We start from the raw sequence: 69,483 nt of genomic DNA on the forward strand, positions 1-69,483 counted from the left end.
GCTTTCTTTGTAAAGAAGCCTACCCATACTTTGACCTCACAGGCCCAGCTTTATCCTCATGCAAGGATAAAGCAGGAAAGCTTAAGACTATACACATGTATAAAAGTTCTGTTGGACTGGAGTGTGTCACCCCTTGGGGGTCCAGTTTCTAATACTCTCAATACTAAAGTATTTGGGATACTGCTTTTATCAGTGCTCCTCTCCCCATGATACTCAACTTGTGGCAGAGGAGCCCTGTGACATGGCCTCCCTATCCAGGTCCTCTGGGAATTGCCCCATGATTTGTGACATGGACAATCCTGTCTCCTTGCACAGTCCCAGAACTAGTGCTGGATGAAACAGTTTCGGGGCAGGGGAACAACTGGCCTACCTTGAGCCTTTTCTCATGACCTTTTTTCTGCCTCTAGGTCCCTGAAATCCTCAGTGCACATTCCTGTTCCTCTCTTGCTTATCCATGGTGCTACCTGCCCCCCCCCCCCCCCCCCCGGGGCTCCTCCCGTGTCTGATGCAGATTACACAATACCTCCAGAGAGGTGGGATAGGTTTAACAGGATGATGCCAGTGAAGTTGATATGGGAAAACTCTGATACAGGAAGGGTGGGCTAGAGGGTGAATGGTGCATGAAGACATGTTGCTTCCAAGCTGTTCCTGGGGGGAGGCTCTCGCACCTCAGTCACAAGTGAAGGGGAAGCATCCTCCTTCAGCCAGTGCTGGCAAAGGGTGGGTGCTCCAGTGCCACATGATGCTGTCATGGCTGCACAGCTGTGCAGACCCCCCCCCAACACACACCCCTAGTAGAGTACCTGAAAACCATGATGCAGGGAATTTTCTGCCACAGGGAATCCCTCACAAGGAGGGGGGGCACACAGCTGAAGGTGCTTGCGGGAAGGGCTTGAAATACTATGGGTTTGTAGGGTCAGTTGTAGGTGATATGAAATGTGGAAGAAGGGAGGGGAGGAAGGGGAATCCCCAGGTATTTCAGTGCACCTTGGGATCCAGGTCCATGCAGATTCATCTACATGAGTCACTTGATGAGTGCTAAGGGGTTACGATTCTCACAGTGGCACATATAGCTGTAGGGAAGCTTGTGTGTCCATGGTGGATCTGTCTGTCTCCGTTGCTTTGGGTAGCACAGGAGCTGGTGAACTGTGACTCTGCTGCTGAGCAACTGCATCTGTTCCTGCCATAGCTCAACTCAACTTTTTGCGCGTGCGTGTGCACGTGCGCGCACACACACACACACACACACACAGGAGAAAGAAGTACGTCATTAATCCAAAGCCTGGTGAGGTCTGATAAATGACTCCTGACTCAGCAAAATATTACTAGATGACACTGCAGAGTTGGTACTGTGAACAGTTATCCCCATCCAGCCAATTCACACAGCAATTTCTAGCAGGGTAGAAACCAATAAAACCATAAAGACCATCTATAAAAGAAAGGGTGGCTGTGGCTTGGGGGTCTCCATGGTTTCTGGCCAGATCTTTAGAGGTGCTTAAAGGGGTACACAGGCTTTAAAACCCTACTGAGCCTCTGCCTGCATCTCTTGGTGCCTAGATCCCTGTCAAAATTTGGCTCTCACGTGAATTGTTTTAAACCCCAATGGAGAGATTTTACCATCTCCCTGGGAAGACCTAGGTGATGGATAATAGCCTGGAAATTATGGGCCTCATAGTCTAATTTGAATTGTCTGTGCTCTAAAGTGAAGAATGTGTGACAGACTTGCCTGATACAACAGTGGTGCTGGGTGTGCTTTAGCACCTCTATTCCTCCCCTGTGCCCCCCTCTCCACCTGCCAAGCACCAGCGATACAATGTTCTCTTCTCCTCTGAGCTCAGCACCAGACTCAGTCAATGTGTGGGAAATCTCTGCACCTCTTCTGCTGTTGGGGGGGGGGGGGGGGGCGGATGACAGTTCCCTCCAGAATTTGGGCAAGGGGGTTTAAACTTTATAACCAGGCTCAGTTGCATAAAATGTCATGGTTTGGCTAGATTTGACGGATCTTTGGCAATTTACGCCATACCATTCCAGGCTCTGCTTTACAATCACACCCTCCTACACTACCACCACCACCTTTACAATTCAGCTAACCCCAGGCCATATCAACTGGCATTTCTAGCTTCCCTGGCCAGGGAATAAAAGTCACTCAGCCAAGCATCTGTCTGGGACTTCAAACACAGTGATTGCTACAACTTTGGGAGTGTCATTGCCACCTTGTAGAGCTGCTCAGTAGAACATCCTGGCTTCTGGCATACTTTCTCGTGATGCCTGGTCCCCTCTGCTCCTTTCTCTGCCCAAACATGAGAGGAACATTTTGCCCAAGTGACAACTGGACCAAGGGCTGGATATTGCCACTAGGCATGTTTCCTGGCTCTGCCAAAGCTGCTATCATGGCTGACTCAGCAACACCAGGCTTGGGATCTGTGTATAAATCAGAGTGTTTTATGAACTTTGCTGGTATTTCTGCTTTCCCACTGCTTGGAGCTGCCACAGCTGGAGGAGAAAACAGGCAGCAAGGTGATACCCAGAGACATGCTTATCTCTCCCTATAGAGTCACAGGGACAGCCCTGACCCAAATTTATCTAGGGAGGCAGTGTGAGTGCCCAAGAAAGCAACATGGTTATCTCTCCCAGCAGACGAGGATGCGGCTTCTTCCAGTTTTCTCCTTTCCTAATAAGGACAGGGAAGCAATCCACAGGCTTTTCCATTCCTCCCTAACTCAGGAGGCTGGAGATGACTCAGCTGAGCATAATACAATTCTTTGGGGGAAGGTGCCTTCCAGCAGCTCCATGTAATAAATTGCTGCACCTGTATAAGCACCTATCCCCCCCACCTGCCTTGACCAAAGCATCTTTTTTTTTTTAATAAGAAAGAAAACAGATGTATAAATTCAGTAGGCAAAAATACACATGCAAGCAAAACTCTCCTCCTATACTCCAGCAGAAGGGTCTGTATAGCCAGGGCAATATGTTTCCTTTGCTACAGATCAGTGAGTTATAGGGGGTCTTGCTACTGACTAGCTGCTTCCTGAGTCTCCCTGAAGTTGGCCAGCCACAGACTTGCCAGACTCAGGCTCTCTGGATCCAGATGTTCCATACTCCATAGTAGCACTAGACTTCTCTATTTGCTTCTCCCCAAGGCAACCCCCTTGGATTGTCACCCAGATTTTATCAGTGTAAAAGAAATAGGTAAATCCGCTTGTCAGGACTGTGGTAGTGTTACAAGGAGCAGTTTTTAAACTCCATAGACCTAGGCCCAACTTGATCCAAATTCAGCTCAGCATGGAGTCTTTTGCCAGTCACAGACATCTCCCTGGTTTCCTCTTCCCCCCACCCCCAAGTTCCCAGAGAGGGAGGAGGAGCAGGTGTCCTCAAATTCATTGAGATGAAAGGACAGTGTTATCACTAAGCCTACCCATGCTTTGACCTCACAGGCCCAGCCCACAAGTACATGTTTTAGTACTGCTGTTTCTGAATAAACACTCCATATTGCACTGGGTGCATGCAGTTTTCTTCAGCTCTTTTTATTGTTTCTTTCCTAACCTCTTTAAACAAATATACACAGCCCTCAGGAATACACAGTGACTGTGGTGGCTTGCTGTTAAATTGCTGTGCTGCTCTGTATACACAGCTTGTACTGCATGTCTCCGCACAGAGGTGAGAAGTTGTTGCCTTCTTTCCAGGTGAAGGGAGGGGGGCTGCTACCCTCCATGCCATGCCGGGGCTAACCCTGTGGCACAGAGCAGAGACAGAGCTCTCTCAAATACATCCTGCCTGTAGAGCCAAGTGAACAATCGATTACGTAAAGAGCGCTTAGAGTAGACAAAGCTGGGGAGACAAGATCAGTGATGATTGATTGGGTTTTCACATCTGCATTCACTGTGGAATTGTTTGGGGACAATCCCACACCGAAGCCCTTCTTTGGGGGGGGGGGGGGGGAAATGACACGACACATGTCATCTGAAGTTGTCCTTAAAAGGAAACACGGGACAAACCAACACCACCAAAATAACAAATTTCCAGGACCAGATGATGGTCTAATCTCTCACTCAATACCTGGGGACTGGAAGGTGGCAAATGCAATGTCAATTTTTTAAGAGAGCCCCAGAAGGACATGAATATCCTTAAGCCTGTCTGCACCAGACAAATCAGTAGACAATGTATTAACAGAAGTAGTGGACACATGGATAAATAGGATATATTTGACACTGTGCAGTTCTGGTCCTCTCCTCTTTAGAAGTGGAAAAGGTTCAGAGAAGGGCAACAAAGATGATTAAAGGTCTAGACTGGCTCCTAGACAAGGAGCAACTACTCAGACTAGGACTCTTCAGCCTGGATAAAACTATTAAGGGAATGTAAAGAGAAACAATTGTTCACTATCTCAAAAGTTCAAACCAGAGGCATTGAAGGAAGCCAATGGATGGTAGCTTCAAAACAGAGAAAGGAAGTTGTTCATTGCAGTGTGTAGTTACCTGTAGAACTCCTTGATGCAGTTGTGGTAGATGCTAGCAGCTGATGGGGCTCCAGACAGCAACTAGACCAACTGGACCATGGAAGGAATTTTAATACCAGCAACCACCTCTGATCCAGAAAATTGTTGGTGTTCTGAAGAGCTGTCCCTACCTACTTGCCCTATTATTACATTCTTTTCCAGACATCTGCTGTCAATCAGGATACAAGATTAGATGGATCTCTGATCCGACCCAGTATAGCCATTCTTATGTTCTTCAGTCCTATTTTTCAAGTGCAGCATTAAATCAATCAGTATTGGTCTTTTCTTGCACTAGAAATACTGATGCTACCCACACAAAGGTTACAAAAAGTTGCTGAAGTGGAAGCAGGCATCATCAGACATGGGGATGGATTATGTGACTAGCTAGCCAAGCATAAGGACTGTGGCACTGGCAGAGCTCCTGAATTTACAGGCGATACCAGTCCCTAGCAAGATGGTTATTGGTCTTCCTGGCACTCTCTTCATCATACAATGCACCCCAGATCCTACAACCAGGAAGCAGCAAGGGCCAGTTGCTCCCTAAGGGGAGCCAGGAGCCAAGGGTGACAGCAAGGCAGGCAGGAACAGCGGCCTCTCAGACAAGGGACCAGTCCCACAATATCTAAGCAAGAAAAACAGAGGGGGTCAAGGAAAAGAGAGCCATATTTTCCCACACTGAAGAAACTTTATCTTCCCCTTGCTGAACAGCATCCTACACAAAACTTGCACTTCTTCAGTACCTTCTACTCTAGGATTGCAAACCTCTGTCTGTTCTTTGCTATTCCCATACATGTACTTCTCACTAGAACATCATGGGTGAAATAATATTCACAATGCAAGGCCCTCATATGTGATATGGATTTGAATTGAACATTTTGATTGTCTACTTCTAATAGCTATTTGTGGGAACTGGCTTGTGTCCCTGCCCCCCCCCCCCCCAAAAAAAAATGATGGTGTTGAAATAAAGATGTTCTTATGAATGTCAGACATGTCATTTTATTATTCACTATCACTGGTTGAAATGTGCATTGCTGTTAGAGTTGCATCAACACAGAGCACATGGGATCAATTAACCACCTGTTCCCACAGCTCAAGAGGGTTGTCAGAAAGCTCAGATATCTTGACACTCCACATCATTCAAAATCTGGACATCTTTTCTGGTTCTTCTAGAATAATGAAAGAGAAGAAAGAGTTGGAAAAAAAATATTCTCCAAGTCACATTTAGGCCTCCTGTCTAACCTGTGGAACAGAGCTGACTTTTCTAAAATTGGTTTATTTAAAAATGTGAGGTGACTGCAAGCCATCATGGCACATAGAAATATACTCACTGGGCATTCAAGAATCACAGAAGTGTTGGTGGGAAGGGGCCTCTGGAGGTCCAACCTCCTGCTCAGAGCAGGACTATCACCAGCACTTGTTCAGGACAGCCCTGGCTTTATCTAGACAAGTCTTGAAAACCTCCAAGGATGGAGCTCCCCCCCACCCTGACACACACACACACACACACACACACACACACACACACACACTCCCCTCTCTGGTGACCTGTCCCAGGGCTGCACCACCCTCCTGGGGAAGAAGGCTTTCCTGCTGTCCAACCTGGACCTCTCAAGGTGCACCTTGTGCCCATTGTCCCTTGTTATATCACCTGCTGCTACCGAGAAGAGTTTGGCTCCATCATCTTTGTATCTGCCCTTCCAGTAGCTGTAGGCAGATCAGTTAGATCACTCCTTAGGCTCCTCTTCTCCAGTATAACCCAGTCCAGCCCCCTCCACCTCTCCTCATAGGCCATGTGCTCCAGGCCTTTGACCATCTTTGCAACCCTCTGCTGGCCCTTCTCCAGTTTCTCCACATCCCTCTTGAAGTGGGAGCCCCCAAAATGGACACAGTACTCCAGATGTGGCTGTCCCAGGGCTGATTAGAGGGGATGATAACTTCCCTCCATCTTCTGGCCATGCTCCTCCTAATGTAGCCTGATGCATGGATTACCTTATTCACGATGAGAGTGTGCTGTTGGCTCATGTTCAACCTGATGTCCATTATCACCCCCCAGGTCCTTTTCAGCAGGGCATCTGCTCAGTCAGTTGGTTCCCAGCCTGTACTGATGCATGGGGTTATTCCACCCCAGGTGTAGAACTTGGGACTTCTCACACTTGAACCTCATGAGGTTTCTCTTGGCTCAGTCCTTGAGTTTCTCAAGGTCCCTCTGGATTGAGGCTCTGTACAGAAAGCCATTAGGTGCATAATTGGGAATTTGCATTCATAATCCCTTTCATGATCCCTTTGGAGGACTTAGTGGTAGTAATTGAATGTGCAAATTAGGTGCCCAGTTGAGCTTTTTGTATGTTTAAGTGCAGCTCACTCCTCTCTAACAGTAGACAGAACAGATGGGGGGGGACACTTCACATCCTGTCCAGAACCTCTGATTTGTTATCAGTTTCCAGGCACCTGTGTTGGAAGAACTGTCTGTGTATTCCTGAACCCCATCCATTAGATTTACTGATGATGCAGCCACATAGTGAGTTGATTTAACTATCTTATCTAATGTTTAAATATTCAGCTCATTTGAGGGATTAGTTCTCTGCCAGATTAGTGAGCTAAACCTCTTTCTTACTGTTTGGCTACACAATCACTAGATCTGACACCAAGGAATGAGCAAGAATGTGAGGTCAAGGGATGGGGAGCAAATGGGACTACCCCCTTGGGGACTTCCCAGTGCAGGAAGGTTGCAGGCAAGGTGAAGGTCACAGGCTTCACAGACTAATATTAGGCCCAGCTTCATGCCCAGCCCAGAGGTGATGGGTTACACATGAAAGCATCATCTTCTGCTTCACAAGCAGGAACACTAAAAGTTGCTTTTTATGTGAGAGAGCAGCTAGAAGGCATGGAGCTCTGCCTTGGGACAGATGATGAGCTAGTTGAGAGTTTATGGCTTAGGATTAGAAGGCAGACCAACATAGGTGACGTGGTGGATGTCTGCTACAGACTGGATCAGGAAGAAGTAGATGAGGCCTTCTTCAGACAACTGGAAGAAGCCTCACAGTCACAGGCCCTGGTCCTCATGGGGGGACTTGAACCACCCTTATATGTGCTGAAGGAACAACACAGCAGGGCACAAGCAATTCAGGAGGTTCCTGGAGTGCATTGATGACAACTTCCTGACACAGGTTATGAAGAACTGACAATGAAAGGCACTCTGCTGGACCTGACGCATACAAACAAGGAAGAAGTGGTTGGGGATGTGAAGGTTGCGGCCGCCTTGGCTGCAGTGACCATGAGATGGTGGAGTTCAGGATTCTGTGTGGAGGGAGAAGGGCAAAAAGCAGGATTGCAACCCTGGGCTTCAGGAGAACACACTTTGACCTGTTCAGCGAGCTGCTTGGAAAAATCCAGGGGAGGTGGACCTGAAGCGAAGAGGGGTCCAGGAGAGCTGGTTGATTTTCAAGGCTCACCTCCTCCAAGCTTTAGGCAAGAGGGAGAAACAGAGAAAGAGAAACAGAGAGAAAAACAAAGAGAGAAAAAGAGAGAGAGAGAGACAGAGAAATAGAGAGATTGAAAAAGAGAAAGCAAAAGAAAGAGAAAGAGAGAGAAAGAGAGAAAATCTAGAGAAAGAAAGAGAGAAAGAGAGAAAGAGAAAGAGGGGAAGAGAGGGAAAGAGAGGGAAAGATGGCAAGAGAGAAAGAGGGAGACAGAAAAAAGAGAGCAACAGAAAAAAGAGAGAAAGAGAAAAGAAAACAGAGTGAGAAAAAATAGAAAGAGAGCGAGAAAGAATGAGAGGAAGGAGAGTGAGAAATAGAGAAAGGGAAAGAAAAAAAGAAAAAAGAGGGAGGAGAAAGGGAGAGAGAAAGAAAAGAAAGAAAAAAAAGAAAAAAGAAAATGTGTGAGAGAAAGAGAGAGAAAGAGGAAAAGAGTGAGAAGAAAAAAGGGAGAGAAAGGCAAAGTGAGAGTAAGAAAGGGAAAGAGTAAAAGAGAGGGAAAGGGAGAGAGAAAGAAAGAGAAAGTGAGAAAAAATGAGAGAATGAGAGAGGGAGAAGGAGAGGCAGATGGAAAGAGGGGGAAGAGAGAAAGAGTGAAAGAGTGAAAGAGTGAAAGAGTAAAAGAGTGAAAGAAAAAGAGAGAAAGAAAAAGAGAAAGAAAGAGGGAGGGAGAAATGGAAAGAGAGCAAAAGAAGGAGAGAGAAAAAAGAGAAAAAGGAAAGAAAGAGAGAGTGGGAGAGAAAGGGAGAGAAAGGGGAAGTGTAAGAGAGGGAAAGGGAAAAAGGGAGAGAGAGAGAGGGAGGGAGAGAGAGAATGAGGGAGAAAGAAGAAAGTAAGAGGGAAATTGAAAAAGAAAGAAGGGGAGAGCAAAAGCAAAAGACAAAGAGAGTGAGAAAAAGTGAGAAAGAATGCAGGAGAGGGAGAAAGAGAAAGCGTAAAAGGGTAGAGAGAAAAAGAATGAGAGGATGAAAGAGCAAAAAAAATGAGACAGAAGGAGAGAGAAGAGAGAAAAAAAGAAAGATAGGGAAAGAGAGAAAGATAGAGGGAAAGAGAGGGAAAGAGAGAGAGAATTTTTTTTGCACCAGGAGGTGCTGGTTCTTTCAGATCCCACAAGAAAGGCACAAAGTCTCTCTCAAGAAAGTTAACTATTTTATTAACATCCCAGAAAAGGTGATAGTAAATTATAAAATCTTACATCCCTTCTGATGCTGGGAACCCCGAGTTGATACAGCATTGGACAGACCTCCAGTCAGGCCATGGCACAGTGCGCAGATCCTGCCCATGGTGAGGTTTGCTGGTATTGTGGTCTTTAGAGTTTTTATAGGATTTTCTTAGAAGTACTGTGGCGTGGAAGGAAAACACATTGCTTCACTTCAAGATAAAGACAAGGACATGCTGGTAGCATGAACACTGATGCTAAGTGGGTGCCGCCTCCAGGCTCTTCCGTTATGATTAGCCAGCTAAGTTCATCCTATGTCAAGGGACATGTGCAGCACAGCACAGTCCTGAAGGTCAAGTGCTATGTGCAGTACAGTACGGCACAGCACAGGCCTGTGCCTACCCAGGTCAACTTGTTATGTGGATCACTAACTCCTCGATGTACAATGGTCTTCTGGTTAGGACCACTATAGAAAGAGAGGGAAAGAGAAAGAGAGAGGGAGGGAGGGAAGGAGGGAGAGAGGAAGGGAGAGGGAAAGGAAGGGGGGGAGAGAGAGGATGGGAGAGAGGGCTAGAGGGGGAGGGAGTGGGATGGAAGAAGGAGACAAAGAGGGGGAGGGGGGAAGAAAGAGGGAGAGGGAGAGAGAGGAAGGGAGACAGGGACAGAGACAGAGGGACAGAGACATGGAGGGAGGGGGAGAGGGAGGGAGGGAGAGGGCAGAGAGATGGAGGAGGCAGAGAAAGGGAGAGAATAGGAGAATAGGAGAGGAAGAGCTGGCCCATGTCATTGCGAGGCCACTCTCAATCATCTTTGAAAGGTTATGGCGCTCTGGGGAGGTCCCTGAGGACTGGAATAAAACGAATGTCACCTCTATCTTCAAGACGGGCAAGAAGGAGGATCTGGGGAACTACAGGCCAGTCAGCCTCACCTTGATCCTGGGGAAGGTCATGGTGCAAATTTTCCTGGAAACCATTTACAGACAAATGAAAGACAGGAAAGTGATTGGGAGTAGTCAGCATGGATTTACAAAGGGGAAATCATGCCTGACCAACCTGATGGCCTTCTATGATTAAATGACTGTCTGGGTAGATGAGGGGAGAGCACTGGATGTTTATCTTCACTTTAGCAAGGCTTTCAACACTGTCTCCCATGACATCCTCATAGACAAGCCAATAAAGTACGGACTAGATGAGTGGACAGTGGGGTGGATTGAAAACTGGCTGAACTGCCAGGCTCAAAGGGTTGTGATCAGCGGCAGAAAGGCCAGCTGGAGGCCAGTCACCAGCGGTGCCCCCCAGGGGGTCAATACTGGGTCCAATACTGTTTAACATCTTCATTAATGACCTGGATGAAGGGACAGAGTGCACCCTCAGGAAGTTTGCAGATGACACAAATTTGGGAGGAATGGCTGAGACACCAGAGGGCTGTGCTGCCATTCAGAGGGACCTCGACAGGCTGGAGAAATGGGCAGAGAGGAACCTCATGCAGTGCCACAAAGGGAAGTGCAGAGTCCTGCACCTGGGGAAGAATAACCCCATGCATCAGTACAGGCTGGGGGCCTGTAGTGGACCTAACCAGAAGACTATTGTACATCAAGGAGTTAGTTAGTGATCCACATAACAGTTGACCTGGGTAGGTGCAGGCCTGTGCTGTGCTGCACATCTCTCTTGGCCACAGGCTAAGCTTAGTTGGCTAATCATAACAGAGAAGCCTGTAGATGGTTCCCCCATCATATAAACTCAGTGTGAGATTATACCCAGGGAGAATTGCAGACCACTGCTGAAACTACTGGCAAAAACCAGGGGAGAGACTAGGGCAATGGCTAATGTGATAGAGTGAGTGAGTGTGTGAAATAATCAGCTAGGGTAAAAGCTCTAATCCTATTGGGGGAGGGGGGGGCCTCCAGCAGGGGCGTGTGTGTGTGTGAGTGTGCTGCATTATAATACTGATAACCATTACATTTTGGGGCAGCAGACGCGTGGATCAACTGGCTGGTCAGGGTCACCCGAGCCAGTGGGGGGGCCTCACTGGAGATCCAGCGCACCTGTAACCTTTACACCTTTGGGTAACAAGCACATGGGTGGCTGGTCAGGGCCTGTCATGCTGGTAACCACCATGCTTCTGGGGCAGCAAATGCACAGGTCTGCCAGATGGTTGGGGTCTTTCGTGCTGGTGGGGCCTCACTGGAGACCTAGTGTGCACATAAACGTAACCATTATACTTAAACCTCACACCACAGACGGGGTTCAGCCCGCAGCCAACTAGTAAACTAGTTTGAACCTGACCAAGGTGTTTAAATGAAAAGGCAGCAGCAGGCTGCGAGGGGAGATTCCCCTGGGTCCTGAAGTCCTCCTCGCATGAATGCTCCATAACAGCTCAGCTCTGAGCATCCCGAATCCTCAGGGACAGAGCCCCTGTGTGAGGGGACGGGGGAGTCATCCTTTTGCAAATGTACCCAAAAATGTTAAAATTGACTATCAAACTGTATAACTCACTTAAAAAGTATATTCAGAAACACCCCAGCTATTGAACAAGCAAACTGTATTGATCATAGAGCAGGCAAATGCCCAAGGAAATAGGCTAAGGCCAAACCCTCTATACTCTGCTCCCTGGAAGCTGGAAAAAACAATTACATAAGAAATAAACAATTGCAAAAGGATTTCCTCACTTAAAAAGAAAAGTCAACCTATATGGGGCAAGACATCAAAACTCCAGGTTGTGTTGAAAACCATACCTTTGTGAAGAAAAAGGTACAAATCAGCCTGACATAGTGATATAATTCTTGGTTTCAGTAATGTTTGTTTAGACACGTGCAACAGAATGAATCTAGGAACCAGAATAGAAGTAACAGTAAAGGAAGATGGCATAGATAAGTATTAGAGGATGCTCATACCTGTCTGATAACCAAGCTTAACAGCTGTATTCTAGTGTTTCTAACAGTTAACCCTATATAATGCATGATCCTAAGTAAGGTGCTAATACCTTCTCTTTAAAGGAAAGGAAAAAAGAGAAGAAGGCAGTAAAATCTATGCGTAAATATAACAACTGCTGATTTAAGCTAGAGTGTAAAGTTTGTTTGCTTATTATAGAGACGATGGGGGAGATGGAGGAATGAAAAAAAAATATGACCGGGTATATTGGAAGCTCCTATGAAGGGAAATATTCCAGCTTGGGGAACAAAGATAACTATTAATAAGAATCTTTTGTTATCTCTTATCTTCAATAGGTAACACAGAAAACTGAGTATCCCATTCCAATCTTATAGATACTGATCTATGTATGTTATGTGTGTGCGTATTTATGAGTATCACTGTATTTACAAAAGATGCTGCACAATGTTGGGAGGGATGAATTGTTGACAAACTCACATAAACCCTCCTATGAGATCTGGGCCTAACTACAAGGCCTTCACTATCTCTGCTACCCTCTTCACCATGTCACCAGTAAGACTAGCAAGGGATTGGTAAAACAGTCAACAAATGAGTAAATAGGTAAACAATCATAGAACGGCTATCAATCACCAAGGTTATGAAAAATCAAATACCATCTAAACGTGAGCCTATTGTACACAGGAAAAAAAAAAGTTCTCCTGGGAATAGTGCCCTTAGGGCCGCAGGGCTGCTACATGTGAAAATGCATCAAATTGTAATGTTGTTTATACTAACCATGTTAAGCATTGTCTAACTTTAGGTGGTTACATGTAGCGTACCTCCTGCTGATTACAACACCCTATTGGGGGACTGACCCACCTGCTCCAGAGCACCTGTGAAGCAAGAGCAGATGTTGCCACAGCACAGCCTCATCAGTCGCTGTGATTGAGCTGGGAGATGGGCAGCTGCAAGGCCAACTACTGCACCCACAGGAGGTTTTGTTGGATATTCATATTAACCACATTGACCCCATTACAGCGGGTTAACACAATCCAAGGGGTGGAAAATCATAGACTGAAGCCAACATGGACCCAATATGTTCAAAGAATCATTCTACCCGTTATTTTAGCTGGAAGGCTGTGGGCCCATGCTTTGATTTCACCTTGGGTTGACCCCTATAATCCAAATCACACTGTACCAATTGATATTCAAGAATGTCAAGAATAGGTTTCCACCAGATGAGTGTGCTTGGGTAAACCACCATTAATAGAAGACCCTTGTGCACCAGGAAATGACCAACAAATATGTACCTTAACAGCTTTACAAAATAGGGCTACAGTTGTAACCAACTGGAATGGTTCACTCTGTGTTGTTTCTATAGACCACCCAGTAGAATGGGAAAATGGTCTTTGTAGTACAACTCCAGTTCACAAATATTCCAATAATGTTAGTTTGATAATAGTCAGTAATTGTACATATTACACTCAACAATCTAGTTTGTCTGTCATGCAGTCTTTCCTTGGCCCCTAACATGGGCCCTCCTCAGACTAAGCATAGGGGGGGTTCTAAACAGCATTCTGTGATCCACAAAAAATTTAGATAATAACATAGTCATTGACAGAAACTGAAAAGCAGCATGATGTTGTAGAAATACAAGTGTTACATCAGAATCAACACATCATTCAACCCACAAGGCGAGTAGCTAGTGCTGCTGCTGCCTAATGGTGGGACATCTTTGGTGGTTTTAGCTCTAATGCCACTGCTATTCTACACCTATTCTCACACCCAATATTTGTTTTACTTGTTGCTGCCTTTGTATTACTAGTTGTAGTAAACGCTTTGTATATGAGTCTTTCTAGTAGCCAAAAAGCTTACAGATGCAACTTGCAAATTACATCTTTAGGAAAGGTCAACGGTATGTGGATCAAGAGGTGGAGTGTAGTGGTCCTAACTGGAAGACTACTGTACATCGAGGAGTTAGTGATCCACATAACAGTTGACCTGAGTAGGTGCAGGCCTGTGCTGTGCTGCACATATCCCTTGGCTGCAGGATAAACTTATCTGGCTAATCGTAATGGAGAAGCCTGTAGGTGGCCCTCACTTGGCATCTGGAGATGATGCCACCAGTGTGTCCTTGAGCATCACAATGCCAGAGAACCTCAGCTTGGATGGGATCTGCACAACGTGACATGCCCTGACTGGAGGTCTGTCCAATGCTACACAACTCAGGGTTCCCAGCATCTGAAGGGACAAAAGATTATCTATGGTATCCCCTTTTTCCCTCTCGTGTTAGGGCCAGTAAATGGCATTTTAATCAATACCTTACGGAGTCTGAGTGCATTTCTTACTGGGATCCATAACGAGCACTTGCACCAGTGCATTATAGAGGATGGAATCAGATGGAGGTGCCCAGAAATTAGGACGGGGGGAGGCAGAATTCTCCAGACAACAGAACAGGAGCAGGCAAGAGGATAAGCTGTCATTCGAACCCTAAAGGCAGCCCTGGGCTTGCCCAAGCCTCAAAGCTCCTGAGTGTTCAAATTTCTGCAGAAGCCACAGAAAAATGGGAGCCCCCCAAAAGCAGGGTAGGCGGGCCTACTTCAGTCCATCCTTTTGCAGCAACAGGAAATGTTACAGAGTCATTCCAGCCAGCGCTCAATTGAAAAGCTTTTTCTGACAAGTGCCATTGCTTTCTGCAGAGTGTTAGCTTGCACTTACAACAAATCAAATAACATCCCAGCCCAGGGAGGGGAGAAGGTGACAAAAGATGAATTAACTTCAGACAAACAACTGTAGCAGTTTTGGGACTGCCCCAAACTCCCACAGTTCTGCTACAGCAAGACTGAAAAACAGCTGGAGGCAGATGGAACAGCAGTTTGCAGTGCTCAGACATCACTGGTGACCACAGTCATGGCTCATCCTTCTCTTGACATGATAACTTACATCATCATTATGAACCACATCATCTTCACCTGCAGGGAGCTGTGGGTATTGGTTCACTCAAAGCAAAACACATTTTTCCACTGGAGGGGGAGTGGCAGTTGGTTAAAAATATAATTATTTTTAAACACAGATGACAAATGAGTGCATCTCTAGTGGGTTTTGCTTTGGACAGTAGCTTTTAGGTTTTGATATTGTCCTGTTTTTTTATGCTTAAACCTGGAGGTAAAAAGCTAATGATCCAGACGTTATTCCAATATGTTCAGGGCACTCAGGTTGTCTTTACCATGAGATGCTCAAGGGGCTGGGGCTGATGTCACATCTCTTTGCTCTACCATCCTCTACCAACTACATCTGTTTTCTGAAACAGGGTCAGAAATGGTTAAGACAGCAGTGTTTTAAAATATTTTCCAAAACCAACATGTTCTCTCATTCATGCAGGACTTTAAAAATGACGTTCTTGAAATACAAATAAGCCTGTCCTTTTGGCACTGTCTCCCATAACATCTTCATAGACAAGCTAATGAAGTATGGGCTAGATACGTGGTCAGTGAGGTAGACTGAAAACTGGCTGAACGGCTGAGCTCAGAGGGTTGTGACCAGTGGCATAAAGTCCAGCTGGAGGCCAGTCACTAGTGGTGTCCCCCAGGGGTCGATACTGGGGACAATACTGTTTAACCTCTTCATTAATGACCTGGATGATGGGACCAAGTGCACCCTCAGCAAGGTTGCAGACAATACAAAACTGTGGGAAGGTAAAAGACAATCGACAATAGTGGCAAGACTAATTTCATTTTTTTACTAATCGCTATCTTAAGATAGAGCAAAGAAAGAAACCTTGAGCTTTGTATAAAACACTCCAACTCCTGCCTGGCTTGCCAGGAATTCAAACTGGATAAAGCTTGTTAGAAGTTGCACAGTTTGCTAGTGAAGAATTCCATTCTCTTCGTTCTCTGCCTTGTATATATAGCCAATCAAGAGAGTGTTAGATAGTAACCAAACCATACCAACAAAAGAAATGTATGTAAGTCGTTTACTTATGCTAATCAGGGAAGTCAAGCTGCTGCCTGATCTGTGCATTGGACATGTTTCCCCTGCAGCTGCCAGTGTGTGTGTGTGAGAATAAAGGCTCTCTCTGAACTAAATTGCTACAAGTAAAGTTTTTCTACGACAACTGGGAGGAACGGCTGATACACCAGAGGGCTGTGCTGCCAGAGAGACCCTGACAGGCTGGAGAAATGGGCAGAAAGGAACCTCATGGAGTTCCACAAAGGGAAGTGCAGAGTCCTGCACCTAGGGAGGAATAACCCCATGCACCAGTACAGGCTGGGGGCCGACCTGCTGGAAAGCAGCTCTGCGGAGAAGGACCTGGGTGTTCTGGTGGACTAGTTGAACATGGGCCAGCAATGTGCTCTCATGGCAAAGAAGGCCAAGAACATCCTGGGCTGCATCAGGAAGAGGCTCCTCTGTTACAATTAGCCAGCTAAGTTCATCCTGTGGCCAAGGGATATGTGCAGCACAGCGCAGGCCTGAAAGCCAAGCTGTATGTGCAGCACAGCACAGCACAGGCCTGTGCCTACTCAGGTTAACTGTAATGTGGATCACTAATTCCTCAATGTACAGTAGTCTTCCAGTTAGGATTACTACAGGCCACAAAGATGATTAAGGGACTGGAGCATCTCTCACATGAGGGAAGGCTGAGAGAGCTGGGACTGTTTAGCCTCAAGAAAAGAAGGCTCAGAGGGGATTTTATCAGTGCGTATAAATATCTGATGGGAGGGTGTAAGGAAGATGGAGCCAGACTCTACTTAGTGGTATCCAGTGAAAGGACAAGGGGCAATGGGCACAAATTGAAATACAAGAAATCCCATTTAAACACAAGAAAACACTTTTTTTTCTGTGAGGATGGCCAAACACTGGAACAGGTTGCCCAAAGAGGTTGTGGAGTCTCCATTCTTGGAGATATTCAAAACCCAACTGGACACAGCCCTGAGTGACCTGCTCTAGTTGACCCTGCTCTGAGCAGTGGGGTTGGACTAGATGATCGCCAGAGGTCCCTTCTAACCTTAACTAATCTATGATTCTGTGATTCTGTCCATGAGATTCTGACATACAAACTTCTGTCATCGAAAGATAAGCATTACTTTATGACCAGCTGTTCTCAAAGAGGATATACTTCAAAAGAACCTGCCCTCTTTCCTCACCCCCTCTTAAAAACAATCATGTAACAACATCATCATCCAGCCTTCCAAACACAAGGACATTATAAAAAAGAGAGAGGAAAACCATGCGAGTTTCCTGGAAGCACCTAAGCCAACATATTTACTGTTCCTATATAGCAATCGAACTTTTCTATAGTGTTGTTCAACAGTGTATAAAAAACCTAACAGGTCAGGGAGTGGGTAGACACAGAATATAATTGGATTTACTTGCCTTCACTTTCAGGGCTTCTTAGGAGTTGAATTCTCACCATCATAACTGGGCTCTGCTTCAAGGTACATGTATCCTATTTAAGATATTCACTGCCACGTAGTTCATGACTGGCAAACAGTCTATGAGTCTCTAAGCTCCCAAGCAGTCCTAGGAAGGGCCTGTGGGAGGAGAGCTCCAATTCACATTCAACAAAAGCTATATTACCATGTTTCAGAATAGTGCATCACAGGTCCAAATACGTGGGAAGCATTGCTACAGTGCATAACATCTATATTTATAACACTGCCTCATAGCACTTATTAAATCTATACTACTCACAGAGTGGGTCCAAACACATAGAGACTGCAAAAATCTGAGTAATACAAGGACACTATTTGATCCTTCCTGTGAAATTGGGCAAGAGGAATTGTTAGGAGTTGCTGAATCCAGTAGCTGGATAGAGGTGAAGCTGCCACAGCTCCATGCCCCCAGATCCAACTGGTAGCGAGGCTGAGCATGATGTATTCTCAGTAGGCACGCAAACAAGCACACATATACAATACACATACATATGGATGGCCACACAGATCAACACAGAGAACACAGCACCCACACAAACACAGACAGCACCAATGGCCTCATCCTGGTCCCCTCTCCGGCTGATCACGATGAAGTTAGTGGGAAATATATACATATATGCAATATGGCACTTGGGCCTACAAGCCCCCACAGCCTGCAGCCCCACTCCAGTTGCTGGTACAGACCCCCTTGCACACACAAACACATGCACAGACACACACACTATGGATTCCACCAGTAACTGGCCTTAGACGCTCAGTTTACCCAGTAGCTGGCCCTTGGATCCTCTTCATCTCCATTTGCCTCATGCGCAGAGGCACACACACATACAAACGGGTCTCTCCATCGACTCCCAGACCCCACGGTCCCTCCAGTAGTCAACTTGCAGACCCTCTGACCTCTCCAGTGTCCATCCCAGACTTATGGCCACTTAGATACCTGGCTCCCAAGCCACTTATCCTACTTGCTGGCTACTCTGGCTTGTTACTTGCTAGCAATCGCACACTAACCGACTCGCTCCAGTTGCTGGCACCCCAGACACACAGGCTCCTGTGACCCATGGTCCGACTCCAGTGGCTGGCACTTAGCCCTCCATACACGCACGCACACACAGAATAGAGAGCCCCTCACCCAGGAAAATAGTTAGAAATGGAGTCTAATGAGATGACAGGCCAGACAGCACCGATCAGGCGCGGGGCATGGCCAGGCAAGCATACTGGCCAGCAGCCTCTTCACACGTGACTGGCCCTTTTTAATCCCTTTTCCCCTCTCTTTCCCTAGTTTGTTCCTCCCCAAACCACCTTGATCCCTCCCTTTCCCTGCCTTTGGTTCCTCCCCTAAGCATCCCATGATAAGTCTTGCGCAATCCCCAAATGCACTTCCCTGCATCCCATGATGTGTCCCATACCCCTAGGCAGTAACCTCCCCTCAGCCTGTGAGGTGACCCAGAGAGCCTCTCCCCTTGACTCATGGGGTGGGTTTCACCCTGGCCCATGGGGCTGATGGCTCCCCTGGGACAGCCCTGGGAGGGCCCGGCCAGGGTGTCCCTTTCTCTGACTGGGTTATTGGGGGCCCCCCACCTGCCATGGTGCCTCTGCGCTCCTTTGTGTTTATGTAGATGAGCCTTTTCTCACGTAACCTAACAAACAGGAATATTTTTGAGGACACAGTTCCCAGAGGAAATTGCCCAAACTCTCTGACAACTGATTAAAAAGAAACATTTTGCAAAGGAGGCCTGAGGAAAAAAAACGGTGGCTTTATAATAGGAAACTGAGCAGTAACACTAGCTGTCACAGTGAAACACAGAGTAAAAGATTTATAAGGTGGAGGAAACAATACTGTAGTCTCTCCCTAGTAGGATCACAAGGAAACATTCTCAGAAAATGTCAGGGCTGTACTTCTGATTGCATTCTTTCCAGCAGCATTCAATTGTTAAATAAGTCCTTATAATAGGACTTCTTCCAATATGTAAATACTCTGGAGGTTTTCCCAAAATCATCGCCTAATCACAGCCAGGTCCAATGTTTTATCTACATTACAATCTCAAATAAAGTGAATAGGTATAACCATGCCAATGTCAACCCCCACATCTGTAGCACAGATGACCCTTATGGCTTGTCTACACATGAAAATTAGGTTAAATCATGCCACATACTAAACCTGAAGCATAATCAATCAAGTAAATGTTCCTGTAGAGAACCCTTGAGACTCAAGGTAGTTGGACAAAGATTCAGTGCTAAAAGACCAAAGTTCAGGAGCTGTGAGGATCCAGCATCATTTCCTGTTATTTGAAGTGATCAGGATGCTACTTGATATGCAGCTGTCAGGATCCTGCCTTGTGTGACAGTGCATCATTGGAAAGTGTTTGTCCTCGGTGAACTGCTCCTTGTTTGACCACTCACAAAGGAGACCAGGAGAGGAAGCACTCGAACCTTTTCCAGGACGCAGAATACCTGGCTCCAGGTATTATACCCAGTCTAGAAGCAGCTCCCACCTATGCTACTAGTTACAGTCAACTTGGATGAGTCTCCAAATGGTTAATGTTAAAAGGATGTTATGAGAGATGTCAAATTCAGTGGACTCGGGGGCCCAGGGATTCCTCTTTCCTGGGAGGAAAAAAAAAAACCCAGGAGGTCCCTCCATCTCAGTCTGATGGATATGGCTGCTGCTGTTCTGGCTTGAAGGTCAGACCAGAAGTGAGGCTGAGCATGTATACCAGAGAGGCACTTGCACATATGCACACACAGAGGACACTAAGACAGCCACCCACACGAACTACCACAGACAGAGCACTGCCTTTACCAGCACCCACATAAATATCAACAACACTCACATAAACACAAGTACAGATAGCCCAGTCCTGTTCCTCCTCTCCAGCTGATCAGAATTGAAGTTCACTAATGAAAACACTGCTCCTTCACTCTCTAGATTCACAAGCACACCCACATTCATGGATCCCTCAAATATCAGCACAAGCTCTAAGTCCATCTAATATCCATGCACGAACCCTGGGCTCCTTATGCAGTATGCAGGTCTCCTCCTACTCACCAGCTAGTCCAGCTTGATGTTCACTAGCGAAACAGATGCATGCACTCATGCACTTGTCTCACAAGCAACCTCACATTCACAGAGCCCTCTAATATTAGCACGGGCTCTAAGTCCATCTATGCCTAGATCCTGGGCCCCTTACCCGGTCACTGGCTCAGACCTTGAGTCCCTTCTGATATCCCATAAGTTTCGCACAGTCCCATAAGCCCCCTCAAATATCCCATAATACTCATGAAAATCTCGTTTCCCCCTTCTTGGCAGTTACAAAGTTCAGGTTGACTCTCTTCAAAGCTATACCTGAGTAGTTCCATTAATAGCCCATCAATCAGTGACTGAAGAGTTCTGATCTTCGGTATTGTCTTCATTATCGCATACTTGTTAATGTTTGTGTGTATTTTTCATTTATCACTTTCCACAGCTGTGGTTGGAGGTTCTTCAGAGATCTCCTGGCATTGCCTCCAGAGAAATAAACTCAACTGTTATCAAAGCGTGCAGCAGTGTTTCTGGCTTGGTTTTTGACTTAGGGGAGGAAAGAGGAACAGTGTGCTCCAGGCTCAGGAAGTGGCTTGAGTTCTGGTTTGGGTTTCAGTTATGGGCCATAGTGACCAGTTGTGCAAGGACATGTGAAAGGCAGGGATCAGAGAGAGGAAACATGAGCTTTGTGATGACCTGGGCCTGCCAGAACAGGCACAGCCAGTGCTGAGGCCTGGTGTCCTGGCCTAACCTATCCCTGACTCAAGGGAGTGAGGAAGAGGGTTTTGTCTGCAGTGGAGCCAGGTGGGTCTTGCCCTCTGCACAGGGTACATGCCACTGGGAAGCTGCTCTCAGGCCCTTCAAGGACTTCCCTTTGCTCCCAGAACCCAAGCTTGCATCACCTTCCTGACACCACCCCACAGATGCTGAGACATGCCCACTGAGCCCCAGCAAGCAAGAGCACCCCAGTCCCACTTCAGTGTCAGGGAGCTCCAATTCCTGCCCATCAGTGCAGGAGACAGACAGGGGCTGCATGAACAACACAGCTCCCCACCCCCAGCAGAGGGCCCACATAACAGCCTGAGCATGGGACATGCATGTACACTCATCTCTACCACATGATGCAGGCTGTGACACCACCTCCTCCTCAACTGCAATCCAGCAGGAATGGAGTGGTGTGGGTTGGAAGTAGTTGTTTTGGTATTGGGTTCATTGGAAGTGTGTGGAGGGGTGTCCCAAGAAGTCAATAGAAATCAAGTCACAGAATCATTGAGATTGGAAGGGACCTCTGGAGGTCTCTAGTCCACCCCCCCCCCCCCAAAGCAGGGTCAACTAGAGCAGGTTGCCAAGGACCATGTTCAGTTGGGTTTTGAGTATCTCCAAGGATGGAGACTCCACAATCTCTCTGGGCAACCTGTTCCAATGTTTGACCACCCTCACAGTGAAAAAGTTTTTTCTCACAGTGAGTCCTTGGAGTGAGTGGTGGGAGGGTTGGTGTTGATGCTGAGGTGACTGGGGAGGCCATGCAGATTGGTGGGGTTGACTTGGGGCGGGGAGGGGGAAGCTGTCATCAAGGCCAAGGCAGTGGGATGCAGGGGGCTGTGTGAATGGCACCATGACCACAGACTGTTCCCCTATAACATATTCCATCTGAAGGAGAACACCATGTCCCTCAACATTGTGGACAGTATTGAGAGCTTTGTAGCTGACATCAGCATTGGCACTAGGATACAGTACTGCAGGCCACGCAGTCCCTCAAGTTGCCCAACAAGACCCTCATCCATCTCTGTGAGCAGGTGAGCCAGTGTTGTGGGTCAGCAGGCTGTGCAGGGCCTGTCCAGGTCTGGGTGGAAGCACTGCCTGGCACTTCCCAGTCCCCTGTGCTGACATGGACACATCCATCCCTCATTTCAGGTTATGCTGGAGTTGATCAAGCTCCAGGAGCTGTATGCTGCTAGGTCCCTCCTGAGACAGACCAACCCAATGATTATGTTAAAGTAGATTCACCAAGTGGTACATCTACCTTGAAAACCTCCTGGCCAGAGCATACTTTGATCCTGTGAGGTATGTTTTGCTCCTGCTGGAAACTGCAGTACTGTCTCATATGACTCCTACCATTGGCCCAGGTCACTAAACGCCCACAGCATCTTCTTTTCCTTGTTCTTGTCATAAGATACCCAGTGCCCGGGGATTCACTTGTGTTCAGGATTGGTTTAGTCTAGGGTGGCTCTGCAGTTTGATAGTGAAAGATGTGGAGGAAGAAAAGTTCCCCATGCAGTTGAGCAAGCATATTAAAGTAGAATTCTATTTGCTTTCTAAATGTAGCACTTCTGCTTGCTCCTTCCAATCTTGGTGTCTTATGCTGGGAGTTAAATTCCTGTATTAAAAAAAAACTTGTAAATTCCTCTCTCTTTATCTTTGTAAATAATTTTTCTTTTTTCTCTTTTTTTTCTCCATGCTTGATCTGATCAAGAGATTTTTCCTGAAAGTCTGAAATAAGTTCTTTGAAGAGACTTGGGAGCTTACGGTGTTCATGAATATTTCTTTGACATCACAATTCAGAATCACTCAGTTTTCAAAAGTGATTGCTTAGAGCCTTTCTTTATTTGATAGCAGCATCTCCCCCAGGCACAAGGTCATAGGACATCAGCAGCCAGCTGGATTCTGTAGTTTTGGTCCCATTCTGGCAGGGCTGAGTGATCAGTATCAGTGATCTACTTCAGAGATAGTGCAGCGTTGATTGCCGAGTCACGCTGCGTAGTTCCTGTTACTCTGGTGAATGAGTCTTGTATCTCTGGCTGGGGGGGGGGGGGGGGGTCTGGATGTTCAAGCTGCTCCCACAAAGGACCCATCAAGATGAGTCAATGGGAGTGGCTCTCCAGATCACTCATTATGGGATGCAGGGAAAGAGCATTTTGGGATTGTACAAGACTTGTTATGAGATGTTTAGAAGAGAAACCAAAGGTGGGGAAAGGGCTATAATTGGTAATCACACCTATCATGCCCCAGCAATCGCACTGGCAGATGTGAAAAACCTGCCTAAAGAAAGTATTCAGTGGACGGTACCCAACTATAAGGTTGGGAGATACCTAAATAGCATCCTCCAAAACCAAGTTAAAATAGAGACGCAAACTGCAAAACTGGTAGGGGACCTAGATACCCACTGAGAGGTAGAGATCAAAGTGTTACATCAGCATAGGAATATACTTGAGAATGCTCACAGTGTAGCCACTGCAGCTGAAGCACATTAGTATATATTCTCCAGTTGGAGCCCAAATGCTAATGCCTTGTTCCATCCCCTCACTCACCCCATTGTCACATTGTTGAGAGCACTTATAATCTTAACCACCATTGTTATAGTCCTGCATGTACAGATCTGGAGGTTGTTGCAGAGGGTGTTATTTATGATGCAAGTAACCTCCCACTATGTATCATTAGATGAGTGAGCGTTATGGAGGTCTAGAGCAAGAGGTGGAATGTATCTTGGCCCATTGAGCTGACATCACTCGAGTTATTAGGCTGATGTCAGAGGCCCAGTTTGGCCTTTGGTATATTGCTGTGTAGTTGTTAGGGATGTAACTTTTGTTAGATAAAGCACAATTAGGCAGACGCTATGAAAAAAATCCATGCAATTGGTAGAAATAGCAGAACTAGACTTGCACAAGAATACTTTTGCCTGGTGACTCGCTACACCAATCAATGAGCAACAGCTCGGAGCAGTCCACCAACCAGCAAAGATCAAATGATCTGGAAGATGCTCTCCACCTCATACAACTCATCCACCTCAGCCCGAAGAGGGGCAGCACAACTCTACCTTCGGGGGCGCCTGACTACAGAGGACCTCCAGGGACGCCTGGGACCAAGCTCGCACAGCCAGAACCAATATGCTCTGCACCCTCCTAATCCTGACCTCTGACAACTGCCGCTCCTGTCAGCAAGGAAAGGGGAAGTAGAGATGACCACTTTTCTATAACTTTGTACTGTTCTATGCATTACTAATCACTCTTTTATAGATGCAATAAATATCCAAATTCCTTCACATGGATTCAATTATTGTGTTAACGCATGTGTTTAGTCTGTCCTGACCTAAACCATGACACTTCCCCAAAATGGAATTATTCCTCCTCCTCTTTCCCATCTCCCAGCACTTCCCTCCAAAAACCTGCCTCATCTGGCAGTGAGCTAAAATATGGCTTTTTATTTTATTTTTTCTTTCCTTTCAAGCAAAAAAAGAATTACCTGAGCCTTCCTCCCATTAGTGCTTAATGCATTTAGACCAGCTTAAAGACTGAAGAAGGACTCAAAGGATCAATATTTTAAAACATGCAAGAAGTCTATTTTACATAAGCCTAGGTTCTAGTAGTGCTCTGGTACTGCACATGCATTAGTACCTTGAATTTCAATTTATCCTCACCCTTCCTCTTCCCCAGAAGGGGCTGGCTTACAAATAATTCTTTAAAATTTGAGTATCAATCAGATGTCCTTTCATGTGTACCCAGAGATCTAGTTAAGGGTAGCATTGAGTGATACTTGGATCCCATGCCATGATAAAAGCAAGCTTTTAGGCTCTGGAGTTTGGTGAAGTAGGCATTGGTTCTGTTTAAGATCCTGGCTAATGCAGATTCTTGTGAACGTTCTCCAGTATCTTTTAAAATACAGCCACAGTTTCTTTGAGATACAGCTAAAGCTGAAGTTTTTGTCTGCTATGATTAGACAGACACATGCACATAGGTTTGAATTTGACACACTTTCCTGTCCTCATCTCCTGCAGAATGTTTTCCTGCCAGAGGAATCTTTTGAACAGGAATAGCTTCCCTAAGAGTTAAACAAATTAGCTCCAAATTAAATAACCTCATGTTTTTTCTCAGCTGGTGGGAACAGGTCTAAGGCAAGTACTAAACATCAGCCTGTGATCAACCTCTTTGAGCAGTGATCTCTGCAGTTATTTTCTTTGTGTTCATATGGTCTGAGGATATGCAGAAAGTTTTCAGCATAAATTCTCATGTAGAGTGTGTTGCTTGTTCATTACAACTGTACTGTTTAGTTTTGTGAGCTATGTTTTAATTCTTAGGGCATTTTTTACTTCATTAGACAAAGCAATAAATTTTTAGGTAGCAAAAAGTCATTATTTTCCTACCTAGAAATACTTTGGGGTGTCAAAAACATCCAACAACAACACACCAGCTCCATTGCTGATCTGTGCTCATGATACAGGGGAGGATCTTGGCAAAATATTTTCAGTGCTATGTAATTTATGCAAATCACTTGTGCTTCAGATTACACGGATGTGCTAGTCCTTAATGTAAATCAGCTCTTACATTACTTTTTAAAAGAAAATTAGTTGTAGTAAATAGAACTACCTATGAAGGTTTTATATACATATATATATATATATATATACACACACACACACACGCACATTTTCTAGCTGTAAAACTTTGGAGAAAAGATCTGGCATGTCTTACCTTTTTTATCTAGGATTTTCGGAGCCTTTATTGCTTTAAGTATTCAGGATGTAGAAATGGGAAAAAGTACTATCATTTACCAAAGTACAGGAAAAAGCTTTATCTTCTTAGCTACAGTTAAGTTGTAAAATTGCTGGCACTCAACACAATTACAATACTATTTTAGATTTTTTTTTTTTTTTTTTTTAATCTAGGAAAAGGCTTTACCTCTGGGGAGTCTTCCCATTACCATGCAGTTTTACCTGTAAGAAAAGGTTAAAGAAAGCTCAATTTAGTGCTTTAATTAACATTTAAAAAGCATTGTTCACTGCTGACCATATGATTTACCTTATTCTTGAATTGGCTCTATTGAAAATAGCTAGCTTTGTCACATCTACAGGCATAGGAAGTGTTGTGCATGAGGAGTACTTGTAGTGCCGTACCCGGGATTCTTTCGGATGTTCACTAACTTAAGGGGAACCGTAAAAGAGCAAGGACTCCAGGTACAGCACGGCTGTCTGTTATAAGTATTTATTGCTCACTCCTACATTGCAATCTTTCAGCCTAATTCACTATAGCCAAGAATCAAAATATAATTCTACACGCGCTTCGGGTTCGCAACCAATTTGCTGTCTTACAAATGCTGATCCCTCAATGTCCCATCAGTCACAGAAGAATCATGGCGCGGGCATCCCCTTCTCACCAGGTGGAGGTCCTGAGATCAGGTAGTCATCTGGAGCAGGGTCCACACTGTATAGGGCACTAATCTTTTATAGTTCCCCCCATTGTTCCTCCCCGAAAGTAGCGGCTTAAACCAATCACAAGCCGAATTGTCTTTTTATCCAATCAGGTTTCATTGTTCCCTACAACTCCCTTGTTTTACTACTTATCACTAATTTTCCCAACGTTCTACCAGAGGGGAGAGTTTCTGCAGTGCCATCTCATTTCTTATTGCCACATTCCCACACAGCTCTGCAGTGTGGTGCCTCAGGCTGCAGACACCCCAGGTGCTGCCGACTGATGGGACATACCAGCACATCCTGCTGGCATCAGGGCTGCGCTATCCGTGAGGCCCACTCTTGCCTGCTGGACTGTGACAGTATTAGTAAATGAAAGTCTTGTGGGTCAGTTCCAGCATTACATAGTGATTTAATCCTACTTCTGTAGTAGGAATTAATGAATTTCAGCCTGGCTTCTGTGTCAACAGCTTATCTGCACATGCAGGATGTATGTATAAGAGCTACAGCCCCCTGCAGGAAAAAAACAAAAAAACAAAAAACCAAAAACCCTCAGGTTTCTGTACAGTTGTGCAAACATGAACTTAACTAGCTTTTTATGTTCCTAGGGAAATACCCCTGCCTACACATAGTACATACGTGCCACCTATCATTATCAGGTACAGTCCTGCTCTGACACCATAACCAGCTTACCACCTGCAAAGGTGGGGGGAAGAGGGCAAGCCATCAGCCAATTTCTCTGAATCTTATTAGGAACCAAGAGATGACTTGCACAGAAATCTGAGTAATTGCTTACAGAAAGACTCTTTTACAAACAGCTTCTAAAGCAGCTTAAGTCCTGATGAGGTCAGAAAGAAAAGCCTTATTGAAGTTCAGGGATGTCATGAGACAGAAAGAAGTAGAAATATGTCACTAGCCTCTTGCGATTGGTAACAATAGCATCCCAGCAGTAACAGGTTCCTAGTGATTCCACTTCCATTGCAAGTAAAGATGTGGTGACATGCACAGATGTCACAGTTAGTGGCCTGTCTGCACCACCATGGTGCTGTTTTCAGGAGGTCAGGTGGCTGATCACCAGGTTGCTGTCACTTAATTATGAGCAGATCACAGACCAGACATTAAAGGAGCTTTTGGAGGCCTAGGACAAAAGGTGATGTTCTTAAAGGTGGCTCTCATACTCTGCTGCAGGCCAGTGTCTCATTAATTTCTCAGTATCAGAACTGGCTGAAGTCCTTAGGCTTCTAGTGAAACAGTTCATAGCCTTCCCCCTCCTAACTTACTGAGAGTAGAGGATGTAGATGTTTCTGCAGCAGCAGCTGTTGCAGGTAGACAGATCAAGTGGCCTAAGCATCCCCTGTAGGCTACAAGGCTCTTGGTGTGCCCAGGCAGCCTAGGGGTTTGATGCTTTTTCCAAACTGCAAGTAGCAAAAGTTATCACTGTTGATGCAGGTCATTATGGCAATAGGATCAACACCTTACCTCCTTGGCCAAGTACAGTGACCCTGCGTGGCCCAGCAGGCAGCCCACCTCCTGAAGTAGTCCTTTGTGATGGTGTCTCAGGTGCCCTGTGGTAGGTACCAGCCACCATGGTCTTGGAAAGGGTGGCAAGAGCAGAATCATCTATTACATGGATGCAGCTACAGGTGAGGGGAATGGGTGTGACACACCCATCAGGGATTCTCAAGAGAGGAGGATGGGGCAGGGGGGGAAAACTCACCCATTATAACAGGAAAGTCTTCTTGGCATGGCCTATAAAATAGCGTATTTGTACTAGGATTAGCAGTCTAGAAGTGATTTTTTTTAAAACCAAAAACTCATCTAAGAAAAGCAGCACTGAAAAGTTTTATAGTTATATTGAAAGTGTTTCATCTACAAGAATTAGAACACTTACACAGAACTAACTTAAATAACTCCCTGCTTCTCTCCTCTACAGGCTCACCTATTCCTATGACCACATCTGCTACTGCTTTGCTTAACACATCACTATAGATTACATGATTTCAATAATGAAGGTGGAAGACAAGCTTCACATGCCAGTAGGCTGACACAGATTCCATTTTTTAGTCATGAACAACCTACGTTGGCTAAACACAGCATAGCATGTAACAGTAGCTAAATAGCAGCTGGTTAGAAACCAAACAAAACTTCACAACTAGCTCGCTATGTCAGGACCAAAGCTGGCAGACCAAGAAACTATTAGACCTTAAATAACTTGAGCTGGTGAATCACACAAGTTTAATGGACATGTAAAACAATTAACCAAATTTGTGTCAGGTTCACATATTACACAGTTACATTATGGAGCAAGTTCTGTTTGACAAACAGCAGTGCAAGTCCAAAAAAAAAAAAAAAACAGGTTATTCCAGTTAATACAAAACTTAAGTATATATTAACATGAATTAGAAATACTTGTGTATACTTCAGTAAACAGGGCATAAGCTCTAGAGCATCAAGAACCCTACAGAACTAAGCCCAGGCACTTGCACACAGATACAAGAATTACAAATTTAGACAAGCAGTCTGGGATAGCTTTCTTGACCAACAGGCAGGGTTTGTTATCAACTTGATCTGCACTTGCATCCTAGAGCTTTATACAACTTGCAAAGTTAGTTTTCAGATTAACATTTTAATTTCTCTATGCTTTTAGGAAGAACTATGGCTGAATGTAACAGCAATAAAAAACAGTATCAGGAAGTGAGGGTGAACCACTTGTATGCATCAGTAGGCAAGTGAAGGACTACAAAACTGCATCACAATGGTTATTCACTAGCCCTTTTAAGAAGTCTGACATTGAACACCACCTCTAGGCTGATGCTCATCATCTTCATAGGCTTCTCTATTATAGCAATGTCTTCTTTCTTGAGTTGGATCAAAGTCCACTAAATCCACTTGTTCCATTTCCTCAGTTTCTTCTACTTCTTGCCTTGCAGGTAGCAGTTTTTCCAGCAAGGACAACTTATCTGAGGAGAGGAAGCCACTCCCTGGGAAGTTCACCTGAAATCAAGAGCTGCAGTTACTGAAGTTGGCTCAAACTAGCCTATCTCACTCACTACAGGTCAATTATCTGCCAGCATCAGCTTTATCATTACAGAAGACTTGAAAACCCACTGCTAAAGAAATAGTTAAGTCACTTGCTAGTCTTTCACATCTGCCTAAAGTGCATTTCTACTAGATTTGGCAACTTCATTGTCTTGGCTAGTTCAGTGTTTGTTCTGCCCCAGGCTGCCATTTAGAAAGGTCTAAAAAAGAAATCCCCAACTAAAGCCAGAGTAGGGGGACACACCAATTAGAGACTAGTCTGATTCTCTCCTAACACTACAAAAGAGCTGCTGTTGCCACCAGTACTAATGAAATTCTCTCCAGTGATTAAAATCAGTGGTTCTTAACTGATCCCCTTGCTCTAACACAAGGTCAGTTATATTTTGGTCCTTTCTAAGACATGTTGGAGGCAAAAAACGTCAAACATAGAAAAAAAAAATCACAAGATATCCAAACAAGTTCTTTCAGTATTTAGTGTATTTTCAGTACAGAGCTGTTAGGAAGTATCCACTTCTTTCTAATCTATAACCTTGTGCATCACGTTAAGTTTTATGACCACATTGCAAGAAACACACTAAACAAGACACTTGATAATCAGTGTCTCTTCTTACTTGAGTTAATACTTAAGGTTGAAGTTCCAGATGTTCAGTGCTGAGCTCTACCATGCAAGTAAATCCACTTACCTTGAACTCTATGATCAGACATCCTTTTTCATATGGTCTACGGTATATTGGCATGCCTTCATTCATCACACATTTAATATCCCCATGTTTGACAGTATGGCCTTAAATAAATAAATAAATAATAATAATAAAAAGCAAGAAATTCAGGCAGGCACAACAAGCAATTTTAGTTTCAACTCCTTTCAGTGTGTGTTTGTACAGCCTTCTAAGTTGTGTTTCAGCAACTATACTGATATCAAGTAGTCTAATAGGGACCTGCTGCCTGATGGCTTTTGCGTAGGAGAACAGGTAGACACTTATGTTATATTCTGCCATTTTGTTATGCTTCTCAAAGGGAGCATACTTATGAACATCAAGTGCTCTATCAGTTCCAAGCCTGAAAACTTGGTCTTCAGGAACCTCAAGTATCCTCAGGATATTAGTACATCCATGAAGTAAGGTTTGTTACTGTATCATGCAAAGAAACAGGTTGCTATTGCTGACCACTGACCAAAACCTTTATTTGTTTAAAGCTCTGTGCTGTAAAGACTTGGGGTGGGGGCACAAAACTCGCAACCAGCACATCTCTTACGAAATATTTTAAGGTCAATTCTTTCTGCTACCCTATACTAATTGCTTGCTTTTCAGCTTGCATTTGCTGAATTCACTGATATTTAGCAGGAAGCAAACCAACACTTACCAGGATGAGAAGTAATAATTATAGTTCTATTATCCAGTGTTGTGATAGGTTTTTGAAAGCCACACAGTGCTTCAACCAGCTGTATATCCATGCACATAACAAGGTCTTCACCTCGTCTAAAGGTAGAACAAAAAAAAAGCAACAATAGGCATGGTCATTTTACCCCCCCCCCATACTAACTCAGCTATTAAATTTAGCATTACGATTCCAGCCCCAGGATGGGGCAGGGAAGGGTTTCATTTCACTACTCCCTCCCCCTTTCCGGAAAGGGTTTGTCTCAGCTTCCAAACCTCTGCCACTGGGACAATTAATCCCTTCTTTAATATAGTCCAACTTGGACAAAACTTGCACAATACTGTTGTAAAGGTACACAACCCACTGAGGAAGTTAAAGGTAAATATGGTAGGATAGCACTGCATGTTAGCACATTCATGTAAAGAAACAAGAAGCAGCAACACTTTTACAATCAGTTTGTTTCTTTTCTTCTACAAATTTTTGGCTTTGATACGTACTGGACGACACTATGACTTTGTACCCTCTTCTTCCTTCTACTTAATTACATCTTTAGGGGAGACCACATGACTGTCCCAGAATACACTCAGCCTCTAGCCCTTAACTGCACCTGCAGCTTAGAAAGTCCTTGTGGTATCCTTGATTTTTTGTTTTTTCCTCTCCCCTCTCCTCTCCTCCCTTTCATGAAATTCATTAAGGGCTATCAACCATCAACAGCATCTTATGCCAAAGAATTCCACGTCACCATACAAAGCAACACTTCTGGTTCTGAACCTCCCTCTTGTTGGTAACAGTAACTACAGCATCTCAAGTGATACTGAGAGACAGCCAATAGTTGCTCCTACTCACATTCCCCCTCTTCCTTCCTTCCTCCTTTTCTACATGGAAGAATCTACTTTAATCATTCTCCACATAGAAGCCATTCTATCTTTTCTTCATTACCTTTCTCTAAGATTCTCCAGTTCTACTGTATCTTTGCAATGGAAAGCCAGCATTACACACAGTGTTTCAGATACAGGCACACCATGAGTTTATATATAGACAGCAATTGTTTTTATTTTCTATTTCTTTTCTTCTAGGAATTCCTAAAATTTTACTTGCTTCTCAGCATTGAGATGATCTATTCATAGATCTGTTACAGACAATATTTTGGTACTGCTGAGATCCCACCATTGTCTAAGTATTTAAGTTTATGCACTTCATTTTACATTTAATACTGAACTTAATTTATCATTTTTGTTGCACTTTATCATGTAATCATTCTGCAACTCTACAGGGTAGTGAAGATGGGGGTTGATTAAGGTTCTGTATCATCAGCAAACCACCACCTCACAGGTGTAAGATGAAGTTAAAGGTCCCCAGTGCAGCTCCTTTTGGGACTCAGTTGGGGGATCCCATCACATTTCTATATCAGAGGGAATTATATTCTTACCTGGTTTCCTACTTTTTAGCCAGTCATTTATCCACATAATATTCCCTTACACTCCACAGCAGTTCAGTATATTCAAAAAACCTTTTGCTGAAGAACTTCATTGAATGCCATTTTAGCAATTCAATGGAACTATCTCCTGGATCTCCCTAGTCTGCAGTAAACACCACTAAAAGCATGAAAGCATGAACATTTCTGCTTAAAGAAATCTTAGTTTGCAACCCTTGAGCCAAAGAGCTAATTTTCTACTATTATTCTGAATACCATGAAGGTTACTGTAGATAAAGTAGATACAGTAAGTTTTAATGAGTTGGAAAACAAACCACAAAGCTCAAAACTAAACTTTTATTTCAAGACAAGTCAGAAACAACTCAGTTGACTTCACTAATCAGTTTAAAAACATAGCAATTTTAACACGGAGAAGGAGACAGCCTGAATTTTCTTCAAGGGGTGCTTAAGAACACTCAAGCCTATGTTGTAAGCAAGGGGGCCTTTTAAACCCAGCTGGATAAGTTATCACAGAATAGGTGAGGTTGGAAGGGACCTCTAGAGGTCTCTAGTCCAACCCCCCTGCTCAAAGCAGGGTCATCTAGGTCCAGTCGGGTTTTACATATCTCCAAGGATGGAGACTCCATAACCTCTCTGGGCAACCCACTCCAGTGTCTGACCACCCTCACAGTTTAAAAAAAAAATTTCTTCTGTTCAAGTGGAATTTCTTGTATTTCAATTTGTGCCTATTGCCTGCCTCTCTCTGTCTCTCACAGAGAGAGAGACACACACACACGCGCGCGCATCTCAGAGGCTTTGCAATGCTTTTAGTAAAGATAGCTGAAGTATTCCCATCTGGACTACAGTAAACAAGGATATGGAGCAAGAAGTTAGTTAACCAGTTGACCTTGAAGGCTGGAGTCCAACTGGAGATTTGCCAATACAAAATTCAAGGTCTTAAGCCTTAAAATATGCAAACAAGCTTAACTGAACATGATTAAGTGCAAGGGTAGCAATGAAATTGCTAGAAGTCAACTGTCTCAGCCACAAAAATTATTCCCAGCAGAAATAGGAAAGTATCTGTGACACTGAACAAGATGATAGCAAAATTCCAGATCTCATACAATTCTATTCAGCTAATGAGAACTTAAGTAAAACTCCCTCTTCAACACTAGAAGAGCTTGATTTGCAAAATGGAAGGAATGCAATTACTTATAGATACGGTAGGATAAATATTAAGGAAGACAGTTGTACACATTTAAGAGCAACATTGATGCAGACAGGCAGGTACAAGTTAGCTGCAAGAAGTTAAGCATGATGTTTAGCTTGAAAGTATTTAGAGATCAACATCCTCAAAGAACCTTCTGAATGGAATCATAAGAACAAAAGAAGACTTGGATTTATGAACAATGTCAAGCCAGAGGCTTGAAACTGTCATAAGGTAGTAACTGGAACAGCTACTACCAGCTAATATATTTGGTAACAACCAGCTGGGTTTTAAGACAGGACTGAAAGAAGTCTGTCAGGGAATCGTCTCTCTCCTGTGCCTCAGCTGTCTCCTTCATAATCTCCTACACTCCCACTGAAGATCTGGTAGTAAGGAAGTTTAAACAGGTGAAGGCAACTCTGGGTCATTGTGAAAATAGCTTCTAGATGAAACCAAGATGTATCCAGTTAAGTCAGAACTTAAAGAAATTACATTAAGTCAGCACAAGTGGTGCCTGCATGTGCTGGGATGTTCAGGAGTTTAGTTTGAGGGCAACTCAAACCTGTTAGAAAGACTTGGCTCTCCCACCCACCCTACTTTAAAAGGTGTATGGAAAGAGACTTTCTTGGAAAGTTTTAGACTCTGAAGGGAGAGGAGGAACATTCTACCTACCCCAGAAATAGTTTTGTGGGGTTATGCTGAGGTCATGCTATTGATATCAAAGAATGTCTAAGGACACTGAAGCTGAAGCCAGTGCAGAGGAATGGACATCAATACTCCAGTACGGTCAGGACTTCAAGTCCTGGGTAACATAGCAAATGCATGTGCCAGACAGACCCTTTGACACAACTGATTCAGCACCTGCTTTCACTGGAAGCTGGGTGAGAAAGTTACTCATCACTAGCCTGTCAAAATCGATCCTCCCTGTTAAGAGACTAATGCCTTCCCAAATCCATTGTTCCCCTCATGAATGCTCTGACCAGGAGTTAGTTGCACTCAGTACCTACTGCTCATCTCCTAGAGCTAGCCAGAGTGCTGCTTTTACCAGAAAATAAGCTACTACATGACAGACTCATTCTACAAAGTGACTTGAAATAATAGGCTTTTAACACAAAGCAGCATTGTTAGGCAATATGAGGTACTTTACTAACACAGTAAACACTACCCAGTTCGGTTTCACTTCCACAATCAGTCCTCTCCATTCCTCACCTCATGTTGCCTAATGCATTCAGGCAAGGAAACCACAAAGGAGGCAGATCACCTTGATATTATGCATATAGGATGCACCCTTCCGACCATAAGGCTGTCATAAACAGGATCACTGAGAAAAAGCACAAGTACTGAAGTTTGGCTTCAAGGCAGAAGAAACTACATAACAAGCAGTTGCCTGTGCTAGAAGATCCAAGTTTGATATTGGAAGACTGTCGTAGAAGGAGGAAAGAACAAGAAATTAGCAAGGCACCAACTGCTACAGATATTCGTAGCTATTAAGAAACAATTATGTTCCAACATTGGAAGTCCTTAGAATTCAAGTTTCTGAATTCCCAATATCCATAACTCCCTTTGGTTCATCTTCTTTCCCCTCCCACCCCCAGAGAGCTCAGAGTAAACACACACACTCTCCAAACAACCCAAAACCTAACCACATAACCACAGAACTTGTACTTTCAGAGCACCAATTGCTTTGACTAGTTGTACCAGTACTTCTATAAATATGTCAATATCTGACTGCCCAAACCAACTCACAAGTGCACTCTAGCCATACCAATATTTCTAGTTACTAAAAAAGCCAGTGGTAACAGGGGAAGTTTGGGGGTAAGCATCTCAGAAGTATACATGAAGGACTCGTGGACTTTTACCTTGTAAATGTAGGGTGGTCTTTTTGATCCAAGACAATAATTATGTCCCCTGGTTCTAGTCCTGGCTCTTGGTCACCTTCACCATGGAATGTTATTTTCTGACCATCCTTCATTCCTATTGCAAAGACCACATATTTCAGCCTTTTTTTTTTTAATATAAAGTGTAACAATGTGAAATACTTCAATAGGCACTAGCTTGTACTAGGATACTACTGAACCTTGAGATTGCAACATTAGGACCTTTGCTTGAAGCATTACATATCTTACCAGCTCACGTTTCCAAAACAGGTTAGTACTGCCAACTTGAGCTATGTTTCATGATCATAAAACCCCATTCTAGTTGAAATTAGTCACCTGCTGAGATAAAAAAATCCTTGAGGGAAATATTATCAAGATGGCTTCCATCATATGCACAACCATTCTAGAAGGGGCATAGAAGCAATACTGCACACAAAGCTTGTTTTAAGAAACTGATAAGTCTCCTCTTAAGTCTGTGGCAGAACTAATTGTGAAACATGAACTCAATGCCTTCAGTTTATGAAGCGCTCTTCCTAGGAGTGCAATTGTCACTCAAGAAAATAACTCCACCTACAGGAGAGCCATTGCACTTAACTCTAGCTGCCTCACACTACCTGGTAGAAAACCAGGGTGACTGCAATCATCAAAATTTAGCTCTTCAATAACTTCCATGTTTAAACATATCAGTGATATATTCTTGCAAAGCTTCAAGTTTAGCGTTACTGTAATATTCCTCCTCTTAAAAGTGAGACATTACATAAAGCATGCTTAAGTATAGATGTAGAACAGTTACTGATTACTGTTAGGTATAAGTCTGTCGTGAGCCATATGCTTTTCAATGTGTTCCATCTTTCAAATCCAACTCCTCCAAAGACTACTCCCACCTACTTTTGAGAAACCTACTCTGAGGAAAAGCATTTGTTGCTGAATAACCTTCCATTCTCTTATCATTGTGAGGATTTATGTACCGAATTATATTTTGCCGGACATAAAGGACACAGACCAGAACATCTGCACTAAGCAACACCATCAGGGTGACATAGCAAAGTGAGTTCTGAGCATTATAGGCTTAGCACTGCCTTCACATCCTATTACTTTAGGAGACCTGGTCCCTCTTCACAGTGAAATGCAGTAGAAGCGAACAGATTCTGTAGGGTCTCCCAAAAAGCCGAGAGTAGTTAAACTTGTTTAATAAGCTAAGTGATGTATTTGCTTCTTAGCAGTCCAATTAGCTGGTCAGCATTTTGGCTTATGAATCTGCTCTTACGCAGATTAGTTCACTGCTTGCATCATTACCGGTTTTGGAATTAACACTTAGTAATGTGTATAGTAAGTGGGCACTAATACACAAGTAATCATCCTTGCTTAAAGGCAAGTCTACCTTTAAGGAGTAGGAACAGGCTATTGTACTGAATGCGTATCCAGCAGCGTTACTCATTGTAACAAGTGATCAACACCATGCATTTGCTGAAGCTTCCATTTTAGTGCTGCAAAAAACAAAGAACAAAAAAGCCCAATGACAATCTATTCAAATATAATACTTCAAGTTAGTAAGACCCCTTACCTTTGTCAATGTGAACTTCTAGGATCTTCTTCTCTCTAACAATTTTTCTGCCAGTGCAGCTCTTGCACCGGTCCTTGGGGCTGATACGCTCCCCATGCCCCTGACACTCCATACACACGGACTGGATCTGTTGCACCATTCCTGGACCAATCTGGTGAATTCTGATTTGCATGCCTGTGCCTCTGCAATTAGGACAGCATTCTACCGCACCCTTCTTACCACCACGACCTGATGACAGAGAAAGTATTAAACAATTATATTTCCAGAGGAAACTGGAAGGTCAAAATACATTTGGAGCTTCAGAAATAATTAATGTCTAGTTTTAGTGTTGAAGTTACCTTCACATTTGTCACAGATCACATTCTTTTGCAAAGCCAGTTTTCTTGTTGCACCATTATACATATCTTCTAAGCTTACTGACAACTGATGAACAACATTTTTGCCTGTTGGGGGGGGGGGGGAGGAAAGAGTACATTACTCAAATTTGATAGCTTGGACCCAAAATTTTAAGTTTCCCATGTCATCATGTTCAAATCACATTAGAATAAATCTTTAAAAGCTTTAACACTTCTTCCCATTTATCTACTGTTTACTGCTATCAATAGCCTTTTCCTATTTATTTAATTTTACAGTTGCATAACAATTCACATTGCTTTCTCAGTAACCTTTTTCAGAAGAAGCCAGAAGACTTCTCCATGAAAGTATAAGCAACAATGATAAGAACAAAATACATGGAAATTTAGGTTTAAGATTTTAACTTTGTCTAAAGTGAACAAATAGACAGGTATGCTCAGATAACTACAGGGGATTAGGAGGTGGTGTCTATAGCCAGTGAAATACTACCCCCCTCTCTCACTAGGAAATTTCCCCAAACAGTTGGGTAATTGGACTTTTACAAGCAGGAACTGTTTTTGCCAAGTAAAGTTCTAATCAAATCCATGGTAAGGCTAACAAGTTCTTGCTTATTGAAAGTGTCTTGCTACATGAAGTCATATGACATTTTGATACAAGACCTTCTTGACTTCCCTTTACCGCCACTGCATCTGAACTAAGAAATGATATAGTCAGCACTACTCTTAAACACAGTTTTTAAATTAATGTTGACATCTTTGCTAATACTATTTGTCTGAACTTCAATTTGGATTGGCATTTTACCTTTACTGGAGCTTTAGCCCAATTCTACTGGACAACACAGAAGAATAAGGAGATCTCATAGATCAAGACTGCTTTATTTTATTTATATGCTGTTACTTTTAACTAAGGTCTTTCAGCTAAAAGTCACTTAAAAATTCACATTTTGACAGTACACTTGTATTATACTTAGTTACCAAGTATCTTAAGATACATTACCATCCCATTCCTGTTCTATTTTATTGAAAGCTGGGCTTATCCTTAGATAAAGGCTTCCTAAATGCAGAGTCTGGCTAGGTATTAAATTAACATAAGACAGCTCACAGATGAAAACTACTAGTATATGAACTGAGTACCCTTTTCATTACACAGGCACCCCTTTCCCTGCTGATTTTATACTTTAAAGGCTAACAATGGTTTTATTTGGTTTCCAGAATACAACCATAAAATCATTTTAATAGCCTTGATACAGTCTTGCAGCCACAGTATTCACCCCAGGCACTTCAGTACTCTCTTGAGTATATTGGTTACACTATAAAGTCTAGGGCAGCATCAGAAATAGGCACATTACCTCGTCTCTCCCTCTGCATCCTCCCACCACCTCCAAAGAACATATCAAATATGTCCATGGGTGACCCAAAACTACTACTGGAGCCACCCTCTTTGATTGCCTGCTCGCCACCTTTATCATACAGGTCTCTCTTCTTCTGGTCAGACAGTATCTCGTAGGCTTGGGAGATCTGCTTGAACTATGAAAGATGCACATTAAGCCTCAGACCCCAAACCTTAGGCAGCAGCTCCCCTGGCAGCAACCCCCCCCCCCCCCCAACCTGACAACCCTCCCTCAAGTGCCTGCTCCCCAACCCCTCCCCATCAGGTCTAGCCATAGCTCCTCTCCCTATCAGGGGCTCTCATTCCTACCAGCCTCCCCCACAGGGTCTCTCAATGTACCACCAGACCCCTCTCCACTCCAACCAGGCCCCAGGCAAGAGAGCACTCCCCTCCCCACCAGTAGGGTCCCCCCAAACCAGAGCCCCCCCCCTCCAAGCAGCAACAATATCTGAAAAGGTCCCTTTCCCTAATCTCCCCATCCAAGCCCCTCACTCCAGTCAGCCCCCAGGCAGAACCCCCTGCAGGGATGCCCCCCCAACCCCTCAGCTTCAGTTCAGCTTCCGCTCTCCCGACACTAACCTTCTCGCCCTCATTGGGGTTCTTATCGGGGTGGTATTTCAGTGCCAGCCTACGGTACGCCTTCTTCAGCTCCTCAGCAGAGACATTAGGCTTCACCCCCAGCACATCATAGTACATAGTCTCCTTCACCATGGCAGCAAACCTATAAGAACACAAAGCTATTAACCCCAACACGCAGGCACACCAACCCCCTCACCCAAAGAATAGATCAGACTGCACTACACAAAATCTAAACCCTACAACTCTACTTACAACTGACGACCTTTCTGGAAAATTCCAAACTACTCTCCACATACGGGGAATTTTGAGCCGGCAAAAATCCAACCCCGGAAGCCTCACCCTCTTAGTTGTCCGGAGTGGGGGGAGGGAACCAAAGAGAGGAGACACAGTAACAGCCCGCGAGCCGGCCATATTACTACTACCTCACTAGACTACAGTTCCCGGCAAGCACTGTGGTCCAGCCAGAACTACAACTGCCAGAACACACCAGTCCTCAGACGTGTCTAGGATATTCGCGGACTATAGCTCCCAGCATGTACCGGGAGCAGCCTTGTCACAACGCCCACTTAGTCCACGTGTCAGTGACTCATTTCCAGTGTGTGGTAGTACTTAAGTTCTGATTCCGTCTAGTAATTGACCTTTTTTGCCGGTTTGCAGATTCAGCGAATGGATGCCAACATTGGGCTTTAAGGTAGTACTGTAAGTTAAATAAACCAGTTTTAGGTATAGTAGTGATGGGTATGAAAACCTTCCTCTTTAATGTTTTTCCACTTGTCATTCTGCAACTTAGCTATGTCACCAGCTTGTGCCTGTTTGGACAAAAGAGGAATTTTTTTTCTATCAGTCGATGATAGTATGACTGAAAACTCAGTTTGGTATTTGTGCAAGACTAGGCAGCTAGTAAACATATAGGCTATAAGAAAGATAGGAGTCACTCTTGTTATTCCCATTCATTTGAAAAAAATAATTCTTGTGTTAATGAAGGCTGGGAGAGAAGGAAGTTATATTAGCCTGTCTTAACTGTCCACACTGAAGGAAGTGCACAACCATAAGTGATCAGTATAGCTGGTGAAACAAGTTATACTTTCAAAATTCTTTCCATTCAAAAATTACTCCTGTTCTTCAGTTATCTCTGCCTTTCCAAAATGATCAAGGAAATATCTTAAAAAATGAAATAAAAAGCAGTCCTCTACAATTATAACTACAATACTCCAGCACTCAGACTGGAGGACCTCAAAACACAAAACTGGAGGCCTTTAAGTCTCATGTTTTCTTCACCCCCACCTCCCTCCCAACCATTCTACCTAGCAGGTGTTAAGGCTGCAGGCTGCTGATTAGGCCCTGGCCTGAGGTTTAGCTAACTGAACAGACCATGAGAAACTACTGGACGCGACATGAGGAATTGCTGGACGTGACAGATAACAGAGTGGGAAGCTGACAGAAGTTACAGACAACGCCGTGAGGGATGGCTGGATTTCACAGATGGTTAAGGGGGAGTGATGTGAGAGATGGCCCAGCTTCACAGCTAACAGACGGGGAGCGCTGGGGACCTTTGGGGGGGGGGGCAGAGTCTTGCAAGGCCAGCAGTGCCTAGGTAACCACACCTGTAATACCATGCAAGGCCGAGATGACCTAGGTAACAGTATCAGAAATGCCAACTTTGAGTGCGGATGTAGCAAAACTGGAACCAATGGGGAAAAGTAATTAGGGGCAGGTTGTTTATTTGGGAGAGGACAAGAGTGGAGAAAGGGAGGGATCCAGGTGGATGGGGGAAGAACAAGCATGGGAAAATGGAGAGGAGGGGGGATAAAAGGGGCTGGCTGCATGTTAGCAAGGGGCTGGTCAGTGCACTTGTCTGACTGAGTCCTGCATGTGATCACTGCTGTCTATCCTATCTTATTACTCTGTTCTTAGCTATCTTCTATGTGAGCATGCTCTCTATCCTGCGTGAGTGTGTGAGAGATGCTAGCAAACTTCAAGCTGGACTAGCCAGTGAGTAGGATAAGAGATCTGGGAGCCAGCTACTGGAGGGACCATAGGTCTGGGCCAGAGACCTGTGTGTATGTGAGAACCACTACCAAGCTTTGAATCTGATTAGCTGGTAAGTAAGAACAGGATCAGGCCATTTGTGGTGCCCATGTTTGTGGGAGTGCTGTTTGTGTGCATGTGGTGCCTGTAAGGCATTGTTCTCTGTCCATGTTACATCTGTTGTTGGTCATTGGTGTCTGTACTCTGTGTGTGTGTGAGTATATTGGGGAATGCCTTCTCAGCCTTGCTACTGGCCTGACCTGGGAACATGCAACTGCAGCAGCCTTGCTCTAGCAGACTGAGCTGGGAAGACCAGTTAACTGTGGGGGACCTCCCATGGGCTACTTTCCTGAGTGATTAGCTTCCTTGAAATAAATGTTGACACCATTTCAGTTCTGTCCTGAGCCATTGAAGACCAAGTGGCTGGGTAGCCACGGTACTTTGTATCACCAGCCCAGTGTAGCACGCACAACTGAGTCATGCCAAGCAGCAACCTGAGGGGGAAGCTCCCATGTGCTGTGTAGAGGCCTCTTTAACAGCCCTGACCCACCACTATTCAACAACAGCCTTCCAAGGTTAGGATGATTCCCTGAAACTGCAAGCACCTTTTGGCTTGCATCACAAGCCCCACCCTCAAGAGGGCATTAGGGCGCACTGCACTAAACTCCACTAAGTGCCAACACCCAGTTACATAGGGAAATACTCAGATCACTGCTCACACAAAACTCTGCCTTCCTGTCATAGGGGAGTCCCCAATGAGAGCTGATTGGTTGAGTTGGCTGAGGGGTGCTATTGGCTGTGAGTGGGAGTTTCTGTGCACTGGGTATGTGGTGTCAGCCTGGCTTTTGTGGTGGCTGTAGGCATGATCAACAACTCTCTTAGGAATGGTTCTGCCAAGATATGGGCTGTGAGGAGGCTCCACAGCTACCTGAGACAAAACATGTCTAAGGTGGGGGCTGAGGGGTTTCTCCTTCCCTGTGAAATGCATGCTCACTTTGGAGCTGCTAGCCTCCCCCCCCAATTATGGAGATAGCTTGCTGAGGGCACTACTCTGTCCTCTGGGGGCAGAGTCCCCCTGAAAGCTGGCAAGGGGCTGGGGCAAGGGAGGCTGGCTTATCCCTGCTCAGTCTCTGGGAGTTCAATTAGTTTGTGAAGCTGTAGCCCTCTTGGGGCCATAAAAATGCCTTGCCCCAGTATAATCACTATCTAAATATGGGTTTTTTTTCCCCTGGGGGAGTTTCCTAAACTGGCTGCGCAAGTTTGAAGTTGCACTTCAGCTTGCTATAAAAAACTGTTTCCTTTCATGTAGCAGCATCAAAAACACTGGCAAGATCCATTGTTCCCTCAACCATCTGCTCAGGTTTTCTTGTTCCTGTCTTGGCTGTTCTTGCCACTGGTATAATTGTTCCTGTGTTCCTGGTTTAATACTTGGAAGAGTATGACAGCAGGCATAAGAATGTGCTCCAAAGTTAGGCACTTAATAATTGGAGGAAGGGGAAATGGCCAAACAAGTAAACAGACCTGAAGATGCAGGTTGATAGGAGCTTATTCTGATCTAACTGCAGGGCATGTGTTTCCACTTGTCTCCCTGTGCTGATGCTGTTGGTTATGGACCTGTGTGCTGAGCTGATCTAACTGGAAACTAATTGCAGGGGGTTAGTTTTCAGCTGGATAAGCTCATCACAGGGTCAGAGCATAACATTCCTTCCTGAGCTCCCTTTTTGTCTGTTACACGCTTTCTGAGAGATCAGACATTAATAGACTAGATTAGAACAGAATAATTGATAACGCTTTTTCACAATTGCCTTGATTCTAGTCCCACTAGTTGTATATACATGCACAGTAGTATATATATATATATATATATAAATGATATAACAGCATCAACTAGTCTTACTGTTGGGAGAGTTAGTCTTATGATTTGTGTGCTGCTAAAATTTTAATCCTCTTTCTTGTAGAACAGGACTGCTTGGGTGTGTATGCAAACATATGAAAAGAATTAGCAAAGGTGAAAAAGACATCTTCTGCTTCTCACCAGCAGATATGCTGCTAAGAGGTCATAGACACAGCATGCCGTTTCAGAACCTGACAGATTTTTATTGTTGTTGACTGGCCTCCCTATTCTCCACTTGTTTTGCTGCTGTTTCTCTTGACCAGTTGTATCAAACTTTTCTTGCAGGAGGCAAAGCAAAACAAAGGACAGCAAGGGAAGGTGAGCATGATAGAGTAATCTTCCACTGTCCTTTGAGTGAATGGGCTTATGAACTAGCCCACTGCATAGGCATGAACTGCAAGCACACAAACTTGAATATTTTCCTGTTTTTGTGATGCTCATAGAAGTCTATAGGGCTGTGCATGCTATTTGTAGGATCTTTTGGGGCTTGTGCCTCGCTCCAGGAGTTTTCAGAGAACAAGCCATAGCTGAGTGTGTTCTTCTGTGCTCTCTGTTATGCATAAGGCAGATTCTTGTTTCAGTGGTCACAAAGCCTGAGTGTGGCCTGACGGAAGCAGGCTTTTCCAGACCTCACCAGTAACTGAATGCAGTCTGGAAGGTGGTTTGTTTTCTACAGAGTCCACATACACCTGTAGCAATGGTTTACTCATTCCCTGCTATGTGAGACCAGAAAGCATTTTCCTTGCAGCATTCAGAGGGTGTGTGCTAGCATCTCTCCACACCTGCCTGGTGCATGGCATAGAAGAGGGAATGTGTGCAGGACCAGTTTAATTCCCCGCCTTGAGTTGGAATGTTCTGCCGCTTGATATTTCTTCCTGTGTAGTTGCCTTTCCTGGCTTTTTGGATTTCTGCACCTCCACTGAAAGCCTCCTTTTGTCCTTGTGCCACTTATGAAATCATCCCATGTGTTCTGACCTGCATTCCAACTGTTTTTCCTGCCATGGAGAAGACTCCATTTGCTTGAGCCTTTACCTATCCTAGATTCCATGTCTGGTTCAATTCCATTGAATCACTTGGTTCTGACCTTAGTACCTCTGAAGACCTTCATGTGAGTTTTCCCTAAGACAGAATAAGAGGTCCCTGGTTGAGGCATCTGCCTTCTTTGCTTTCTCCAAGCCAGTCGGCATGAGCCCTCCTGTGTTGGGGACCAAAACAGGATGGCACTGTGTAAGACAGCAGAGAATCTCTAAGACAGAAAGTGATGATGTGGTAACTATGATCTGTGGCCAGAATGCGTGCACGTGAGTTGCCAGTGATCACGATGTGCCTTCCTGCCTACGTACCAGCAGTCACGGTGTGCCTTCCTGCCTACGTGCCAGCAGCTATGGTGGGCCTGTCCTGCCCGCCTGCCAGGGATCAGGATGTGCCTTCCTGCCTATCACAGGATGCCACAACGCACAAGGAGATACGCGGAAGGAAGAGGGGCTGGGCTTGGTTGCTATATAACCAGCCATTGTGTTTTTCAATAAAGGATCTTTGCACTACCCTACCTCAGGTCCGTGTTGTCATATGCCACACTCCTGGGCCCACATGGTCTTGTCTACCAAGAATTTAAGGTGAATTGCCACAAGAACATGTCTTCTGCTGGCATTGGCTTGTCATATAGTGGTTTCAATTGCCAGGAAGAGGGGAGGTTTAGAGTGTGCCCTCTTTACTGCAAAGGGAAAAGCTAATTGATCTTCCATAGTAGAGCATGGATACACTCCCAGTTACAACATATATGTAGACTACATGTCTCACAGAATACCTGTCACTCATAAGTAACTTTTCTAGTCTTATACTCTTCCTTAGATATCTATATTGACTGCTATCAGAGACAGTTCACTGGTCTAGGTTGTTGCCAAACTTCTATAATTGGGGTTCTCTGGGATCTACATACCTATGCATTCTACTCTCCATTCTATTCTTGGAGCCTTTGTACCTCAAATTATGCCCTAAGCACAATAATCCATAAAGGACATTTCCATACTGCTAGCAAAACATCCCTGTGCTCAGAGACGTGCACCTGTAATGGGATGTACATATGGATAACATCTCAAAATTCACTAATTATGGTGCTTGTGGGAATAACATATATAACTTCCAATCAGTAAATAATCCAGATTTCTTTATGATAGGTTTACAAAGATGAAAAGAGTGTAGTCATCAAGGATAAATATCCCAAAGCTCATTGCCACTGGTTTGTCTTACCACAGGGTTCCATTTCCAGCCTAAAATCAGTAATGACAGAGCATCATGAACTTCTGGAACACATGCAGGCAGTTAGGTAAAAACTGATCTAGCAGTGCCCTGCTAGATAGACCTTGGATTTCAGCTTGGGTTACTATGCTATCCCCAGTAATGAGGTAAGACCTAGATGAGTCATCAGGTAGTATTCTTGCTATCCAGAATCCATTTTTTCTGGATATATAGATTTGGGACTATCCTTAAGGTGATTTGATACTTGAAGCACAACTGATCTTCTCAAAAACCATCATCTAGCTTGGTGTCCAAGTCCTCTAGGCTCAGTGCTGCACACACGACTACCTACATGCTAATGGGCTAAACAGGCTTCTTGGGTGGGAAATGCCTGTTGGGCTTCCCTAGCAGAGTTCTGTAGGTGTGCTTAGAACATGCCTGTGATCCAGTACTGGTGAAACAGGTGGCTATACGCTGCCAATGGGCTGCACTAAGGACAGCCAGGTACTAGGACATTCTGCTGCTCAGGGAACTGATATGGGATGGGAGAGTGATTCTGCCTGAAGTCCTGTTCTGCCCGATGCGGAGCAAGGATTTGAACACAGATCTCACGTATTCAACAGGTCTAGATGTTATAATACACAAACATACACAGAGAATCTGGGTGCTGGAGTCTGTGTTCCTAGGTTGTTCTCCAATTCTTAGACTTAAATTTTGAGGCACTGCTTTTAAATTCCATTCAATGTAATCCTTTGGCTTAATGACACCTCTTTTGATGGTGAAAAATAATTTAGATTGTGAATGCTGACAGGCGGCAGATAATTATGTGGGTGTGGGTGGCTGAATGGCTGAAATTGAACTTTTGAACTATCAAGCACAAGCCTGATACTTGCTAGCTGAAACTGGTATGGCCTGGTTGCAAATTTCAATAACACCTGGACTAAAACCACATGGATGAACAAGGAGCTCCTGGCAAAACTCAGACAGAAGAAGGAAGTGTACAGAAGGTAGAAGCAGGGGCAGGTCACTTGGGAGGAATATAGGGATGTTGTCCAAGTATGCAGGGATGGGTCTAGGAAGGCCAAGGCCCATTTGGAGTTTAATCTCGTGAAGGATGTCAAGGACAGCAAGAAGGGCTTCTTTTAAATACATCGGCAACAAAAAGAAGACTAGGGAAAATGTGGGCCCGCTGCTGAATGGGGCAGGGGCCCTGGTGACAAAAGATACAGAAAAGGCAGAGATACTGAATGCCACCTTTACCTCAGTCTTTACTGGGAAGACCGGAACTCGGGAATCCCAGGCCCTGCAGACCACACAGAAAGTATGGAGAAAGGAAGACTTCCCTTGGTGGAGGAGGATCAGGTTAGGGATCACTTAAGCAAACTGGACATCCACAGGTCCATGGGCCCTGATGGGATGCACCCACGAGTGCTGAGGGAGCTGGCCAATGTCACTGCTAGGCCACTCTCAATCATCTTTGAAAGGTCATGGAGAACAGGAGAGGTGCCTGAGGACTGGAAGAAAGCAAATGTCACTCCAGTCTTCAAGAAGGGCAAGAAGGAGGACCCAGGGAACTACAGGCCAGTCTGCCTCACCTCGATCCCTGGAAAGGTGATGGAGCAGCATGTAAAGGATAAGGTGATCAGGAGTAGTCAGCATGGATTCACAAAGGGGAAATCATGATTAACCAACCTGATAGCCTTCTATGATGGGATGACTGGCTGGGTAGATGAGGGGAGAGCAGTGGCTGTTGTCTACCTTGACTTCAGGAAGGCTTTTGACACTGTCTCCCATACCATCCTCATGGACAAGCTCAGGAAGTGCAGGCTAGATGAGTGGACAGTGAGGTGGATTGAGAACTGGCTGAATGGCAGAGCTCAGAGGGTTGTGCTCAGTGGCACAAAGTCTAGTGGGAGGCCTGTAGTGAGCGGTGTCCCCCAGGGGCCAATACTGGGTCCAGTATTGTTCAACTTACTCCTCAATGACCTGGCTGAAGGGACAGAGTGCACCCTCAGCAAGTTTGCTGATGATACAAAACTGGGAGGAGTGGCTGAAACACCAGAGGCAGGGCTGCCACTCAGAGGGACCTGGACAGGCTGGAAAGGTGGGCAGCAAGGAATCTCATGCAGTTCCACAAAGGGAAGTGCAGAGTCCTGCGCCTAGGGAGGAATAACCCCATGCACCAGTCCAGGCTGGGGGCGCTGACCTGCTGGAAAGCAGCTCTGCAGAGAAGGACCTGGGAGTCCTGGCAGACACCAAGTTGACCATGAGCCAGCAATGTGCCCCTGTGGCCAAGAAGGCCAATGGCATCCTGGGCTTCATTAGGCAGAGCATTGCCAGCAGGTGGAGGGAGGTGATCCTCCCCCTCTCCTCAGCCCTGGTGAGGCCACACCTGGAGTGCTGTGTCCAGTTCTGGGCTCCCCAGTACAAGAGAGACATGGACATACTGGAGCGAGGCCAGCAAAGGGCTACTAAGATGATTAAGGGCCTGGCGCATCTCTCCTATGAGGAAAGGCTGAGAGCGCTGGGCCTGTTCAGCCTGGAGAAGAGAAGGCTCAGGGGGGATCTTATCAAGGTGTATAACTATCTGAACGGAGGGTGCAAAGATGATAGGGCCAGACTCTTTTCAGTGGTGCCCAGCGACAGGACGAGAGGCAACAGGCACAAACTGAAACACAGGCAGTTCCATCTGAACATGAGGGAAAACTTCTTTACTGTGAGGGTGACAGAGCACTGGACCAGGTTGCCCAGAGAGGTTGTGGAGTCTCCATCCTTGGAGATATTCAAAAGTCATCTGGCCAGGGTCCTGTGCAACGTGCTCTAGGTGACCCTGCTTGAGCAGGGGGTCTGGACTAGATGATCTCCAGAGGGCCCTTCCAACCTCAACCATTCTGTGGTTCTGTGAAACAGAAGTGACATGGCCAGAATCCTCCAATTAATAAAGAGACATGAGACAGCACCACCAATTACATGATCATGCATTGTGCTTCTGCATATAGAGTATTTATATTGGGAAAACTGAGGGCTGGGGGAATCTGCAAAGAAGGTGAAGATCCTGGCTGGAGGAAAGATCCTTGAAGTGGGGGAAGATCCTAGAAGTGGGGGAGATCCATATAGACAAATGCCTGTGGACTCCTGAGACTGGTAACTGCAAGCAGCTGTACAGCACACAACCAAAATGACTTTCTGCCCAACCTTCCTGGACCAGCAGCAATCTCCCTGTTAGGAAGGGAGACCTAGTGAATGTAATGGTGGGGCAGGGAACAAGTTGAGTGTGTGTGTGAAATAATCAAGTAGGGTAAAAGCTCTAATCGCATAGGTTCTTAAATAAACCCCAGTATCCAGATCCATTATGGGTTTTGGTTACTCTGTTTTGCCTGTGATGCTGTAGCAACTGGCTTTATGCTGGCACTCTACCACCCAAACTTTGTCAAATTAACTATTGTTTGCCCTCCTGTAGCTAGCATAATTGCTTTATCACATAGACTACCTATTTGGTAAGAAGCATGATCCAGATCCCAGTTATACTGCTGGGCAATCTAGCAGTACACAGAGCTGGCCTCCCACCTTATTACAAAATACTAATTTTAAAATTCTGCAGCCTTTGATAGCTGACATCATCTAAAAAAAGAAAGTTCCAATAGTATTTCAGTCCGCTGCAGCAGCAGCTGAAAGGTTGTAAGAGTACATAGGGGTATTTTTAGCGAGCCTGCTGCATCCTATGCAAACAGTCAGCATTTTCCTTAAGTAGCAAGAACTCTGTGTGCTCTTTTGTTCAAATCCATTCCACCAGGATAGCATCAGAGTTAACAAGTCAAAGCCAGGGCTTGAAATGAAAAAAACCCTTCTAGCAAGGACAGGTTGTAGACCAAATCTGGACACAGAAAAAGATTTTTGTTAATAATGATCTGGTGCCTACCTGGAAAGTCCACATCTTGATAGTGTAATGCACTGGTGCTAGTGTTCATTATGATCCCAGTAAGAAAGGCACTCAGACTCCATAAGGTAGTGATTAAAATACCATTTATTGGAGCTAACACTAGAAGGAAAAAGAGGATAGATAATCTTACATCCCTTCAGATGCTGGGTACCCCAAGTTGTGCAGCATCAGATGGACCTCCAATCAGGGCACGGCACACTGTGCAGATCTGTCTGTGGAGAGGTTTGCTGGCATTTTGGTCTTTAGAGCTCTTATAGGATTTTCTTAGAAGAAAACAATTCTATTCTTCCTACTGTCAAGCAAAGGGATGTTCACATGAAAGCATGCTGCTTCACTTTAAGATTAAAGACAAGGACATGCAGGTGGCGTTATCCCTAGTGCCAAGTGGGAGCTGCCTACTAGCTAAGTTCATCCTGCAGCCAAGTGATATGTCCAGCACAGCATAGGTCTGAAGGCCAAGCTATGTGTCCAGCACAGCACAGCACAGGCTTGTGCCTACTCAGGTTAACTGTAATGTGGATCACTAACTCCTTGATGTACAATAGTCCTCCGTTTAGGATCACTACAGATAGTCAGATAAAGGATTTAAACTCCAGATGTGGAGAAACAGCAGCATTAATCCACAATACAAGTTCCATATCAAACTGGGCATCCTCAGCTGTGCAAGCTCAAACACTAGTAATATTTTTTCTGGAGGGCAACAAAGCAGTTTCTTGGCTTCCAGGCCCCACGCAGCAATGCATTATTACACATTGCGTGACAGGGCATTCTCTTCCTCCTTTTGTTTGGGTTATGGGAAGCACCCCAAGAAGCCTGTTTTTTTCTACTGCTACATCTTGGCCAGATGTGTCTCAGTGCTTCAGAAGCAGTTCCACATACCACACCAGCCTCTAACACAAACACACACACACACCCCCTCATGATGCAGTTGACACTCCAGAGTACTGCAAGAGCAACACAGAAGCCCACAGTGGGAAGGTGAGTGTAAGATTTAATGACAACACCCACCTACAAAACACAGGAGCTAGGACAAAGTGCACAAGCCCTGTGCACAAGCTGTTAACACTCAAGAAACTTTGTCAACCATTCTGTGACAAGCTGCCTACACCCAAATATTCTGACATGCCTGACACACACAGAGCCAACTCCTGAGAGCCTATGCACATAGCTCTTCAACTGGTTATTTGTTTCTCTACTAGCCTCTGACATTTCCTGCTCTTTCCCTCCTAATAGAGGAATTACAAAAGCAAACAAATGTCTGTAATTAAATATAGCTTCAAGACACAGCTGCTAGCAGGAGCATGCCAAGCACAAGCAGGCTGCCCTCCCAAACAAGGGCTGATGCCAAGGCAGGCACCATCTAATTTGGAGGCAGATACCCAACCCGATATCCTTGAATTGCTGTGTGAGTATTTACTGCTCATGTCACTGTCACAACACTGCTGGTTTTGGAGAAGAGAATCATAGAATAATTTAGGTTGGAAGGGACCTTCAGAGGTCTCTAGTCCAACCACCTGCTCAAAGCAGGTCTAATTAGGTCAGGTTGCTCAGGGCTGTGTCCAGTTGAGTTTAGCACCTCCAAGGATGGAGATTTCACAGTCTCTCTAGGCAATCTGCTCCAGTATTTGACCACCTTTGTGGTAATTTTTTTTTCCTAATATCTAATTGGAATTTCCCATGTTCCAACTTGTGTCTATTGCCTCTTGTCCTATTGCTGTGCACCTTCGAGAAGAATCTGGCTCAGTCTTCTCTACACCCTGCCATTATGTAGTTGAGGACAGCAATGAGATCTCCCCTCAGCCTTCTCTTCTTAAGGCCAGACTCAGTTCTCTCAGCCTCTCCTTATACATCATGTGCTCCAGCCCCCTGACCATCTTGGTGGGCCCTCTGCTGGACTCGCTCCAGTATGTCCATATCTTCCTTGTACTGGGGAGCTCAAAACAGGACACAGCACTCCAGATGTGGTCTCACAAGCGCCAAATAGAGAGGAAGGATCAATTCCCTGGACCTGCTGACTACACTCTTGTTGATACAGCCCAGTGTGTGGTTGGCCTTCTTTGCTGCAAAGGCACACTGCTGACTCATGGTCAAATTGTTGCCCACCAGGACCCCAGGTCCTTTTCTGCAAAGCTGCTTCCCAGACAGTCGTCCCCCAGCCTGTCCTGTTGCATGGGGTTATTCCATTCCAGAAGCAAGACCTTGCATTTGTGTTTGTTGAACTCCATGAGGTTCCAGTCAGCCCATTTCTCCAGGCTGTCCAGGTCCCTTTGAATAGCAGCCCTGCTCTCCAGCATATTGACTACCCCCTCCCCCCCCACCAATTTGGTGTCATCCTCAAACTTCTTGAGAATGCACTCTGTCTCATCATCCAGATCATTAATGAAGGCATTAAACAGTATTGGTCCCAGTACTGATCACTGAGGACCATCACTAGTTACTGTCCACCAGCTAGATGTTGCACCACTGATCGCAACTCTTTGAGCCCAGCAATCCAGCCAATTTTCCACCCACCTCACTGTCCACTTATCCAGTCCATATCACACCAATCTGGTGACAAGGAGACTATGGGAGACTGTGTCAAAGGCCTTGCTAAAATCAAGGCATACAACATCCACTGCACTCTTCATGTCCGCAGCACCAGTCACTTCATCATAGAACACAATGAAGCTGGTTGGGCATGATTTGCCCTTGATAAATCCATGCCGGCTGCTCCCAATCACCTTCTTGTTCTTCATGTGGTTAGAAATGGCCAACAGGAAGATTTGCTCCATAACCTTCCCAAGAACTGAAGTTAGGCTGACAGGCCTGTAGATCCCTGGATCCTCCTCCTTGCCTTTCTTGAAGATAGGGGGTGACATTTGCCTTTCAAAGATAATAGAGAGCAGCTCTGCAATGACATTGGCCAGCTCCTTCAGCACCTTCAGATGAATCCCATCTAGGCCCACGGACTTGTATATGCCTAATTGTTTTAGATGAGCCCTAACTCTTTCTTCTTCTACAGAGTACTGCTTCTCTCCCACAAACTCTGCTAGCAGGCTCAGGGACCTGGGAGGCCTGAGGGCAAACCTTACCAGGGAAAGCTGAGGCAAAAAAAGCATTGAGTACTTCAGTCTTTTCTATGTCCCTTGTCACTGGGTCCCCTGCCCCATTGAGCACACACTCCCCTTAGCCTTATTTTTACTGCCAATGTACTTCTAGAAGCCTTTCTTGTTGCCCTTCACCTCCCTTGCTAGTTTCAACTCCTGCTGAGCTTTGGCTTCCCTGACTCTATTCCTACACATGCAGGCAATGTCTTTGTATTCCTCCCTCCCAAGTAGCCTGTCTCTGCTTCCACCTTCTGTGTCCTTCCTTTTTTTCATTTGAGCTCAGTCAGGAGCTCCATGTTTATCCCTGCTGGCCTTCTGCCACTCTTAACTGACTTTGTGCAGACTGGAATGAACTGTTCTTGTACTCTGAGGAGGTTGTCCTTGAAGATCAACCAGCTCTCCTAGGCCCCTTTTGCTCTCCAGGTGCTATCACAGGCAAGATAAAGAACAACCAACAGTGGATCTGGATACTGGGGTTTATTTAAGAACCAACAAGACTGGAGCTTTTATTCTACTTGATTATTTCACTTGCTCGCTTGCTCTCCCCCCCCCCCCCCCCATTACTTTCCCTAGGTCTTGACTTCCCTCCCCATCAGAGAGATCACTGCTGGTCCAGAAAGGTCAAGCAGAAAGTCATGTCAGTTCTGTGCTGTGCAGCTGCTCACAGTTACCAGTCTCAGGCATTACTGGCCAAGGTCCCTGGGTGTCCCTCAGCATTTATCTCCATGCATCTCCCTGATCTGCAGAATCCTCCCCCACTTCCAGGATCTTTCCTCCAGACAGGATCTTCACCTTCTTTCTGGTCCCCCTTCTTTTCATCATCCCTTCTTTTTAAGCCACTAGCCCCCAGTTTTCCCAATCTAAATAGTCTAGGTGTAGGAGCACAATGCATAATCAGCCTAATTGGTGGTTCCATCTCATGTCTCCTTATTAATTGGAGGATTTGAGACATGGCACTTCTGTTGAGTCAAGATGTTATCAAAATTTATAACCAGCCTGTACAGACTGCAGCTAGCAAATAGCAGACTTGTGCATGAGTGTTCAAAAGTTCAATTTTGGACATTCACCCCCCCATCTGCCACCTGCCAGTGTTGACAATTTAAATTATTTTTCACCTACGACAGGTAGCCCCCAGTTTCCCATGGGATACTGCCAAGGATGTCCCTGAACAGGACAAAATTTGCTCTTCTGAAGTATGACCAAAGGGTCAGAAATAAAAAGCAACTTCATTTCATATAGCCCTCAGCTACATTTCTTTGGCCTTAGCACACTGAGAATGTTATTCAGTTATGTTGGTGTCAGGCATGCCCAAGGTGTTTTAAATGCCTATTCAACCCTCAGTAGATGAAAGTCTCCCACCCATGCTCTGAATTAGAGACTATGCTTTTCTATCTATCTGCCTTGATTTGTTCTAATATTTCACAGTTGCATTATTATGACAATGTATCTTCATTTGTTTGTACCCCCAAATGGTAATAGATGTAAAATTACAAAATCCTTATTACAGTGGGAAATTACTCAGTTTTTAGGATTGGAGGGGTCTGTTTATGATCAAGTAGTTGGATCACTGCACATTACTAGCCACAGGTTTTACTAGTTTCCCTACATTAACACCTATAACTTTTGGTAGCATGAATGTTTTTAGAAAGATGGTCATTCTTCACTCAGACAGAAAAACCACATAATTTTTCTGGTTATATTGTTACAGTGATGAAGTGCCCTCAGTATCTGAAAGACAGATGACTTATTTAAATCTGAACATAGGTAGCTTCCAATTCCAACCTCTAGATCCTAGTAAATCTTTACTGTTTGGATGGAAGAGCCCTCTGCTCTTACAAGTCTGTTCCTAATGAAGATATTTGATCATCTTAACAAGTCCCTCTTTACCTTTCTTGGATAAATCAGACTAAGGTTATGGCTCCACAAAATATGGTGATGCAATTTAACATTCCCCTTCCTCCCCCCCCACTCCAAGTTGTTCAGTCCCCCATTCCTCCCTTGCTTTGGCACTCACTAGACCCTTTCCTGAGCCAATTTAACTCACCAGACCAACAGGAAACTATCCTAACAAAACAAACATCTATAGTTTTATGCCAGGTTAATGAGTTAAAGTAGACCAGGGAAAAGTCCAATGCATAGCAGAGCCTGCACAAAGGGAAAAGGGGAGAAAACAAGACTGCATAACAACCATAGGGGAACAATACCATGATTCCCATGTGCATGATGCCAAACAATACCAAATTACTCTGTGCCCATGCTCTCTTATCCTGAATCACCCTCTGTAACTCAGCCTGACTTCACTTTACCCTGTCCACTCCCATTGTGTTCCTCTCCTCTCTATCCTATCCACCTCTTGGAGATTTCTGCAATCTGAGTTCCAGAAGAACAGCTTCCTCCTCCCTTCCTGCTAGGAAGGCCCCTTTCTCTCCCCCATAGAGTGAAGGAGCAGAACTGCTACATCCAGGGTCTCTGGGAGGGGTCTGCAGATCTTATAAGCTGCTTTGCTGTGGTGGGAGAGGAGGAAGGGGGCTCCCCCTCTCCCCACTGGGGAGCATCTGGGCCCCTAAATTGTCCATAAAAACTCCCCAGCCAGAAGACCATGTCCAAAAAATTTATTTTAAAAGTACCACTGTACTTTGCCACGTCATCTTTTTTACTTTCAGCATTGATTAAAAATTCCAGTGCTATTGGCCATTGCTAGCTGTCACTACTGACCTCTGATGGAAAAAGTCAATTAATACAATACAACCAAACATGAAACTCAAGTTCTGCCAACATGATCACCATCAAAGCTTTCAGCAGCATACATGTCCCATAACTCCCATGAGACTCCCTTTATAAGCAGTTCCAATATCCTTCATTTGACATAAATTTATACCTGGGTGTGAGTGACCAATAAAATGGCTTGGAGAGTAAAAATAACCCTTTTAAGTTCTGTTGTCTGTACTAGTAATCATTGCAATCTGAGCAGGGGCAGAAGACTCCTCATCCACCCATCTGTACAATAATCATACTGAGGACCTGTCCTCAGCATGACTGGGTTCAGGTCACGCTCCAGCATCATTCAAAACATTCTGTTTACAAGAGCTGCCTGTGACCCACTTCAGCAATGTTAGGTTGAGGTGCCTATTAGATTGGAGCAAGGAGGCTTTTATGTCTCAACTGTCAGCTGGGTGTACTTCACCCAAAGAAAAGACAGATGGCTGGCAAGGTCAGGCAGCTGCAAGCAGGACTCTCCAAAAGCCCTGCCAACTGGGACTGCTCAACATTTGCATTGCAGTTGTCCTCTTTTCAGCCATCACTGAGTACTTGCAGACTCTGCTGGTCCTCACACCAGCAAGCCTTTCCTGGGAGAAAATGACTGGTATCCTCCCCCATCTCAAGAAAAATCAGGGTTCAAGGTGAACAGTAGCGTGGGCTTAGAGCAGTGGGTGTCTCCAGTTGGACTGAAAATAAATTAAAATCTCCCATCTAGGCAACTGGAGGGCTACAAAGACTACATTTAGCCCACCCCACTCCTTTCTCAGCTCCTCAAATGAACGTTGTCAAGAACACACACACTATTGAAGTTCATGCTCTCTCCCAACCCATCCCAATACTGAGCCTCCCAGAGGAGGAGGAGCAGCAAGCACATGACTGCAGCTTTAAAAAAGCCTGTTTTGCCTAATCTGAACCATCACGCAAGCAGAGCTCTGTGGGCACGCAGGGGAAAAGGGAGGGGAGAGAAAGGGTTAAACGCAGAGACAACTACAAACCAGACCAAAATCAAAGTGTTATGGAAAATAGGCTCACCGGCCACCATAACAGGGCCCGACCCTAGGTTCCCGCAGAAAAGTTCAGAGCCAAATCAAAGCAAATTAAATAATTAAATTTTAATGACACGCGTGCCGTAATTACAGCTCGAGCTGGGTGCCTCTGAAGAGGAACCCCGAACAAAGAAATCCCTGGGCAATTATAGCTTTTTCAACTTAAGTTTCCCACCCCTCACGCAGTAGTTCAGACCAATAGTAATTTTTAGGTCTGGGGTCTCCTGCTCCTTATTGGGTCTCATCGTTGTTCCTAGGCCGGCTGCTTTTCTCCCTTATCTTTACTGTTGCGGTTTCTGCTGACGGCTGTACCTTCGTTTCTTGTTGGGTCTTACTGTTGTCTCTCAAGGTCCTGACGAGGAGGAGGAGGTGATTCTAAATCATAACAATTAACACTGCCCCAGCAGTGAGGGAAGGCTTTGTCCCTCAAGGTCCTAATGCCCTGCACTGGTCTTATTTCGAAGCCTTGACATCCTCCCTTTTGGAGTGTGAGACACAGGAACGCAGACTGCTTGTAGCTTCCTTATCTTCCCAGCTTGAACCAGCTCTGAGGCCCTTTTCTTACTGAACTAGGTAAAAGTTCATTATTTTATCTGAGTGCGGCCTAAGGCTTCAGCAAATTTAGCTACTCATGCTAAGCAAGTTTTATATAAGTCGTGCTAAGTGGCTACCTCTAGACAGTTTCAGTTCGCTATTCTTTAACAAAAGAAGGTACAGCGTTTACAGTTGTGTAACCACCCTTGATTTCACAAGAGAGACTGGATCAATTGCAAAGCTGCTTTCCTAGCTTATGTTCCATTGTTGCACAACCCACTGGGATCTCTCTCTGCTTCCCACACCTGTGCCCATATAAACCCACCCACATCTCCAGTGCACCCTTTCCTTGCACTCCCAGGCATGATACAGGTGGGAGGGTAAAGTCAAAGGGGTGGTCAGCCACCTGCTCAGTGCATGTCTGCTCATGGAAGCTTTACTTTCAGCTCCGGGCCTGGCTGGGGTGTCTCCATCTCCTCTCTCCAAGGCTGCTTCTTCATATGAGGGGAGAGGAGGAAGAGGGGAAACAAAAAGTAAAAGTGCTCCCGAGTGTACTTCCAACTCTGGGCAAATTAACTTCAGTGACAGCAGCTGGGGGGGAGGTCAGTCAATTCCAGAGAGCCATGCACAGCCATTCCTTCATCCTCATTTCCTCCTGCAGTGCAGCCCTCAACAGGCATGGAGCAGTGCTATAAACAGCGCTGGACTTTGCCTGGCGCAGCTGCATGCAGGACAGGATGACCTCGCCTCCCAGCGGACACAACCCAGCACTACAGGCCCTCACAGGCAGCCGCATTCCGGGGATGTCCCTAAAGTCTCTCCTCAGCACAGAGGGCAGGAGGGGCCAGCGAGGTTCCTACCTCCCCAGGAGGAGTGGAACAGAGGCATGTCCTAGGGCGGCTTGACATTAAAGTCGTATGTGGCTGACCAAATGGCAGGAGTAGATTCATCACCCTTCTGACTCACACCAAGCTCTTTGTCCGCTATCCAGCTGCCAAATAGTAGCCAGTGCCAATGGTTTCAGAGGAGGCACAGATGACTTAGTGGGAAATGGGTCCAAGCGGAGAGCAATACCCACTCCTTCCAGGAGTCCAGCTCAGCTCCCATAATACTTCCAAAGCTTCATAGCCCATCCCACACCACCCCATTCCCTTTGGCCAACCCCTGAACATCTCAGGGTTTCACACTGGAGTCTAGCTTTGCTGCTGAAGCTCAGTAGCAACTCCCAAGAGCTACTCCTTCCACTAAGGACGTAGCAGCCTTCTCCCCCCCCCCCCCAAGGAGAGCCTGATTTCAGCTGCCCTGGTGTGAGAGCAAAGCAACGTTACTGGAGTCCAAGAGAGTTCTGTCAGAACACAAAGATTCCACAAAGGAATCACATCACCTCTTCAGAGAGCTAATCTCCATTTTGAAAGAGAGCCAAATCCTTTGTAACTTATGCCAAAAGAGTTATTGGATAAACCCAGTTCAGATGGTTACTCCAATGCCAGGCAATGGACATTTGACAAACAGTCTGCTAGACAAGAAAGAGAGGTTGCCTCAGCATGAGGAACAAGGTGGCAAGAAAGGGACACTGCAGGTGCAGATTTAGGTTTTTTAGGATTAGATGAATTGAGGCTTTAAACTTGGGACATTTGTCTTAACAGATTTGGTTTGGGCAGCAAGTAGCACCACATTGCCAAATGGGACTTTCCTAATTCCCTTCAGTTTGAGAAGTACTGCAGCCTGCTGCACTGAAACAATTCAGTTATTTAGAAAAAAGAAACCTGCTTCTTTCCTCTACAAATGAGTGGAGATATTTTTAACTAAGATTTCTTAAATGCTTCTTTTAAGAAGAAATACCTCTAACTTTTCTTTCTTCTAAACCAGAGAACAGTTTATGTGGGAGACTAGAGGAAAACAAAGGATGTTTGTCACTGAAGAGTCTTGCTACTGAGCTGAACACAGGCACATAGGCTTGATAAAGTAAAACCTGCACAGGCTCTGCCAGTCAAACTCTCAAATTCTAAAACATTTCAGCAAGTCTGATAAAAGCACAACAGCCCAACATCACTGTTATGAGACAAGTCCAATATATGGCCTGATTTTTTCCAAGCATCAAGGCTAATGTTATCCAGGGTACAAAGAGTGCCTTGTGATGGGGGAAAGAGGGAAAGATGGCAACATACCATGGTGGAATATAAATATCTACCTTTTCATCATTTTTGGCTGATTTGTATGTGCTTAGAGCAGAATTTCTTAAAAGAAGGAAGGGAGCATTTTTCACTCTTTACACAAAAAGATTTTTTTTCCAAAATGGTTGCCTTAAGAAGAGTTTTACTCTTTAATCACAAAAACAACCCTTTTCCCCAATCCATGCAGGCATGACATCACAAAAACAAAAACATACAAACAAACACCTCACAGAGAATCAATTAGTGAAATTCTGAGCAGGCTAAAGCCACAACTCAAGCAAAATTAAACATGCTTTCTGATAAAACTATCTCCCTGTACTTTACTCAGCCTTCAATTGGCAGCCTATAGGATTCTTCACATTAACTGTTACTGGATCACAATTTTAATAGATCCACGCAATACCAAACATTAAATACAGACTTTGCCCTAAAGTACTGCACAATAAAGGCCAGGTACAGTAGATCCAAGCTCAGCACAATCATCCTCATTCACACCAAACTATTCCCTCAAAATTCTTATACATGAGTCATCTGCAGAGTTACTCCTTAAGCAATTACAGCAACATGAAGAGCACTCAACCTTGGCATGGTCAAAATAGACAGCCGCTTAGGCCTGCAGTGCCTCAGACTGTCAAACAGCCATAGCTAAACTACTTACTTGTCTATGCCTAAGTTCCAGGCAAACTGATGCTGGCATCACTGAGGGAGGGGCTGAGGTGCTGTGGAGACCATATCTGCTGCTGCACAGGTGGCCCTTCTTTCAATAGCATTCACCATTGCTATTTGGCTTGCACCTACGGCTGTAAAGTCAAGGTGAGTCTCCAGGCATCTCTTCAAGGCATTCACTCCCAGCTCTACTCCTACACCCTTTCCATTGCAGGAACAATGTAACCCCTAAAAGTACAGTCACAGAACTTAACTTTGCCTGTACCTCTGTGAAGCTTCACAGAACTGTTGAGGTTGGAAGTGACCTATGGAGATCATCTAGTCCAACACTCCTGCACTCAAGCAGGGTCAACTACAGCAGGCTACCCAGAACTGTGTCCAGATGGCTTTCAAATATCTCCAAGGATGGAGACTCCACAACCTCTCTGGGCAACCTGGTCCAGTACTGTCATACTCACAGTAAAGCAGCTTTTCCTCATGTTCAGATGGAACTGCCTGTGTTCCAGTTTGTGCCCATTGCCTCTTGTCCTGTCACTGGGCACCACTGAAAAGAGTCTGGCCCCATCCTCTTGACACCCTCCCTTAAGATACTTATACACCTTGATACGATTTCCCCCCCTCAGTCTTGTCTTCTCTTCTCCAGGCTGAAGAGGCCCAGCTCTCTCAACCTCTCCTCATAGGAGAGATGCTCCAGTCCCTTAATCATTTTAGTAGCCCTTCGCTGGACTCACTCTAGTAGCTCCATGTCTCTCTTGTACTGGGGAGCCCAGAACTGGACACAGCACTCCAGGTGTGGCCTCACCAGGGCTGAGGAGAGGGGGAGGATCACCTCCCTCCACCTGCTGGCAACAGTCTGCCTAATGCACCCCAGGATACCATTGCCTCCTTTGCCACAAGGGCACACTGCTGGCTCATGGTCAACCTGTTGTCCACCAGGACTCCCAGGTCCTTCTCTGCAGAGCTGCTCTCCAGCAGGTCAGCCCCCAGCCTGGACTGGTGCATGGGGCTATTCCTCCCTAGGTGAAGGACCCTGCACTTCCCTTTGTTGAACTGGATGAGGTTCCTCTCTGCCCATCTCTCCAGCCTGTCGAGGTCCCTCTGAATGGCAGCACAGCCCTCTGGTGGATCAGCCACTCCTCCCAGTTTTGTATCATCAGCAAACTTGCTGAGGGTGCACTCTGTCCCTTCAGCCAGGCCACTGATGGATAAGTTGAACAATACTGGACCCAGGATTGGCCCCTGGGGGACACCGCTAGCTACAGGCCTCCAGCTAGACTTTGTGCCACTGAGCACAACCCTCTGAGCTCTGCCATTCAGCCAGTTCTCAATCCACCTCACTGTCCACTCATCTAGCCTGCACTTCCTGAGCTTGTCCATGAGGATGGTATGGGAGACAGTGTCAAAAGCCTTCCTGAAGTCAAGGTAGACAACAGCCACTGCTCTCCCCTCATCTACTCAGCCAGTCATTCCATCATAGAAGGCTATCAGGTTGGTTAAGCATGATTTCCCCTTTGTGAATCCATGCTGACTGCTCCTGATCACCTTATTGTCCTCCACATGCTTAGAGATGACAGCCAGGATGAGCTGTTCCATCACCTTCCCAGGGACTGAGGTGAGGCTGACTGGCCTGTAGTTCCCTGGGTCCTCCTTCTTGCCCTTTTTGAAGACTGGAGTGACATTTGCTTTCTTCCAGTCCTCAGGCACCTCTCCTGATCACCATGACCTTTCAAAGGTGAGTGAGTGGCCTTGCAATGACATTGGCCAGCTCCCTCAGCACTCATGGGTGCATCCCATCAGGGCCCATGGACCTGTGGATGTCCAGTTTGCTTAAGTGATCCCTAACCTCATCCCCCTCCACCAAAGGGGGTACTTCCTTATTTACATGCATACACTTGGGGCAATTCCATTTCAGCCCCATTTTGTTGATTAAGAGGTCCCATCTGTTTACATCACTCCAGTCCCCTTGGTTACCAGCCCCATCCACCACTTCCTTACTTGATTTTTGGTCATTCTTTTCCCCCCATCATTCCTAGTCTAAAGCCATCCTTAACAGGCTAGCCAGCCTGGTGGCAAAGATGCTTTGGTCCCATTTTGTCAGGTGGATCCCACCTCTACCAAGCAGTTGTTAGTCCTTGAAGAGTTGTGCAACATACTGAATGCAAGCCCCCAGCAAGCAGCAAACCTCCCTAGACTCCTAGTCAGGTTGTCAGATGGGGGCCTCCATCCCCTGCAGCAGAGTCTCCCACTACTAACACTCACTGCTTTCTCCTGGTGCTCCTGTGTGGCTGAGGCTCAGCTGGCACAGATGCTCCCTTTGACAGTGTTCCCAACCCCTCATCAGCTACAAGGGGAGTGAACCTATTCCAAAGTTGCAAGTCTTCTGGTGGAGCAAGACCCCCCCCCCCCCCCCCCAGTGCCAGAAGTCACCAGCTTCCAGCCTTCTCCATGGTGGAAGTTTCCACTTTCCAACCCAATAGGCAGTGACTCCACCTGCCCTTCCACTACAGTTAGAGGTTCAGGCTCCTGAAGCTCCAGAGTCTCAGAAGATCTGGTTGAACTCTTTCTCTCATCCTCTCTGATGCTGCACAGTCTGCTGACCTCCTCCTGCAGCTCCTTGACTTGGCAGCACACCTCCTGCAGGCAAAGAGACCATCAGCCCCAGCAAGAGGCTCCAGGCACTCTCTGCAGCCTGAGACTTGCAGAGCTGCACCCTCCTCCTGAAGCTCCATCTGGGTCAAAACCTCTGATGTTGCAGAAACAGATGTTCCAATAGCTGTCAGGGACTGCCCTATCACCACCATAGCTGAGGACATGTATGATGGCCTGAGCAGCCAATCTTTGTACCTTTCTGCACAAACAACCACATGAACCACACCCACACCCACACCCACACCCCCCACACCCACACCCCACCCTCCCTAATCAGGGGTCAGCTGGAATAAAGGTCCCAACACCCTTTGATCAAGGGCAGTCTACAGAGCTTGTTTGCAGCTGCTAGAGCTTCTCAGGAGAAGTCAAGGCCCAGCTTTATCTCCCATCCTCAAGTGTAGTAGGGGTGGCGGAGGGGGAGGCAGCCTGACCTGTGGCTTCCATGGAGCATGTTTGGCATTGGGAATGGCCGATCCAGAGGTTCAGGGCTAGGTGATAAGTAGAAGAATACAGATTTGCTAGTTTAGATCAGGCATCGCTACATGAAGCTTATGAAACATTTGTTTGGGGTGTAAAGCAAATTTTTGACCATTTAGGCCAGCTGTATGAATCTGGTGATTACACTCAGCTCCATCTTAAAGTTGTCAGCACACACAGCTCTTTATATTCTCCCACTATTAATTTAAGCAATATGAACACAGAGAAATGTTTAGACTGGATCAGTACTCTCCTGCAAAGTAAGAGCTGTGTTTTGATCAGGCTTTCTGTCTGGCTATCAGTACTGTAAGAGCCATTGGGGTGGGGTATGCAGAACCCCACGGTCTATCCCCCATTCTAAAATTATAGCCAAAAAGCAGCACTATTTAATTGCTCTAAATAACAGTGACAATAATCTCTGTTTTGCTGGGAGTCTCACAGCGCTTACAGCAGTGAGGGATCTGACAGATATAAAATTGTTAATCAGAGTAAAAGAGCTACATGACAAACTGGGGTGGTCCCTGCACAGGAAGGTCACGCTGAGTGACATCCCCTTGTGTGAGGATCTGCTACATGTTAATATATGTGTCATTCTCCTGTCTGAGGGGAAAAAGGGTTGGGGGATTTTTAAACCAAACAACTATCTCAGATATCCCAAGACCTGTTTCCTCCTTTTCCACAATGAACATTATTATGGTGTTAGGGATGTCAGGAAGGTATTTGGGGCAAGAAACTTCTGTGAGCATTGTCAGACAGTGTACAATCACATCCATAGCTGTAAATATTGCCGGCTCTGCTTGTTGCATGACTGTGCAGTTAACAGGAGCACAAGAATAAGGTGCCCCAGCTGCAGGCTGCTGTGCAGGTCTGGGGAATGTTTACAGAGGCATGAGGCCCTCACTATTTAAAAAAAAATGATTTTTTGGCTATGATTTTCTGTGAGAAGGGCAAGACCTCTGTGGAAAAGCCTCACAAATGTAAAGGCTGGAAGCGGGGAATGTGCTATGGACAGATCTGTAACATAAACCAGCACCAGTGCTTCATGCTCGTGATCACCAATCCGGAAGCAGGGCAGGGCTACATTATCTATGCCAGGGAATGTATGCAGGAAACTGGGCCACATGTACCAAATTGCACTTTTGCCATGGAGTTAGCTCTGGATGCCCCTTGGGATGAAGAAGAAGGGGTGGAAAGGAAAATTGAAGGAGAATGGGAGTTTAAAGGGAACACACGCCTCATGGACTTCATTCAGTAGTTTATGGACACAAAGTTTTGAGGCTACACTTTCCTAGCACATAATGCCAAAGGCTATGATGGCTATTTCCCTGTTAGCCAGCTTCTGAAGGAAAAAATGGATGTGCAATTAATCACTCAAGGAGGTAAGTTCTTGTGCAAAGAAGTACTCAGCCTGAGTATACGTTTCATAGACTTCAATTTTTTACCCATGACACTAAGCAGCTTTCCCCAAGCATTGGGTACTGAGGGCTGAAAAGGTTAATTCCCCCATTTTTTCAACACTACTGAAAATTAAAGTTATGTAAGCCCTCGTCCACCACCGGAATATTATGGGGTGCACTGCAAGATGCTTGAAGAGAAAAAGCAATTCTTGGCATGGCACACAGCTAATCAGGAGAAGATTTTTTTTTTTTTTTTTTTTTACTTGCAGGAAGAACTGAGTTACTAATACCAGCAAGATGTAAAAATGTTGAGGGAGGCTTGCAGATCATACAGGAAAGAGATTATGGTGATGACCCATCACACATTCTATGAGAAAGAGGGCAATGAAAAGGTGAAGGCTTATTGCTGTATAGATCCCTTTCAGTATACTACGCTAGCCTCTACTTGCATGTCCACGTACCGGTTTATGTTCCTTAAACTTAATGTGGTAGCACTCCTCCCTCCAGAGGGCTATCATCAGAGGAAAAAGAGATATTCGACCCCCTCTATTCGATGGTTTATGTACGTGGCCGAAAAGGAAAATATTCAAATCCATCACGCGTTACGAAGTGGTGAATATCAAGTAGGATCCTACTTCTTGGATGCAGTCATTGATGGGGTGCAGGCAGCTTTAGAACTTAATGGGTGCTTTTGCATGGTTCCATGAAAATGACTGGAACCCTCTGGTGAGGGCCACCTTTGGATAGTTGTACTACACAACACAACAGACAATGGACCACCTAAAGAGAGTGCATTTTAACATCAGATCTATATGGGAGCAGGAGTGGGTCGCTATGACAAAACCAGACAGGGGGCTCGTGGAGTTCTTCTCTAGGACCAAACTGCCCACACTGCTGATCTCCAGAGATGCGCTTATCAGTGGCAGGACTAATGCCATTTGTCTGTATTACAAAGCAGCCCCCAATGAAAAGATACATTACCGTGATTTTACTAGCCTCTATCCCTTCACCAACAAAACAAAACAACACCCTCTTGGGCACCCTGAAATTATTTTTGAGAGCTTTGACACACTGACGGCCTCCTTTGGGATGGTCGAAGTAAAGGTGTCCCCACCTCATGGGCTCTTTTTCCCTGTGCTTCCCGTGAGGGTAAATGGCAAGCTGTTGCTTCCCTTGTGCCGCACTTGTGCTGAAACCTGCCAGGCCCTCTGCACCCACAGCGATGAAGAAAGCGCCCTTGTGGGCACCCGGCGTGCCCCAGAACTGAACAAGGCTCTGGAGAAGGGCTACAGGGCCTGTGAAATCTATGAGGGCTGGCATTTCGAACAGAGGGGCAGCAGCCTTTTCTCACATTATATAAAACCACACCTCCGCCAGAAGCAGGAAGCTTCAGGCTGCCTGGCCTGGTGCACAGATGATGACAAAAAAGCTAAATATGTTGAAAATTACAGGCAGAAAGAAGACATTGTTTTGCAGCCTGAACATATTAAGAAAAACCCTGCCAAACACCAAATTGCCGAACTGTTTTTAAATTCTCTGGGGGAAAAATTTGGGCAGAGATCCAAGCTACCCAGCACCACCATTGTAAGAGAACCAGATGAATTGTATGGTTATCGCTTTTTTCTGGCTTATGATGTGTCCTCCTGTGCTTTTGTCGATGAATATGCGGCCGCTGTCTCGTGGAAGCACGCCAAAGGACGTGTGACCCTAGAGTGCAACACTAACATTTTTATAGCTTGCTTCATTACTGCATATGCACACCTAGAGCTTTACGATCTCTTAGATGCCCTGTGAGACCATTGCCTTTATCATGACAAAGACTCTGTGATATTTGTGAGTCATCTGGGGGATTGGAACCCCCCACTCGATGACTATTTAGGCGAGTTGATGAGCGAGTTGCCACCAGATAAGCACATTACTGAGATTGTGTCATCAGGCCCCGAATCCTACAGCTACTTGCAGTCTGGAGGAAAGTGTTGTTTAAAGGTTAAAGGCATCACTCTAAATGCAACAAACAGAAAAGGTCAATTTTGAAGCACTGAGGGATCTCATGTTGGATTATGGCATAAATCCAGACAGTGACGACCCTAGAAAGATCGTGATAGGGCAGCACTCTATCGTCAGGAACAAGCAGAAGCGGACGATAGAAACTAGGCCCCTCCGGAAGGCACAGAAGGTAGTCTATGACAGAAGGTTACTGACTAAAAATTTTAACAGCCTCTCCTATGGCTTTTGATGAGGGGCATGCGCTGGAGGCACCCCTTTCCCGCTATTCTGGCAGGGCCTCGCAACTGTGGGAAAAGTTATTCTGTAAAAAGTCTTTTGGGGAATGCCGACCGCTGGCTTTCTGTTATGCCTGAGAATACTGTGTGGTGTTACAGTTGTTGGCAATCGTTGTATCAGGAACCGCTCTGTAAATAGCCTTTTATCAAATATATGGAGGAATAACCTGAAAGTCTTAGTGATAGCCATTTATTTCCCCCTAATAAAGTAAACATGGCTGTGATCGATGATTTGATGAACTCTGCTTGTGAGAGTGATGAAATTGAGAAAGTTTTTACCAAGTATGCGCATCACAGGAATCTTAGCATCCGGTACATTGTCCAGAATGTTTTTTGCCAGGGTAAAAAGAGCCGCACCATCGCCCTGAACACAAAATATATGGTGTTATTTAAGAACCACCCCCCCCCCCCCGAGATAAGCTCCAGGTTGCGTCCCTGGCCAGGCAGATGGATCCTGGCAAGGTCCAGTTCTTTTTAGAAGCGTTGAAGATGCTACGCAGGCACTATATGGGTACCAGGTTGTCGATTTAAATGCTTCTACGCCTGAGGCTTTTAGGCTAAGAACTGGCCTTTTCTGCCAGAGCAGCCGGCTATTTACATATTGGAGGAAAAAAAAAAAAAAGACTGGTGCTTGGGAATAAATAGAGAGGAGCCGGACTGACACCCTGCATTGCTATTGGTGCAGACTCGGGAGCATGATGTCCAGAAGATGATAGAAGCGGAAAAGCCCCTTGAGCCTCCTGAGGACCCCGACCCTGTTCAGGAAGTGTTGGATAATGTGTGTCCACGGTATAGGAAGAATGCACAAGTGCTCCTAGGTAAACTAGGGCAACACAGACATATTTCTTCTTGGGACAACCAGGGAAGTTTTGCATACAAAGGAGATGCCATCAAGGGGGTCCAGCCTGCTCAATTTAGTCTGAGGCGTCTTTCAGACTCATGCCCCTTCTAGCCTGAGAACACCTAAAGGCTGGAATGTTTTTATGAAAGCCGTGGCTGCAGTGAATGTCCTGTCTTCTGTCATGGGTAGGACAGTGAACTGGGTTCTCTGGGAACAACTAAAGGTGACTGAGGAGGACCGAGAAGCACCACACATACCACCTAAGAAGAGAAAGATACCTGAAGCCCAGTGGTTCACCCTGGAAAGTTTGCTGTTGAAAATAAATATTCATAAAAACCTTTAAACTTTGTTGTCTGTTGTGTCCATTTAAAAAAAACATGTTGGGAGGGTGTGGGGGTGTGTGTGTGGGGGAAGGTTAAAGAACACACACACACACACACACACACACAGCCCTTCAGTTGGGTTGTAAGTTTTATTTGCATAATACATTTATGAAAATGATTGCAAGAGATGCAGGTTGGGGTCTTTTGAAACATATTTTGAGTAGCCACGGTCATGGGGAAAGCTCCATATTCATTTTTTACAAAATGCATCACCATCTGGTCATTTTGAACTAAAACATTAGAATACAGTTTTAAAGGCTGTTCAAGCAATACCCCCTTGTTGTGGTGATGTAGGAAAAAGATGCAGCGGTATCCCTGCAAAGCGTACGTCTGCTCTCAGGTTTCCTGTTATGATCAGGGAATAGTGATCAGCACAGTCTTGGTCTGGAGACAGATCGAAGGTGAACAGAGTATAGCCATGGGCGAACTCTTCTCAGTCGACCGGCAAGAATGATCTTTCATATGACTATCTGAACAAGCTGCATGTATTCTCTCATGGGATGTTTGAAATGCGCCATGACAACCCGCAGGACTAACACCAGCAGAAATTCTCTTTGGGAGACATTTAGCTATACTAGGGACTTATATTCCAGCTAAGACCAGCCTGTTAGACGGAGATGAACAACTAACAACTAACCCAGTATGTTCTAAGTATGCAAAAAAAGGTTTGAAAATCTTAAATCTTAAAAAATATGCTCAATGATATCAATCCACACCACCTGAAATACAAGTGCCTGATATACAGCTTGGGGTTGAAGTTTTAGTTAAAGTATTTTTATGAAAATCCAAGTTAGAACCTAAATGGGACAGGCCATATACTGTCATACTATGTTCTTATTTTGCTGTTAGAGTTGAACTGTACTTGTATATATTGAAAAAGGATGTGTATGTGTAAGAACACTTTGTAATCTTATATTCATAGATAACATTGTTGTAGATACAAGTAATTACTCAAATATTTGTATTTGTAACTTTACCCAAAATTATGGGATGCGACTTTAATTATTCAGCTCCTATTAGATCTTATCAATTGTTACAATCTAATTATACACTGAGTCAAAATTTAGTACCTACCCCCATTAGAATGAATCTTACACTGGTGAAGAAACTACTACAACGTGATGATTTGCGTCGACTGCTAGAACGCACCCGAAACAATGGACAGAATAATCACTGTTCATCATGATGCAGAAGAGATACACCACATCTTGGAAAGGGTAAAGAGGGACGGAAAACATCATGGTTGGGAAACTCTTCTAGGATGGTCACCAACTGCAAGAGGGATTTATAATCACGTGTTTCACCCAGTAGTAGTTAAGTTTAACTGTGTTATGCCTGTTCCTTACACTCATATTACGTAAGACTATGGAAAGTGATAATACGCCTTGAAAGACTTCGAGAACTCTGTTTAAAATATTAGCAGGGATGCTTAAGAAAAACAAAGGGAGGACTAACCTTCCATAACGCTTAGCATAATTGCCACTAAAAGTGCCCTTATCTATGAACACAATGACAACAAGCAGTTGTCCCAGAAACAAGTTTTCCTGGTTGCTGACACAGCTGCTGGCCAGTATGCTAAACATTTTCACGCCCGCCTGGTTTAAAAGTTCTTTTCTCTGGTCAGTCTGTAATTTCTGAGGTGTGCGCCCCCTTCTAAAA

General features: G+C 45.2%; 1 protein-coding gene across 6 annotated transcripts; it reads right to left on the reverse strand.

Annotated features, from left to right (window-relative positions):
• Window positions 1–5,490: 5,490 nt before the first annotated feature.
• LOC135324455 (dnaJ homolog subfamily A member 1-like) lies at window positions 5,491–39,873 on the reverse strand. 6 transcript variants are annotated; one of them, XM_064500880.1, is made up of 14 exons: window positions 39,769–39,873; window positions 39,430–39,571; window positions 38,810–38,987; window positions 37,446–37,550; window positions 37,108–37,335; window positions 35,526–35,640; window positions 31,031–31,146; window positions 30,352–30,452; window positions 29,431–29,623; window positions 28,347–28,378; window positions 28,109–28,220; window positions 26,121–26,155; window positions 17,371–17,528; window positions 5,491–5,658 (listed from the first exon to the last, which is right to left on the reverse strand). In XM_064500880.1, exons 2-10 carry the CDS (start codon window positions 39,559–39,561, stop codon window positions 28,350–28,352), a joined length of 1,197 nt encoding a protein of 398 aa, XP_064356950.1. In that variant the 5' UTR covers window positions 39,562–39,571; window positions 39,769–39,873; the 3' UTR covers window positions 5,491–5,658; window positions 17,371–17,528; window positions 26,121–26,155; window positions 28,109–28,220; window positions 28,347–28,349. The 6 variants fall into 6 exon arrangements, with proteins under 6 accessions (XP_064356950.1, XP_064356947.1, XP_064356946.1 ...); XM_064500877.1 differs by lacking the exon at window positions 17,371–17,528 and adding an exon at window positions 6,482–6,711 and having other exon boundaries at window positions 39,682–39,872; XM_064500876.1 differs by having other exon boundaries at window positions 5,492–5,658; window positions 39,682–39,872.
• Window positions 39,874–69,483: the final 29,610 nt, after the last annotated feature.

Source organism: Dromaius novaehollandiae, chromosome W (assembly GCF_036370855.1).
Source record: "Dromaius novaehollandiae isolate bDroNov1 chromosome W, bDroNov1.hap1, whole genome shotgun sequence".
Lineage (NCBI taxonomy): Eukaryota > Metazoa > Chordata > Aves > Casuariiformes > Dromaiidae > Dromaius > Dromaius novaehollandiae.

Bases quoted from the DNA above. Each gene is read 5' to 3' on its own strand.
- LOC135324455 (XM_064500880.1), bottom strand. From the start codon at position 39,561: ATGGTGAAGGAGACTATGTACTATGATGTGCTGGGGGTGAAGCCTAAT. The intron at 38,988-39,429 runs GTTAGTGTCGGG...CATCTTTCATAG, and splicing joins ACCCCAATGAGGGCGAGAAG to TTCAAGCAGATCTCCCAAGC. The intron at 29,624-30,351 runs GTAAGTGGATTT...TCTTGATTTCAG, and splicing joins GTCTGATCATAGAGTTCAAG to GTGAACTTCCCAGGGAGTGG.